At 42.0% G+C, this 72089-nt stretch overlaps 1 protein-coding gene and 1 long non-coding RNA gene across 4 annotated transcripts; one reads left to right on the top strand and one right to left on the bottom strand.

The window, feature by feature from the left end:
- Positions 1-24014: 24014 nt before the first annotated feature.
- Positions 24015-30479, top strand: LOC117254880 (dnaJ homolog subfamily A member 3, mitochondrial-like). Of its 3 annotated transcripts, none has more exons than XM_033623326.2 (12): positions 24015-24230; positions 26000-26136; positions 26339-26422; positions 26537-26749; positions 26852-27004; positions 27196-27343; positions 27525-27589; positions 27674-27802; positions 28664-28779; positions 29213-29307; positions 29446-29584; positions 30086-30479. In XM_033623326.2, exons 1-11 carry the CDS (start codon positions 24026-24028, stop codon positions 29568-29570), a joined length of 1470 nt encoding a protein of 489 aa, XP_033479217.2. In that variant the 5' UTR covers positions 24015-24025; the 3' UTR covers positions 29571-29584; positions 30086-30479. The 3 variants fall into 3 exon arrangements, with proteins under 3 accessions (XP_033479217.2, XP_078022507.1, XP_033479219.2); XM_078166381.1 differs by having other exon boundaries at positions 29446-29600; XM_033623328.2 differs by lacking the exon at positions 29446-29584.
- Positions 30480-54902: 24423 nt separating this feature from the next.
- On the bottom strand, positions 54903-58716 carry LOC144462591 (uncharacterized). The gene is made up of 3 exons (XR_013490845.1): positions 58167-58716; positions 57597-57676; positions 54903-57499 (listed from the first exon to the last, which is right to left on the bottom strand). It is a non-coding gene; the product is annotated as an uncharacterized LOC144462591 (long non-coding RNA).
- Positions 58717-72089: the final 13373 nt, after the last annotated feature.

Here is a 72089-nt window from a genome sequence, read left to right as displayed (position 1 = left end):
GATTGTTCTTTGTCATTCAATGATAGATTTTCCAGCATGTTTTCCCGGACTGCTTTCTCGTTGTCGACCTTGCCTGTCTCTGACTCTCCTGCTTCGCCTGCTCCCCAGTAAACCACTCAGTCTTCTGTGCCCGACCAAAAGCTCTGCTACCCACATTTCTGGTTTCTGTTCTGCTGTTCCCCACGGCTGAGTGGAGGGACTGCTGGTCAGCTCTACATTGTGAGTTTACCTGTTCCGCTGCCTGTGATTTCCTGTGCTGTGGATTACCTTGCCGCATGGCTGCACATTCTGCCTTTGTGTGTGCGCTGATTCCACGACTCCTCGCCTGGCCTGACCAACCTACTGTTGACTCCCCACTGGTGTGTCACCCCTCCCGTCTTCTTACCTGGTATTGGATCCTCTGCTCGCCCGATGACATCTCCCACCTGCTCCTCACGGTACACAATTGAACTGCCTGGAGTGTGTGCATCAAGCTGAAGCTAGAGACTCTCCTGGTCTCTGCTTCGGAGTGGCTAGTGGAATCTTTTGGACTAATCCTGTGCCTCAGGAGGCCTCAAGCAAAGAGGGTGACCTTTCTTGTTGTTACACTTACCTGTTCATCCTGTGCTCTGCAAGAGGTTTATCAAAGGCCATTACAAACTGCTCTTCTTGTCTGTGGTGCTGCATCTGGATTCTAACCACACCGTGACCAACAGACAGTATATCCTGTTTGATGGATTTTCCCACCTATCATTGTCATCAAAGTCAGAATAACTTAAACTAACACAAGTTCTACAAATTCCAAAATACATCGTAATTGCCCTCCAGAGTGACACATGTAAGTGTTTTTTTTGTTTTTGCCCCTTATTGGCAGCACAGTATCATTTGTTAGTGCCTTCCAAAACCATAACAAGTCATTATTGCAAGAACGAAAGTGTCTTAATCTGACACTACGATTCTTACGATTAAATTAGATTCAGACACAAGAATGACTGTTTAACAAACGACTGAGGTCATGGTTAAAAGAAACCAACACTGACTGTCGGTAGGAAACAGGAAGCAAACAGCAGTCTGCCAGGCTCCGATCCCAGGTTCCTGAACTCCTCCTGTACTCTGCACTTGACTCCCCATTCTTCTTCTTCTGAAGGTGGCAGGTTGGCCCTACAGGTGCAGAGGTAAACCATTAACTGACAAGAAGTTTTATTCCAGCTGTGAGCAAGAGGGCAGCTGGTGTCACATCTGTCATGATCAGCAAAGTAACAAACTGCAGGAGCCAGGTGAACTGGGCAATCCTGTGCTCTGACCTTCTGAAGAGAAGCACATGTGTCGGGTGAATGCATGCATTTATCTGATATATACAACCGTTGTACTGCTGGAGAAAAAGTTGAGGCCAGCAAATGTTCACATTGTAGCTCAGGAAATCTTTTCTGTTGGTAAAAACTTGTATTGTTCTCAATGAAAGGATTTAGGGTTCTCGGCTCATGTGGGATTCCTTTAACAGAAAATCACCTTGTCTTAAGGTTCATATATTGGCAAATTGGAAGATGATGATTATAATCCCCTTCATAGTCTTCATCCTCACTCCTCTGTGATGTCGTCTTTCTCATCCTTAACATCCATTCGGCACATGATCCTCACATCTTATCCTTCTTTCGGAACGACTCTTTATCTTTTTATCTTCACTGTAATTCCTCTCTCATCTTCACTCAGCCTCTTCTCCTCCAAACATCTGTTGCCATTTTAGGGGTGCCTTGACAATTTGAATTTATTAAGGCTATTTTTCTTCGTACAGCACTTTACCTTATAGGAAAAATTCTACTTTATTCCTTTGGTAAGCTGATTTAGACCAGGGGCTCGATAGTTCAACTGCATGTTTACACGAAGCCATTGCACATGTCCACTGACTTCAATAGCCAAAGACAACATCGTGAGAAAAATGACCACGTTAGTTTACCTTAAAATATTAAAAAGCATCTCCATTTATAAGTAGCATTAATAATATAGACATTATATACTGAAACATATGAAGATGATACTTATTAATGCTTCATTTGTCTTGAAATAAATGAAAACAAATAACATGTATACATTACAAGTCAATGCATCACATCTGAGGGGCGAGTCCAATTGATCCTTTGTGTAGTTATGAGAAATTAGGGCACGGTCACACATAATGGTTTGGGAAATGGATGAAATAATTATCTCAAAAGAGCTGCTCATATGAACCTACAGGAAATCACCTGCTTTAGGCAGCTGGATATGTAAGTATGCCAGTGTTTCACTATAACAACTTTATAAGATTATAATATTTCAAATTTATGTTTGCAGCCTGCTGCACTGTCCCCAAGTGGCCAAAAAAAATCAACTAATGCCTATTTATAAACAACAAGAATTTTTCCAAAATTGTCCTTCTTAAAGGGATAGTGCAACCAAAAAAGAAAATTCAGCCATTATCTACTCACCCATAAGTCGATGCAGGCTCAGATGAAGTTTTAGAGTCCTCACAACACTTGCGGAGATCCAAGGGGAGAGGGGGTAGCAACACAACCCTAATGGAGGCTGACAGCGCCCCAGATTCAAACGTCCAAAAACACATAATTGAAACCATAAAATATCTCCATACTGCTCGTCTGTAGTGATCCAAGTGTCCTGAAGCCCCGACATAAAAAGTTGTTTGGAAAAACGTCATTTGAACTCTGTTTTTAGCCTCATTGTAGCCTGTAGATAGAGTTCAGATGATGTTTTTCCAAACAGCTTTTTACTTCGGGGCTTCAGGACACTTGGATCACTACGGACGTTATGGACATTATGCGTTTTTGGACATTGAATCTGGGGCGCTGTAAGCCTCCATTAGGTGGAGTTGTGCTGCTACCTCCTCTCCCTGATCTCCGCAAGTGTTGTGAGGACTCTAAAACTTCACCTGAGCCTCCATCTGCATATGGGTGAGTAGATAATGGCTGAATTTTTATTTTTGGGTGCACTATTTTTTTAAGCCCAGTTCAGACCAAAGATTTGCCACAAGATGAAACCGTTTTAGAACGTGAACTGGCCGGTCTGAGCTTGACTCAAGCAGGCTGATGGTTTCACCCAGGACTAAGCTGGTCAAACCGCAGGCGGCTGGATTTAGAATGTAAAGCACGTCATCTGTTTCTACAGCCAATTGCCTGTAGAAACAGATGACGTGCTGTTTCTACAGCCAATTGCCTGTATTAAAGTCAGCTGGTCAAGTCAAAATGACTGCAGACGGCGTGTTCTCTTGCTGTGGCAGGTTGCTGCTGCTCGCTGTATGTGCTTATGAAAATGGCTTCAATGCCCTAACAAAGGAGGGGGATTAATTCACAACATTTAAAAAAAAACAAAACAGTTTAATTGCTGAAATGTTCTTTAGTGAAATTACTAAATGAAGACCATCTTTAGCAGATCTATGATTGCTTTGCCATGTGTTTAAAAAACCCTTGAGGTGCTCTGTCGCCCACGTTTTAAAAACTGGAAATAAAGGGTCAATCTCTCTTTCTATTTTTCACACTTGGTCAGACAGGAGGAATTATGGGTATGACTTTATTTGAACCGTGTCACAAAAACAATTCAAACCGACGGGGGAAAGTGTTGTCACATCAACACATAATCGGCCGGCTTGTCAACCTCCTTTTCTCATGTCTTTAAATTTCTGTTCTTCTCAGGGGCTGGGGAGCGGTGAGAAGGCAGTAAGAACAACACAAGTCAAGTGTGCAATTACATCTTCACCTGTTGACAAAACAGCTCAGAGAAAGTAACATCCTGCCAAGTCTTGTGTTTTCAACTGTGTTCGCCCTCCCACCTTCCTCCCCTCGCAGCACATCTTTCATCCCTCTCTAACTCCCTCGCTAATGGAGCCTCGCTCGCTTCAGTATGAGACTTTAAGTGAACTTGTCAAAGTCAGACACCTTTCCCGAAGATAAAAAGGAGCTTAGGTGGTCCCTGCTGAGAGACAGAGGGGGAGAGAAGAAAAGAAAGGAAAAAGGAGGCAATGACTGAGACGACATACCTCGACTCTGCATCTTGTTGCAATCTGTCTCTTTGTTTTTCTGTACAGTTTTCTGCTCTGTTCTTTGTCATGAGGCAAAACAAATCTGACATGACCTGAGTAACCTCTTCCTCTGTCAACCATGAGGTGGTCATTGACCTGTAGCCAGAGGCTGCGCTCAGGTGGGCCACTGCTCTGCATGGGTCAACTGTCACCTGAGGGGAGGGGAGGTCAGAAATGACGGGCGGGACCAGCATAGTGTGATAAAGCACTGCAGAGCCCGGGGCTGCAGCAGGGCCTTTGGTGTGAACAACCAGGAGGTCTCTTTGTTGGAGAGCTGATGGGGCTGATAGAGACTTCCTGGAAATGGATGGTCAAAGGTATGGGAGCAGTCTCACATGCGCCGTTTTACAAGTTAGAGAGGGTGGTAGGAGTTGACCCTCAGATAATGTTAATGGCTGCAGCAGCTCAGGAGGAAGTGGGTCAAGACAACCCTAAGGCTTCATGCAGAACAGTGTGTTACCAACCATAATGTGTCCATGTCCGCACCAAGTCATACCAGACAAGACTTTTTCTTAGTTTGGTAAGGCTTTGATCTCTTTTCAAGAGAGACCTGAAAGCAAGAAACATTAAAAGTCAGATAACTACAAAATCAGCAAACGAGACGACACAAATACAGACAGACACCCACAATCAAGCAACAAATAGACATCAGAATAAAATGCCTGGCCGACTACACGATGGTCCACACCAATTATCTCCGGTCATCTTTCACGACGTGTGTGATGTCATCGGGTTATTCTTGTCCTATTTTTAATTATTAAAACTATTATTTCAGTCACTGTGTCTGTTCATGTGCCAGCTTAAATGTTATTGTAGTAACATAAAAGCGCCACTAGATGTCAGGAGCTACATTTGAAGTACCGCATGCAGACTGTGCAAGTCACTGAATCCGCCACAACAAGTTCCTGCAGATGTTTCACAATAAAAGCCTTTTTTAGAAAATTAAGGGATTCTCTCAGAGGAAGTTATAATGGGCTTTTAATTTTATACTGATACAGGAAGTGTTGAGTTTGAAATGATGGCACGATGCATTACCTTTGTCAAGGAAAACGTGAGCGGATGTAAAGCAAAATATAAAAATACAGAGTGAATAATAAATAACAAACTCTGTTTCAAATGAGGCTGGTAGCCTCTGCAGTTGTGATAAGTAAAAGCCCCGCCACTATTTTTTTTTTATTCCTTTGCGTCAGGCTATAGTGGGGCTGATATGGTGAAGTGTGTTCCCGGCATAAGGAAGTCCATCCAACTTTGTGATACAGAGAGCAATGATGAATGCAAAATCTGAAATCTGTAATTCTTTCCAAAAAGACATGCCAACACAGTCGCCAGAAAAAAATGCTGGCATTGTACATTTCTGCAAACCACGGATAAGGTATTATTTTGGACGTCACATGTAGTTGATGCTGTGGTTAACGTGTGGTTAGGTTTAGGTACAAAAACCTCTTGGTTATGGTTATGGTCAGGAGAAGATCATGTCTTGGCTACCCAGTTTCGGGGGCATTGGAAAAGCAGCAAGTCAGGAAGACTTTCTTTATGCTTAATCCATTCACATTTCTCTCTCTATCCCACTCCCACTGCTCCCACCAATCAGCTGACTATGAGTGTTCCCTCTCCTGGTTAGCCAGTCAAACTTTGCCACGATCTCCTTCAGCTATTCATGTTGCCGCTGCCAAACTTTACATCTGTTCTCCTCTCTGCTCCTGTCAGCTGTCATTTTAGGAGGAATGGTCGCGCCCTCCTCCATCCCATTCACCCCCAGTCACCTTATCCAGAACCCAGGACCAGCTCATCAAAAGCCCTCCTCTTCACATTCACATCCTCAGCTCCCTCTTCATCTCATCTCATCTCATCACTACCATTCAGACTCTACTGTGTCCTTACCCCCCTACTAGAATAGATGATGCCACTTTTCACATTTCGCATACTTCAGTGCACATGTAAATGAATATTCTTTTCGCTCAGAACAAGTCTGTCCTGACTGACTGTTTTTGTGGCATTATCCACAGTGAAAAAGTAGCAGGTCGCTAATATCAACCCTATTGTTGGGAGAAAAGCTGTTGGTCTCAGTGCTCTGCCGGTCTGCAGCTTGGTAGGTGTCTCTCACCTAGAGCGTGCACCCCATGTGCTAAGGCTATGAGGCTTTGCTGAGATTGCTGAGGTTATATATTAAGTACAGTGGTGGAAAAAAGTTTTCAGACACCCTTAAAATTTTACACAATCTCAAATATTATCATGAAATATTTGTGGAAAAATCTTTTTTGTGTTTCAAAAGGTGTGGCTGCATTAGACAGATACAAACAAATACAAATTAAATTTTTTTGTTTATTGTTTACAAGAAAAACTAACAAAACTAAATTCTTGACAGTTTCAATATGTCAGTTCTCAACATTGTCGGTATCAAAGTCAACAAATAACAGAGAATGTGTTCAAAACTGAACAAAAAATAAATAAACCATCACATCATCAAATTAATATTTAGTAGTCCTGTCATTGGCACGTAGTAGAGCTCTAATCCTGGCTGGCATGTTCCCCACGAGCCTTTCACACTGTTGAGGGGTAATCTTGTCCCATTCTTCTTGAATTACTGCTTTTAATTCTTCTAAATTCTTTGGTTTATGCTTTGAAACAGACCTTTTGATAATCCACCACAGATTTTCAATGGGGCTCATGTCCGGGGATTGAGCTGGCCACTCTAAGACCTGGATACTGTGCTCCTGCAGCCAAGTTCTACTGGCCTTGGATGTGTGGCAAGGGGCATTATCTTGTTGAAACATCCAGTTTTTACCTCGACGGAACAGTGCACGCACAGAAGGGAGCATGTGGGTTTCGAGAATGGTACAATACTTGGTAGAGTTCAATGTGCCATCACAGACAGTGAGATGACCAACACCAGCAGCACTCATGCATCCCTAAACCATGATACTGCCTCCACCATGCTTGACAGTAGGTACTGTACATGCTGGAGATAATGCTTCGCCTGGCCTTCTGCGTACCCTCACATTAGTAGGAGGAAGATAAAGCTGGAAACTGGACTCATCTGACCACAAAATCTTCTTCCAATTCCTGGCTGTCCAGTTCTTGTGTGCCTGGGCCCAACGACGCTGGGCTAACCTCTGTCTCTCATTGATCAGGGGCTTCTTGATAGCCTTGTAGGACCTTAAGCCATGATCTAAAAGTCGGCCACGTACAGTGCGGGTGGAACACTGGACACCAGTTTGGTTTGACCACTGCTGCTGAAGCTCCTGTGATGTCATTCGGCGGTTTTGCCTGCACATGCGGATCAGGATGCGGTCATTTCTTGCTGAAGAAACCCTTGGACGCCCAGATCTTGGTTTGTCTTCCAAGCTGTTGGTTCGTCTGTATTTCTGCAGAGTGTATCCAACTGCTGAAGGACTGCATCTGCACTTCCTGGCTATCTGGCGGCAGCTGTACCCTTCCTGGCTGAGATTCTTTATCTTCAGGTGTGTTTCCTGCGTTAGGTTCCTTGTTTTAGCCATTTTTGTGTCTGAAGAACTTTCAAATGTGCTGGCTTTATGTAGACACGAAGCTTGGCAACAAAAATTGTGTCTTTTAATAAAAAGAACGACCTTCATCACTGGTACCAAAATGACCCAATACTCAAAATTTCTTATGTATTTTTATGGAACCAATCAATTTTAAGTTTTTAATGGCTTTTTTAGGATTTATTTAGTATTTTGGCTGTGACTGTACTAAAAGAAATTGCACTTGAAGACCTAAGAGTGATTCTTAATGCAATATTTCACAAATGCATGGGGTGTCCGAAAACTTTTTTCCACCACTGTACACGTATATAAGTACCTGTAACTGAGCCTTGGTGTACAACAAGTTAAGATAAAGTGGGGCACGGTTACACATGAGGTACGTGACAGGTGTCTCGTCTAGGTGACAAGTCATCCACCATCTCCTCCACCTTCAGATGATAAAGTCAGCTCATGTAAGCATGTCAGCTTGATATAGTACATGAAATATATGAATGTAAAATATTGTCTGTAAATCAGTTGGTCAGGTAACTAATATTCTAAACTATAGGATCCCCAAATTCCATCTATCCTACTCATAGAGGGAAATTCAGAGTAGTCAGTGTCTTGATTTTTAATTGTGTATGTCTTATATGACATCATATTACTTTTGTACTGAAGAAGGCACACTGTAGCTAAAATGCCAGCTAATGGTATTTATGCTGCATATCTATCACTGTAATGTACTGCTGCTTTGCCTTTTTAATCTATATTTAGATATAGTCCGTTCTAAATCCAATCACAAGGAAATGCACAGTGTGAGGGTTAAATTTAGACATGGAAATCTCTGAGAGGGAAAGAAAGAGGAACGCCAACCCCAGCAGAGCCTTGTGGAGCGACTGTGAATATGGCGCAGGGTGGTGCTGAAAACAAACATAGTGCCAACATGATTTTTCTGAACATAGCATTTTAAAAGTATGTGATGAAGTCCACAACTAACTACTGCTGGGAGTCCTTATGAAAACAGCTTTAGAAAGCACATTAGTGTTCATTAGTGCAGGTACAGCATGTTCCCAGGATCAGGACGGAGCCGACCAAATTGGCCGGGATAAGTTTGGCCTGGGTAAGAGTCCTGGGAATGGCCCAGTCCACAGAGTCTGAGTGGGTGGCCTCGTCCAAATCGGCATATGGTTTCATATGCCATGCATCCCCTCTATACGCATGAACATACACTGACACGCACGTACAGAAAATATACAAAACATATACTGTGCTCCACTTATTGAGAGCTTTTATCAGTTAATATGAAAATGTTTTCCCTGTGGAAACCACCAATTGGGAAACCACAGAAATTCTCCTCAAACTGGAAGCCCAACTGGCAAACGCTTTGAACAATCAACCGCAAGACGTCACAGCACCATTTAAAGGGCTTCAGGGCTGAGATTGAGGGAGGGATAAGGTTTGGTGGAGTGATAGAGGGATAAAAACAGAAACAAGAAAAAAGGGATCTGGCTGGATTTCAAATGGAAAGATAATGATTTCACATAAAGCCCTCACAAAGGTTCTGATTCATATTAGTGTATTTTTATTCAAGTGAAAATAATCATATTTTTAGAAAAAATCTCCTCCAAAACTCCCTAACAGGAACATGACGATGTTTTAAAGTAAAATTCCAATGTTTTGAAATGCTTGCTTTCTAAGTTCAAGTATCAGAGGTCTAGTGTCCGGAGGGAGCTCGGAGTAGAGCCGCTGTTCCTTGGCAAAAAGGGGTCAGTTGAGGTGGTATGGGCACCTGATCCGGATGCCTCCTGGGCGCCTCCTGTTAAAGGTGTTTTGGCATGTCCCACTGGCAGGAGGCCCTGGGGCAGACCCAGAACACACTAGAGGGACTACAAATCTTATCTGGCCAGGGAACGCCTTGGGATCCCCCAGGAGGTGCTGGAAAGTGTTGCTGGGGAGAGGGATGTCTGGGGTGCTTTGCTTGGCCTGCTGCCCCCCTGACCTGGCCTGGATAAGTGTATGAAAAAGGATGGATGAATGGTCTAGTGTGTAGGATTTAGTGGCATCTAGTGGTGAGGTCATAACATTGCAACCAACTGAAACTTTTCCATATCATGAAGGGGAACCACAGTGGCCACCTCGAAAAGGCAAATAGCCCTATCTAGAGCCAGTGTTTAGTTTGTCTAGTTTGTGGGGCAAGGTGTGAGAAAGAATAGTATCAGTAACATTGTTAACACTGTGCTACATTACAGAGAAATACAAAACCGTACTAATGAACCTTCATTAATATAGGCCTATATTTTATCTACAAGTGCACGTCACACACTGAGCGAGCCGCCTGTTAATAACGCTGTGGGCTAATGGGCATGTAGCTACTTCCATGTTTCAGATGATACGTCATGTTTGTAGTTGACCAATAAAGATGAGTTTACATATCACCTTGGGTTCGTCCTTCACCTTCTCAAAATGATCCCACACTTTGGATTTCCTGCCCAACATGTTATTAACTAGCCTGTGGAATAACCGCAGGTACAAGCCCTGGAAATTAGGGGCTGTACACATGCTGCGTCTTTAACCGGCAAGAAAACATGAGGTCGGACGCTGGGTAGAAGAACTCTTATGGCTTTTTTGTGCCAGCTTTGGAGAGCTTGAGGTTGAGCATCAGAGGTTGCTAAGTAACCTTAACAAGCACCGTATAGCCTATTTACCTGAAATCCTGAGTGCAGAGCTGATCTTCTTCCAGGCGCTGTTTATAAGTGTGTAGGCCTATCGTCTGTGGGACAGATGTAAAGCTCTGGGTAACCCTGCACTAACATGATCAACTCTTCCATATTTATCAGACTGAATATTTACAGAAGAAGGGTAAGATACTGTCAGCTGTGATTGGTTTGTAATGTGACTCCTGTCTGACTGCTGAGCGTGGCCACTTCCTGTGTCTTTCCTTTCAAATGTCTTTTTGGGGACCAATGCAATCTTGCAGACTAATGACCTTTCTGGTCACTAACGTTTGGTTGACTATTAGGGGGCACCCCTAAAATATTATATTCAGTTTTTGCCAATATATCCCCCTGAAACACTGGAGCTCATATCAACAACAAGACTGCTACACCAGGTCTTACCCCGGCTCTTCATAGTTTTATAGCGCAACTCATTGTTTCGCAGATTCACTGTTTTATTCATTCTCTCCGCTCTCATCTATACCATTTTATTCAGCTGCAGCTGTTTCCAGTGAAAAAGTAATACTGCCTCACTATATTGGTGGCAATAATTTGCTGTGGGCCAAAACCCCAAAGTCCTACCACTGGAGAGAGTCTTTCATTTGAAGCGGCAGATATCCATCAGTTACACACACAACACAAACACACACACATAGACTTGGGCTTGGGAAGAAGATAATTAGAGGTAACCACAAAGACATTTACGAGCAGCCCCATGGCAGCCATCACCCAAACAGGACGGCTGCCACAGAACCACAGGGGCAGAGAAACCCTCTGTCTGTTGACTCTGCAGATTAGTGACTTAATATAACCACACAAAGGCTGCCTTTCTCTCCGCTGCACACAGGGAATATGCTGAAGAAGGAACAGACGAGAAGCCGCAGTGGTTATATAATCTATTTTCTTTTAGTACCAATCTGAATGAATGAAGTTGCTACACAGCAGTTTGTTCAGCTTTAACAATGAAATATGAACAATGAAGGACCTGTTTAACTTATGTGTGAAAATAATACCAATCTGATCTGAAGTAGATGCCAGAAAAGATGCCAACCTGCTCTCAGTGTTTCCACATAGTAAAATGGTGGTGCATTTATCCCAGAGTTCATCACACACCCGGTCCAGATAATTGGGTGTTAAAACAGCTCGAGGTGTAGTGGAAAGCTGCCAAACCAAAATGGGCGGGACCTTTACACACTTTGCAGCCTCGAGGAAAAGTGTTTCGTTTTGTGGTTTAAAAGACGTGTAACACAGAGTTTTAATTTGTTTGTTTGAAATTGCAACAGTGAATTACTCTGAGAGTGCATACACAACGACGTGCAGAACAGTGTGAGCTCAAGTCAAGCAAAATTCTTCTTTGGCACACTTGTAGAAGCTTAAACCCGTAGCTTGTACATGTAAATACAGCAGTTTTAGGTACCATTACCTCTATTACCCTTACAGTGGCATTTATTGACCCAGCAATTCTTCAGTTATTGAGTTTTTCCTTTTGTTGCCCTTTCAGTAATTTTAAGACTGTTAAAAGTTTGTTATTCCAAACTGTCTGACCAGCCGATTTGGCTATTATCAGGCCATTAAATGGCCATTATCAGTGGTGATAAACGTCATAGATACGGGGCAGTAGGGGCCTGCCACACCTACTATCAGGCTGAGAAGGCCATTATCAGGCTATGAAATTAAACTGACTGCCAGAAAGGGCTTTGGCTTTCAAACACAGGACCTTATTCCAGGAGACCAAGGTTCAAGTCCCATGAGAAGCCAACCATTATCGTATCCATGTTGTTTTGGAGCATCGACCTAAGGAAAGTGAAACTGAACCCCAACAAACTGGTAGCACCCAGTGAATGGGCAGGTAATGGGCCCTCTGGACCTACTAGTGGGTGTAGCAGGCCCCGACTGACCATATGAGGCTGATAACATGACTCCATGTTTTTTTTTCGGCTGATCCATTTGATCAACTGGAAATATTCTAGATGTCTTGTGCATCATTTTATAACCCTTACCCAAGACTTAGCCTGACATAGACTGGCCACTTTATTAAATACACTTTGCTAGTGCCGGGTTGGACCCCTTTTGCCTTCAGAACTGCCGTAATTCTTGGTCGCATAGATTCAACAAGGTGCTGGAAACATTCTTCATTCTTCATGACATCACACAGTTGCTGCAGATTTGTCGGCTGCACATTAATGATGAGAATCTCCCGTTCCACCACATCCCAAAGATGCTCTATTGGATTGAGATCTGGTGACTGTGGAGGCCATTGGACTACAGTGAACTCATTGTCATGTTCAAGAAACCAGTTTGAGATGATCTGAGCTTTGTGACATGGTGAGTTATCCTGCTGGAAGTAGCCATCAGAAGATGGGTACACTGTGGTCATAAAGGGATGGACACGGTCAGCAACAATACTCAGGTAGGCTGTGGTGTTTAAACCATGCTCAGTTGGTACTAAGGGGCCCAAAGTGTGCCAAAAAGATATCCTTGACACTATTACACCACCACCAGCCTGAACCGTTGATACAAGGCAGGATGGATCCATGCTTTCATGTTTATGTCAAATTCTGACCCTACCATCTGAATGTGGCAGCAGAAATCCAGACTCATCAGACCAGGCAACATTTTTCCAATCTTCTATTGTCCAGTTTTGGTGAGCCTGTGTGAATTGTAGCCTCAGTTTCCTGTTGTTAGCTGACAGGAGTGGCACCTGGTGTGGTCTTCTGCTGCTTCATGGTTGGACGTGCTGTTGGTTCAGAGATGGTCTTCTGCCATTCTCCTCTGACCACTGGCATCAACAAGGTATTTTCATCCAGAGAACTGCTGCTCACTGGATATTTTCTCTTTTTCAGAAACCCTAGACATGGTTGTGTGCGAAAATCCCAGTAGATCAGCAGTTTCTGAAATACTCAGACCAGCCCGTCTGGCACCAACAACCATGCCACGTTCAAAGTCACTTAAATCACCTTTCTTCCCCATGCTGATGCTCAGTTTGAACTTCAGCAGGTCGCTCCGCCATGTCTACATGCCTAAATGCATTGCGTTGCTGCCACATGATTGGCTGATTAGGTATTTGCAAGAATGAGCAGTTGAACAGGTGTGTTTTATAAAGTGGCCAGTAGTATCTGTATCTTCAAGAATTATGGCTCTTCACTAGAATTTAGAATAAAGTTGTGTGAGTTTGAATGATTCTGTTAGGTTGTGCATTATGAGTAATGAGTGGCACACAGGAAAGATATTTTTTGTTAAGGGATTTCACATGTTATTATTAGCTTTTAGAAAAGCACAAAATTCACAGCATCCCTCTGTCCTTCACGCTTCAAAGTGTATGCACTCTCAATGACTCCAAACCTCATATATATGCCTTGTTTAAATATTTTAATAATGTCTACCTATTAATTCTATGTCAGGAGTACACTGCAGTTTCATTACAAACAGACTGGAAACTTCTTGTTTCAAGGCTTCAATAAAAACTGACCCAACAGCCATTGTCCAGCAACCTCAAGGCTTTGAATGGGTGGAAAACAGGGTTGCTCACACAAACCCTTGGCCAGGACACAGCTAACAACGCCATCATTTGCTGTTTTTCCAAAACTGGACGAACTCCATCATTCATAGCAACCATACTGACCAAGGACAAAACATCAACCCAGAGCCATGTATATAAGCCTCAATTTTTCACAGTGTGTTTGCTTTCACATGCTTGGGTTCCACACGTCCTGCAATCTGATGTTATGATTCAACATATGAGGTCATCATCACTGGTTGATTGGCATTTTATGCTTGGCTTAGGCAGCCAGATGAAAATGATGTGATTAAGGGAAAGTCAGAGGGCCTGAACATGGCAGTGTAATCCAAGTAGTCCCAGAGGGAGAATGGACTCATATTAGTGTATGAGTTATCTAATAAAGGAGGGGACCACCTACATGCTGCTGGGAGGATACAATATCTCATCCAACTGTTAAAGTCAGATATTGTTCTCAGGAGCTGGTGGCTGGTGGAGACCAAAACAGAGGTAAAAAGAGGGTGAGTATATACTTATATTTGCCAGGAGGACAGAAACACAAGTCCAGATGAATGCTCACATTGCTCTGTGTCCGTTGGATGTGTAAATAGGCAACTGTTTGCTAACATGTTTTTCATATCAGGTTTATTAGGTGATAATATGTCAGAGCTGTACTGACAGCCTGTTTTCCTGCCCCCATGTGGCCATAAAATCAATAACATAGGTTTAAAAAGTGCAGTATATGCAAGAATATTACTATAGCCGTTTTTAAAGACGTGGAGAAAATAGAAAATGCAGTGTAAAAAGAGCAGCAAGGGGCGTCAGTGGCTTAGTGGATAGAGCAGGCGCCCCATGTACAAGGCTGGTGCCACAGGGGCCTGGGTTCAACTCCAGCCTGTGGCCATTTCCTGCATGCCACTACCCCTCACCCTCTCCCCCTCACACTTGTCTGTCCTGTCAATTAAAGGCTAAAATGCCCAAAAAAACCAAAAACAAAACAAAGAGCAGCAGAGTATGGTGCAAAAGTCTGAATATTACACTGAAAAGTTTTTTAATCTTTAAAAAATGGACTTCCCGTGGATGGATGGCCACGATCATTGTCTGCATTTATTCTTCTCACGTTACCTTACCTTATGTGCCTTGCAAATGTGGTATTTCACTGTAATCATGCCAATATTTCAGTGTAATGGCTGCAGGAGGACATTGTTTGCATAATCCTGGTTATATATTGATCTGAAATAAAAAGCATAATAGCCAGAACATTAATTCTTTTTGTAGCAGAGAGCTAAGGCTTCTGTCTTCCCCTTCATCATGTCATTATGATAAGTAATTCATCATATTTCCTTTCCTCACAGGCCGTGCAAATGTAGTATTTCAAGTACGCCATAATTTCCTTGTAATGGCCACGGCAGACCATTGTTTGCATAAGCATGTATATATCAATCTAGAATAAAAACCATAATAGCTAGATCATTTATTATTTTTGCAGCAGAAAACTAAGGCTTCTGTCTTCACTGTCATCACGTATGCTCATCATGACATCATTGCACTACGTTATGTGTGGCCAGTGTTGGGTTTGTTACTCTGAAAGTGTAATCATTACTCGCTCCAAAAGTAATAATATTACTTAGCGTATTACTCCCTGCCAACAGTAAATTTGTTACACTATGCACTATATTGCTTTTCCGTTATACTCCATAAAATTGGTAATGGCGATTCTCCCCAAAATTCAGATGTGTGCCTCTGTGTCAATGTTAGGGTCATTGCCGTTATGTGTAGCGAAGGCTGCATAGCTTCTTTTCTACTTTGGGGTTTTTCTGTTGCTTGGTGTTTTCCCAAGGCTCTGCCCCAAAGATGGAGAGTCGCTCATCAAGCAGTATTTCATCCACAACCTTATCCGCTACAAGCTTCATTATTTCTTTGTAGCCTGCAGCTCTCCACAATTAAAGTCCAGTTTTGGTTGTCTAGCCTGTGTCTAGGGGTACAGCCGACCTCCAGGCCTTGCGTAGGGCTCAACTTTGGTGGGGTGGGTTTCCTGGAGCTTCATGCTGTTGTGTTGTCAGTCGTAGTAGCCGAGGTGTGAGACTGGACATTTAAGGACGTGTTTTTTGCAGTGGAAAAAGTTTTAGTCCAACTATCTTCAGCAGCAGTGTTCTTGTCATCTTTCCTCCTGACAAAAGTCAAAGTAATGGGAATATTTCCCACCGCTAAGGTTAGTGTTTCCTACTAGCTGGCTGCTTTGTGACGTGCCCGATGTGACTGTTGTATTTCAAGTCAGTAGTGACGTGATAACAAAAGTGACGTTGTTACAAGTTGCTTGCTTTTGGAGAAACTGTAATATTATTACTGACATTTAATCAGTCATTAGTTACACTACTTGTGACTGGAACGTGTTAATGTCCAACACTGCGTGTGAGGCAAAACCACAGAAAAACACACGGTGGCGCCAGAGGAATGCATGATGAATCTATCATAACGCCTTTGCATTAGGCTCATAAAAATGAGCACATCTCAAAAACTTAATAATATACATCATTTAAATAAAATATTGAACGATAATAATAGTTTAATAATAGTTTCTTTATATTTTTTAAATGTAAAAACCTTTTACATCTTGTTTTGTGTCTTTTATTTTGTAAAATTTGATGAAAAAACTCATTTTTTTGTCTTTTTTTAGACATGTTTTCAATACTTTAATCAATTATTACAGTTTGACTTACATAACCTTTTAGCTTAGGTTGTACAGGTTTTAGGGATATGAAGCATTTGAAGATACTCCAAGAAATGACATCACAATAAGCAAAAATTCCAATGTAGGCCCAGTGGACCATTTCTACTGCAGTTCAAAGGGTTAAAAAAAGGGAGGTGCTCACAAACAAAATGGAGGGAACAAATGGAGAACTGTGCTGACACAAAATCATAAAGGGATTCACAGAGATTTTGAAAGTGACAAATGATAATGGCCTTTCTTTCTTTGAGATCAAAAGCTCTTAGAACATTTTAAAATCAATAAAAATACCACACATAAATTCGGTTAAATGGTTTGCAGTCTCTCTCTGCACCATTGCTCTCTATGGAGGTCATTTTTATGACCACAAGTTGGCTCCCCAAGTAGACACTGCTTATTGGCTGTGTGGGAGCAGACACACTCACAAACACAGAGAGATACTGTGAGACCATTCAGTAATTCAGTGGCACAGTCTGTAACCATAACAGCCGCATCATCTCCATAACAGAGGGGAGTGTGGAGTGTCATGCTGGACATGGTTTAACTTCAGCTCGCCCCCTCTTGCTGTTGATACACGCTCTGCCCTGCAGCCATATCAGCAGCTGTGTGTTTCTGAATGATGGATGTGAGATGTTCAGTCTCTTGTGAGGCTGTGAGGTTGTTTTGTTGTCACGATCTGGACGCATGCAAAACATAAGTAGCAGAGAGCTCTAATTGATGATGTTCAAAAGGTTAATCTCTGGAAATCTCTCCATGCATCCTCTCTGTCTGCGTCTCTCTGATGTTTATTTTTGACATGAAAATGTCAGTGGCCGCAGGAGAGAGGTTGTGACATCACAGGGGGATATAGTATCTCATGATTCCTAGCTCTTTAGTCAAAACAAGAGAAAGGAGGGGCGCAGGGAGCATTAGCATTCTTGAATTTGTTTTCCTTCATGCATGGACAACAACTTCAGGTGACAGGGCATATTAAGTTGCATATTAAAACTGACAACACATATAAAACAAGTACATGCAGTATATGGACTACTGGCACAAGAAATACAACATCACTGAGGCAATTTGATGGCACAGGCACTGTGACTTGATTGGGTTGGGCACAGCAAATATGCAGGCAGGAGACCATGAGGAAGACAGAGAGGGAACATGCAACAAAGGTTCCCCCCCGCTGGAATCAATGGACACAGCAACACAGTATATAATATATGAAGTATTGGGATTCCCAACCACCAGACCACCAAGTATCCTGCATGCCCCATATAGGACATCTTACCAGTTAAATACACTGTTCATGCATTCATTTTCCCATAACCACTTATCCTGTTGGGGTCGTGGGGGAGCTGGAGCCTATCCCAGCTGACACTGGGCAAGAGGCGGGGAACACCCTGGACAGGTCACCAGACTGTCACAGGGCTGACACATAGAGACAGACAACCATTCACACTCACATTCACACCTATGGACAATTTAGAGTCACCAATTAACCTGCACGTCTTTGGACTGTGGGAGAAAACTGGAGTACCTGGAGAAAACCCATGAAGACACAAAGAGGACATTCAACTACACACAGAAAATCTGGGTGGATGGGCAGGTTACAGAGGAGGAAGTGGGTAAACTGCGTATACCCTCCACTGCACCACTCTTTCAAACTGTATGTCCTTGAAACTCTGTGTCCCCAGTTTGTAACACAGGTTTTGTAGTTTTAAATAAATAAATGAAAATAAAAATAAAACATTTAAAGTTGTAGTCTCCAAGCCCAGTGTTACAAGACACCTAACGTTATGCCTGACTCATTACCTGACACACCTAACGCTGGTAACTGTAACCTTTAACTAAGCTTAGTTATTTCCCTGCAGTGTGCAGTTGCACTTGAACGTATGCCTCACTTACTTAATGTGTGTAGATCTCTGAGCTGTCTAGGGGGTAAATGGGTTACTCACCCTTCATCAGACCCGACCGCTACTGTAGGTGGCCACCCCAACCCGACGCTTCGGGCGTCTCCTCCGGTCGATGGCCAGGCTGGGCCAGCACAAGCAGCATTGTTGTGATTTTAGTTCATGGCGGGGTTGAACGCGACCCCAGATCAGGTGAGGTGTGTAGTGGTGTTCCCGGATTGGCGGATTTTGTCTCCGGATTTCTGAATGTCTGTCGGAATCTTCTGCAGAAATGTGGCGTGGCAGTCTGTTGGCGTCTCCAGCAGCCAGCTTGGACTCCAATCAACCGCCGCCTTTTCAGGCGTGTGAGCTCCTAGGAAGGGGAGTTACCCAATACCCCAAGTGGAACATAAGCCTCTCCCTGCTTCCTAACTCCACCCCTAACCATACACCTAGGCCTCCTAATTATGTCCCATAACACCCAGGATAACCCAGATGCCATCCTTTGGGTTATATACTCAGACTTGTTGAAGCTCTTGCAGAGTCCTGCAGGGGGATAAAATCCTCATGACTGATAAATTGGTTACATTTGTATAGAGTGCCACTTTAAAGTGATTTGACCAGCCACTTGAAAGATGAGGGTAACCTACAGGATTGTTACTCTCTTACCAACCCTATAACGTCCAGTGCCAGCGGTACAGTAATGCAGTTTGAGTAAAAGATAATAATGTAGTTATGTATTCTGTTGGTTACACTAATAACCTTAGCTCAAAGCGCCCTTGGTGAAATGCTGTCCTCAGAGCAGTGATTCCCAACTGGTCCAGCCACGGGGTCCAGATTTCTCCTCAGTCATTTGTTTAAGGCCCACACAGTTTAATATAGTCAGAGTCATACTTGCATTTGACCATGTCACTGTCTCTGTCATGTAGCTATCCATCAGTCACTCACTCTACAGCAGGGAACAGCACTTCAAAGTAAAAGCACTGTGCTGGAAACTCACTGTATTTCAAAATAAAGTGTGTTTTTTAACAAAGTTGACATGTTCACAAGTCACTCATGGTCCATTCAGAATAGACCTGGGACCCACTTTTGGACCAGGACCACTGCTTTAGAGTCTAATACTGGTGTATTGATTCAGAATCAGAATTAAAAATCCTCAGAGGACACTATAATACAACTCTAGTGTAGGCTCGTTAAGATCAGCACCGTTGACATCACATTTTGGCACGTGTGGCTCACGCTGCACAACATTTTCTCACAAGTGTGTGTTTGTGTGAGCTGCACAGGAGCAATCTGGGTCAGTAGTGTTGTGTTCCTCCATGTATGTGTTTTGGCCCGAGGTATGAAGCAGCCGTGCCGGTGCCTGACAGTGAGGCTGATATATGGAGCACTATTACCATCATTCATAACCCACAACACTAATTACAACCACAGGCTTGCACTGAGCACTGCTGCTTTGAACCAGGCACTTTATGACAACACCATGGGGTTTTGTGTGTGTGTGTGTGTGTGTGTGTGTGTAGAGGTGGAGGGGTATGAGCAGTTGAGTTAAGATTGACACAGCTGCCCCACCTCCCACTGCTCTGATGGCTTGACCTCAAATCCTCCATCTCCATAGCTGTGGAGATTAAAAAGCAAAGAATGACCAGAGGATGAGAAACAACGGCTCAAACAATCCAGTCACATGCGATGACTCAAATACCCGAACCGTGTGAACATAAACCCATCATTCAGCATCTTTGGCCTGTCAATGTTGACATGCACACACGTCATCACATATCTGAACATGAACCACTCTGTGTTGGCGCTCACATGCTGGAAGTCAGAGCATCTTTAGTGAGATAAGAATCGTTGCTCGCAGTGATATTTACATTACTGAGTGGCAAATGTCAGCGTCCTCTGATAATACATTCCACACAGACGCACACAGCTGGGATGCTGTTTTGCACATCGCCTTGGAGACGGCGGGGAATGAGAGAGAGATGGTGGGGAAGAAGGAGGGGAAACTGAAAGGGAGCGCGAGCTTCTCTTTCATCAGGTCACACACACTGACATCCATTCAACATGTTCGCTGCCTAAAAATCCCTGACATAACTTGAGACATGAAAGTCTTGATCTTTCTCTGATCTTTTTCATACCATCCTCCTTTCATCTCCATAGACACCAGCTCTTAAGTATAGATAAACAGTCAAAGGTTTCTATATGACTTTATGACTCAGAAATTAGACCTCATGACCCTCTATGTTGGGTCATATATTTCTATTTTTGATCATGAACTGGAATCCAGTATGACTAAGGAAATGATTTATGTGGAAAGAAAAAGACACATTCTGTCATTTTATATATAAATTTAAAAATAATGAAGCTCTACAAAACATGTCTGACACCTGACTGAAGCAGAGGAACATTGCTTCTTCCCCATCACCCTTTCATTAACCGTTGAACTCTAACCACAAAAACAGCAAAGTCAACATCCCATCACAGTTTACAGATCGTTCAGAACTTGGTCCAGTTTAATGGCGTAATAGACACTGCAGTGTCTGTCATTGACAGCTCTGTGACGCCATCTGCTGTCTGTGTAGGTGATAGCAACAGAACAACAGCATTTAAATCTGATTTACAATATAATTACATTTCAATCAAATTATTCTCCAAACACATTTCATGAGGATGAATGTAATCCATGGATGGATTACTGAATGGGCTGATTGGGGTCCAAAATGTCAGAGGGCCCCTGGTCTCTACCTGCAAAATGTCACTCAAATTGATAAATACTACATGCTTAAGTTAATAATGGGTCACTAACTGTTCTGTCCATGAACTCTGACAGTTATTTCTGAGCTGAATTTAATCTATGTTTGGATGTGGCTGTTTGGAGAAATTTGTCTTCAGGGCTTTTAAACCAGATAACCCTGAAGTTTTTGTTGAACAAAGGATCAGGGTTTGGGTTAAAATGAAAAGATTTCCCTCAGAAAAGTCTCTCTGGCAGAAAGCCCTGAAGGTTAACTTATCCCATGTGTTGTTTTAGGTGTGTTAGTGAAGTGAGTTTAAAGTAAACGTTATTACACTTAAGTGGTTACAATTAGTTGCATTATTTATGTGTTTTTATCTTTTATGGCCAAAAGCAGAGAGGAAACACGTGGCAGCTTCTTCTGTAACCGACTGTGTTATGTGGGCATATAATATCGTCTTGTATCAATCACAGGCCCCTAAATTACATCAAATCGAAATCCGATTGTGACAGACTTTTTAATATCAGCAAATATTGCATCATTGTCCACAGAATTGATATAATATTGTATTGTGATGAGACTGGTGATTTACACCCCTAACACTGACCAGGAAGAGACTCAAAAAGCTGCAAAGAGACACAAAATGACCCTAACGACACAAATATATATGGATGTGTGTGTTTGTGTTTGTATATGTATTTATGTGTGTGTGTGTAAGTACGAATTTGTATGTATGCATATACATGTATGAGACGTTCATGAATTAATTGATGAGTAGCTGAAAACGGGTAAGGAAAAACAAGCAGTGTTGGGTAAGGGTTACTTTAAAAGTAATCAAAGTACGTCACTGCATTACTTTTTAAGAAAGTAACCAGTTACTTTACTGCGTTATTCCCTGAGTAAAGTAACTCAATTACTTTAAAAGTACTTCCAACATTACTCCCTGAGAAAAGTAACTCAAGCACTTTTAAAGTACTTTTGAGTATTCTACATTTCCTATTGGGCAATGGACCACAGGGCGCTAAGCCTACATTATTTTGTCTCCAAAATTAAAGTTATGGACCACTTGCCCTTCACTGAGATCCAATTCTCCCATCACAGCCGTCACTTTGACCAGTAGAAACACACAACGATCTGCTGCCGTAGACAACTGTATGACAACAACACCGCAGCGTTTTTAATATTTCCTCTAGGGATGTTACCACACAGAGTAAAAGGGGGAAATGATGGTGTGAAACAGCAGAGGCACTTTGTCAACCCGCTGAGTTAACGTTACTGTCATTAGCATCAAGCTAGCAAACAATGGTACATCCTCACGGTCGGACATAAAGTAATAACACTAACAAATAGCGGCGGGGCTTTTACTCACCACAACTGCAGAGGCTCCCAGCTTCATTTGAAACAGACTACATTATAGACGCTCCGTTATTTATTAATCTCTCTGTGTGTTTATATATTTACTTTTTATGCGCTCCATTGTCTTTGTAAAGTTAACATATCGCACCATCATTTCAAACTCAATACTTGTTTCAAATTAAAAGCCCCTTATAACCTCAGCTGAGAGAATCCCTCCATTTTCTAAATAGGCTTTTATTCTGAAACATTTGTCAAAACTTCCTGTGGAAGATATAGTAGCTCGACAGTTTACGTGTGGCGCTTCAAATGTAGCTCCTGCCATCTGCTGACGCTTTTAGGTGACTACAACAACATGTTGGCTGGCACATAATTGGTGAGTACCAGCGTGTAGCGTGTACCAGGCATAATGCAAGTCCTGAGTCTGAAATATGTCTGTCAGCCAGTCCTACTCCACCTATTTAGACTCCACCATAGACAACGGCAGCATTTCTCCGACCACGTAGCGAGCCACAAGCTCCGTGGCTTCTTTCAGACTGATAGGTTTAACGTTATCTCTGTTATTAGAACCAAACGACAGCCGTTGCTGTTTCGGAGCTGAAGGACCAGCGTTCTAAAAGTAATGAAAGTAACTGATGTCTTGTTTCAAAATGTACTTAAGTATTTGATTACTCAAACAGCAAACTAACGCGTTAGGTTACTCATTACTGTAAAAAGTAATCAAAGTACTCTAACGCGTTACTTTGTAACGCATTATACCCAACTCTGGAAACAAGTAGGCTAATATTTCCTCAAATTCCTTTTCCAACATTATGTTGTTAATTAGAATCTAATCATTGAGTTTGTTGTATAGGTTATCATCCATTTCAATTATTGTTATCTTGTTTTTAGCTTTTTTGTTGTTTGTTTCACATGTTTGAAATAAATATCAATCATCAATCAAAATTATCTCAAAGTGTTACAAATCAAATCAAGTTTTTTTTTTTTATATAGCACACTGGAAAAACAACCACAGTTGACCAAAGTGCTGTACAAAATAAAAGTAAATATATAGCAGTATAACATGTACGCAAATATAAAACTGCATAACACTGATAAGAACAATTACATATGAAATATTAAAACTGCTATGAACAACCAAAGGCCACTGAAAACATGTAGGCCCTAAGATTTGTCTCAAAAGTGTCAGGGGAGGGGAGCATTTGATTGGTGGGAAGGCTATTCCAGAGCTCTGGAGCAGCTCCTGCAAAGGCACGATCAACATCAACAACATCAACAACAACAACAACATAAAGTCTGTGTGTCTTGCTCCAATGTAGTAGAGGTGGTGGTGTCTTTTCCACATCTGTGCCCAGGGCCCCATTGTCTCATAATCCGCCCATGAAGTGTTTTATTTTGTTTATATTTCAGATCATGCCTAATACCATTGTTAAATATGGAGACCATGTAAATACATACTTTGGAAAAACAAAAATATACTTAAATATTTAAAGAAAGTACTTTACTAACAACTACCATTTACTATATTGATTTGGTCAACTTTAACAACCCGCACCTGCGCAGACTGCCGCAGATCCGCTGACACCGGTAGTGACGTGAAAATGGCGTCCTCCGCTGCCCGGCTGGCAGCACGTTGGCTATCAGCATCTGTTTCTTCTGGACACCGCAGCGGCCGGTTTCTGACCGTCTCCTCCAGACATGCAGGAGTCTGTTCCGGGACGGTGCCGCCGTCACACCGGGTAGGGTCAGCGGTTAGCACGAGCTCCTGGACACACGGAAATGTCGTGATATTGAGAGGACTGACAGGTGAGATGCTAACTGTTAGCAGAACATCAGAGTCTTACATATGGTGTCCTACAGCAGCAGTCATCTGTCACTGTGCTCTGCGCTAACAGTCTGTTTAAATGTGCACAGCCTCGTCGTCTCAGGCGTTGTGATGTGTGGTGTTACAGTGTACAGCCAGCTAAAGGCTAGCTTAGTCCTTTAAGGCTAGTTAGCATTGGTACAAGTATGATGTAACTGCTCTCTGGTAGTGAAAGACAGTATGATGACCCGCTCTGTCCAGCTGTCACACCCCCATCGTGTCTGCATCATATTATCAGTGGTGTAAGAAGTATTTACAACTTTTACAGTACTTAAATAAGTATGTCATCAATAATACCGTGTTTAAATACTCAGGCACAAGTTAGAGTCCTGCACTTAAAGTCTCTCTGAAGTAGAAATAGAAAAGTATTGGCAAAAGGTTCTCATTATTTGATGCATTCATGTGCACATCACTTTAATGATGCAGCTGGTAAATCTGGAGCTAATTTTGATAACTGCTGGGTGGTAAATCTATAATAATATATCATAAAATATTGGATTATATTTTGGATAAATCTAAATCTACAAAGTTACAAGTAATTAAAGTAGGGATACACAGTAATATTAGCTTTAAAATGAACTCTGAGAATTGGCCAACATGTTTTTACTTATTTTGCATAATGAATAAATATTACATACATTGAAAAGCATTCTATTTCATGTCTTTATCTGCTGGTGGACCATCACCATAAGAGTATGCATGTATAATATGATGTTAATTCCACTACAGAAGAGACTTGATCACTAAAAGTAGGTGGGAAATAAGTGGACACATTGATATCAGTATTGGCTATCTGCCAAATAAGTTGTTACAGATTGGCATATCAAATCCAATATCATGCATCCCTAACTAAAGCTATCAAATGACTAAAAAGTACAATATGTCTGTGCTCCAAAATGTATTTAAGCACAAGTATATGGTTGCATAAAATTAAAATACTCAAGTAAAGTACAAGTACTGCACAATTGTGCTTAGGTACAGTAATTTAATAAATGTACTTAGTTACAGTCAAGTTTATTGTCATATGCACAGAAAAAAAAAACTCAGCGTTTTACACCATATGACATTTTTAATTGCCAGTTTCCCTTTACATAAAACAATAATAAAACTAGAAATAAAGTTAGATTTTAAGAAAAATACATGAATAAGCAGAAACAAAAATCGGCTTTTCCACTATTCCACTACTTTATTTGTCTTTTCGTGGTCATGTTGTTACTGCAGGGCAATAAACAACAGACTATATTCAACACAGAGTCAATTTTTGAATGTACTACAGTATTGTAGGACTTTTGTTTTTAAATAGAGTCGTATTCAAATGTGGTAAATTCTTAAAATAATTGATCCATTTAATGTGCTGTAAAAACACCTCAGTGATCCTGCATTGGATACACAGCATGGTACACTGGTGCAGTGTAAACGCATTCTTTGTGAAGAGTGTTCTAGTTAATACCTACAGTGTCTTATGACAGCAGTACAGTCAGGAACTCTGCTCTAATTTATGTTTCTTGCTGTCATAAATCATGTGTTGGTGGCCTGAATGCAATAATTTTGGACCTTGTTGATGGTTAACAGCTGACTTCTTAGTGCTTTTTCTTGGGGCTGTGCACAAATAAACTTCCCCATCATTGAATATTGCTGATATCTCATCAGCATCTGAATGTCCAGTGGTCCTCCTGATCAAATAGTCCTTTTTGGATCTTTTTCTTTGCAGGCTCGAGATGTCCGCATGGCATCTCCTGTCATTCTTTTCACACCAGCAGCAGGTCGACTAACAAGCAGGACTTCTATGAAGTCTTGGGTGTCTCTCGCACTGCGACACAGAAGGACATCAAGAAGGCATACTACCAGGTCAGAGAAACACCTTGCTTTGTCACACTGTTGCTCTACACTGTACTAAAGTTTCTTTGTAGTGTCCTATTGCAAATAGTGAACATAATCTTCAGGGTTGTGATGCCTTTGAATGTCAGGAAAAATTCATAAAGAGGTTTTAACATGATGCGCTGTCATTCCCTGCCCTCATCTTTCTTTTTACTTTTTTATCTCGCTCCAGTTGGCGAAGAAATACCACCCTGACACCAACCCAGATGACCCAGGGGCCAAAGAGAAGTTTGCAAAGCTGGCTGAAGCCTATGAGGTACAAAACCAACTCCACTAAAGTATCAGAGATAATTTAGTTCCTTCTCCAGTTATGTGATTGTATGTGAACGTGATGGGCAGCGTCATCAAATTCTGCTGTTTTTGTGTGAAGGTGCTGAGTGACGAAGTGAAGAGGAAGCAGTATGACACATACGGAGCGGCGGGCTTCAACCCAGGCCGTGCTGGGGCAGCAGGCCAGCAGCAGTACTACAGGGCCGGGGGGACCACGATAGATCCCGAGGAGCTCTTCAGGAAGATCTTTGGAGAGTTTACTGGAGGAATGGGCTTTGGAGACATCCACAACATGTTTGAACAAAGGCCTGAGGTCAGAACTGCCAACACTGTAGCATCAACATGTTTTCATTAAATTATTATTTTACACAAAGGTTTTTTATATTGCTATTTATTTCTTGTTGTCTTTCCGCAGTTTGTGATGGAGCTTACGTTTGCAGAGGCAGCAAAGGGCGCAAATAAGGACCTGACTGTGAACATTGATGACACGTGCCCAAGGTGTGATGGACAGGGCAATGAGCCAGGAACCAAAGTGCTTCACTGTCATTACTGCAACGGCACCGGCATGGTGAGTAGCAGACCGACAGGTTGCAGCAGGGTCATCAGCAGGGTCCTTTAACTTGTGGAGCCACTGTGAAGCTCTTCAGGTTCTCATTTTCCATCAGTTGGTTTAATTTCCTCTCAGGATTTCCCCACACTGTTCCACCGTGTACAGTCAGCCACTATACATCATATCACTGTCTGTGTCGCCCCCTGCAGGAGACATTGAACACGGGTCCTTTCATGATGCGCTCTGCCTGTCGACGCTGCGGTGGGAAGGGATCAATCATAAACACGCACTGCGCTCTGTGCCGAGGTACAGGACAGACGAAGAAGAGGCAGACGGTCACTGTGCCAGTACCTGCTGGTAGGTTTCACCCTGAAATCTCGAAAAGAACAGTGAACAGATTCTCAGTATATCTAATTTTGTGCCACATTGTGAGTCTGTGTAAACCTGCTTTCACTGCTGTTGACTATGATTTGGAAATGTGGTCAATTTTGACGTATATATCTTGTCAAAAATCATATATTTTGTGGTTTTCTCACAGGAGTGGAAAATGGTCAGACAGTCCGCATGCCAGTAGGAACAAGAGAAATCCTCATTACATTCAGGGTGAGTATTGTTTGTTTTTGAAGCATTAATTAGTCATTGATTGTGTTGGACTTTAATGTGTTACATCTGAAATGTCCGGTGCAGGTCCAGAGAAGCCCGGTGTTCAGGCGCAATGGAGTAGACATCCACTCAGATGTGTTCATCTCTGTAGCTCAGGCCATCCTGGGGGGCACAGCCACCGCACAGGGCCTCTATCAGACCATCAGTATAGTGGTGAGTAAGAAGGAACGGTACAAGTGTGGATGATATACAGCTAATGGAGGGTGTCGGGCGGTTAGAGATCAGGCCTTGGTGCAATCCTGTTGTCTTCTTCTGGAACTGTGAAAGACTTCCACGCTGTGACATGTTTTACCATCTAGACAGTGTGCTGCATTTGTCAGGTCCTTCTTCTCTGAGTTTATTAGCGGCTCACAAACCAAGTTTAAAGGTACCTGTACAGCTACCCACTGTGTCGGGTGTGTAGGTGCTGCCTTTGTTCAATGAAGTCAATGAAAGCAGTCTACATTTCTAATATTGCCCAGTAATTTATCGGCCTGATATATATTGTCAATCCCTAGTTTGCACAGGTAGATAAACCATGAGTGTAACAGTGAATGTTCAGTGTGAGCTACAGTTTGTCAGAACCGTCAGACCAGGGAAGCTTTTTCAGTAGTGCATAGAGAAAAAGGCTTTTCTTTCTTTGCTTCATCTGATCAGCCGTTACAGAGACGACCAATCAAACCTCTGGAACAAACACCAGCCGATAACAGTCAGTGGCTTATTGATTGGAGAACCCTGATCGGGGGGTGTTTGATTTATAATCCCTGCTGGTACACTTTAAAGTGGAGACAGCGAGATAACGTATTGGGAGATTTTTATATAGCAGTGTCACAGCCCTGCTGCTAAATGCATAAAGGGGAAACACTGCTAAGTAAATGTAATCAAGTCCTGTACTTAACTGCAATTTGGAAGCACTGGCACGTCCATTTATCATCCTACCAGGCACTTCTTAGTCTCCAAATACATTTCCTTACACGGAGTTTCAGTAGAGCAGATTTCTGTTTGTTCTCGTTTCAAAGTCGTCTGTGTTTTCAGATTCCTGCCAGTTGCCAGTCTGATCAGGTGATCCGGCTGCAGGGGAAAGGCATTCGGAGGATGAACAGCTACAGCTATGGAGATCACTACGTTCACATCAAGATCAGAGTGCCAAAGTAAGACCCACATAGTTGTGCTATAAATGTGTCAGACTACTTGTTTTGGCAAATCATGACAAAAAATGACGATTTTTAGATTCAGTTATTGCAGCAACAAGATAACAGCTGCAATAACCAAAAGACTCTTAGCCTTATAAATCAAAACTATGATTTATTTATGGAAGATTTTAAAATATATTCCACATTGAATTATCACAAAATGTGTATGACTTCATCTGCAGGACATCTCGAATTTCCATGTTATGTAATTTTGCAGTCCTCAAAGTGTCTCTGGTCTGTCTTCATACTTTCATCTCCTTTTATGTCTCCTTTTTTTTAATTCTTTAACTTCTATGTTATGTTTTTCTTATTTTTTACTTTGTATATTTTTCTCTTGCTAGTAGATGAAAACCTCAGTCTGTATAATTTAATTCTGTTACTGTTCCTGCAGAAAGTTGACTCGTAGGCAGCGCTCCCTGTTGCTGAGTTACGCTGAAGACGAAGCAGATGTTCAGGGGACAGTCAACGGTGTCGAGCCCTCTACAGGTCAGTGTTAGAGCACAACTCCACTGTTCAATAAAAGCATCTCTCCAGTCTAGTGCACAAAGAGAGCCATAGACGCAGATAGACAGTCAGGTTCTGTGTGCTGCAGGTTGAGCTGATGCAGTGTGTGTTTGTGTCCAGGAGGGGGCAGCAGCACCTCACATTCTGGTGCGAAGTCGACCAGCTCAGAGGAGGGACAGGACAAGCAGCAGCAGCAGAAGGAAGAGGGAGGCTTCTTCTCTAAGCTAAAGAAAATGTTTAGCTGACACTCAGGCTGCAGGTGGGAGCTTCAAACAGTAACTGAACCTCTGACGTCCTCCCCGACACACTGAAACGTAACATTGTAAAAATGGCAAATCCAGTGTACCATTTCTGCAGTTACCATCTCCAATCAAGTCAAATTATTTATACAGAATATTTAGACAGTTTTCATGGGGCTCTATATCCCTAAATTTGACTATTGTAGGCCAGAAACACACTTTAAAAATGACAGGATTTGGTGTTTCTTCACTGAAATTGTATTCCTAACATTGAAGGAAAGGCTTTGAAATAGCCAAAACATGCATTTCAAAAGTTCAAGTGATGTAGAAAATGTAGAAAAACAAAAATTCAACAGATGTCTTTGGTGGATATATACGTTTTTTAGGGCAGGTGAGGTTGCAAAGGGAGACTTATGACTCTTGATCTGAGTATTTTTAAAGTCCTGGCAGTGGCCCCATCTCCTTATGAGGATCAGCTCCAGCTCTATGGCAGACTGTAACTTGCTTTCCTTCCTCTCCAGGTAAAGAACGATGGTAAACATGGAAAAAGAAGAAAGGAAATCCACCGACTGGGCCTCTATGCTGTCTCCTCCTGCTTTGGGGATTGAGCAAGGAGGAGGAAGAAGAGAGGCAGAGTGGTATTTGTGTTGACACAGTCACACATTGTTGAAGCTGTGGTTGGCAAACAGGCCACACAGACGCCAGGTCCACCCACACACCCACTGGCCCGTCACCACAGACAGGTGCTGAGCTGAGAAACTTAAGAAGTTGCTGGAAGAGAAACAAGATGGCGACTACAGAGGACTATTGTGGTACAACTCTCATCCCTGCGTACTTTGAAACTGCACTGCTCGTTGAGTCACAAAGTGCTCTGCAGACAGTAACTCTCTGTTTAATAAAACCAAGTATGATGAAGCAGACAGGAATTAAATGTCAGCTTGAAAAATACTCAGAAGAGAAGATGACCACCCACTACACTCATTTTACTTCATTACACAACCAACATGTCAAATACACTTTTCCAAGGCACGGTCTAAATGTTGGTGAGCCTGCTATGCAATCACCCTCTCATCTATGTAGGACACTGTTGATGAGCACTAATTTTTAAGGAATACTTCACCTTACCAAATGACCACTTGTATATCAATTAATTGTACTGTGTTAAGTGGAATTTGTCAAGAAATCTTAGTTAATACTCAGATGTCTCCGGTGAACGAAGAATCCAAAAATTGAGAGAATGCTTGATGAATTAAAAAAAGGAGACACAAAACTAGTGCATATATTTCAAGTCTTAATCAAGCTTTTTTCCACAGTAATTAGTATGTAGCTCCTAAAATGTTGAGGCAGAGGGTACTTGCTGTAGCTCTGGTTGAGGGTGAGAGGCTGCCAGCACATAGTTTGTTGGGCACAGGGAAACGGAGATCTGTGTGGGTACATGAGACCCTAAAAAAGAAGGTTGATTATGGGGAGTACCACCAGCTGGTCCAGGAGCTTCTCCTCCATGACGGCCTTTTCCAGGCATATGTTAGGATGACTCTGGGACAGTTTAATAACATGTTGTCCATCGTCGGGCCGTATAGCTCTGGGTATCCAACAACCGCTACCACCAGTTTCTCCTCCATTGTTTACCAACTGTAAACCTGTTGTCATGACCACCACAGAAGGCCCGCCTCTCAAATCATCTGATTGGACCATGGGGAAAAAAGATTTTCAAGTTAAAGGAGCTATATGTAAGAAATCTAAAGCAAATAGTCATAAAATCATCCTAATATGTCACAGAGACTAAGGAATAATGTTCATGTAACATATGAACACCGACAACAATAGTACAGCCAGAATATTCGCATTTAAAAAAATATTTTACGGCCCGCAAATCATGTTTATGTTTTGAATTTGTGTTTTGGCCTGTTGCGCCACCCACTGCCGTCTACCAGTCACGCAGTCAGTAGAGTCTCAGCATCAGTTACAGTTACGACTGAGCTACAGCAGCACGGCAAGCAGCATTAGCAGTGTCCCGGTACATAGCATTAGCAGCCGGCTCCTCCTCAGCTGTATCCCGGCAGCAGCATTAGCAGCAGAGAAGCCGGACTTGCTCGAATGGTCCGCTGGAAAACCGAAGATCAAGGACGTGGCGACACGGCCCTGCCACGGCAAACAAATCAGTCTCCAGCGTGCCGCTGTCCAGCAACCTCGAATCTGTAGGGGAGGGTGGGCGGACACGACTCGTGGCAGTATTTTGAATTTGAGTGCATTAACTGTTTTGGCCACATTCTTACATACAGCTCCTTTAAGGAATTCAGAGCGGTCCGGCAAAAACGCCAGGCACCTAGAAACGTGAGTAAAAAGCTTAATTCTTATTACAAACGATTACAAAAAGCTGCCTCCAGCTGCTGAAACGCTTTCTGTGTGATCAGGGCCTGAGGCAGTGGTAGACCAGCAGCTCCTGTTCTCAGTGAGGTAAAATTAGTGTCAGTGGAGTCTGGCTTTGAAGAGAGTATAGGTAAGTTTCACTTGTAGTTCGGCTTCCCGATATAAAGAGCTGTCTGTTTTGGAAGCACTGAGTATGTGACTGGATACATGACACTTGGATTAAACTATATGTGTTGTGTGAGAGTTTGAAAACACACGTTTTCATATAGTTTTTGGATTCTTTGTTCACCTGAGGCATGTGAGAAAAGCAGTTTTCTCCGTAACCTCAATGTAATATAGGGAGAATAATCGATATACAAATGATTATTTAAGGGGGGAGGTATTCCTTTAGTGTGCAGTCGCCACACAACTCAGTGAAAAGAATTTTGTTTTTAAAAAAAATCCTGGGATTCTCTGGATATTAAAACTTTGAAAGGCCATGAAACATCCAGTCCTGTGAAATGCATTGGGAGAATATTCTCATACTGTAGAAAGAAAGAAATAAAAACTGGTTAAGAAAAGGAAGTCGTGATTGTCTCAGTCAGACATAGATGTGTTCGGTATGATTTGTTGAAAAAAGCTGTGTTATTTAATAAAATGCTAAAACATTCTTTCACTTGGAGTCTTTTATTTTAGGCATTAGCTTTAACATTTATATGTTAATACTGAAAGTCAACAGTAGATGGCATTGTGAGTAACGTCATGATTTACCCTTCAGTGCTGCTCCAAAGCTGCACAACTCTGCTCCACACTCACATACTCACCCTCCGGCTGTTTGGTGTGTCCAGCCACCCACTTCATCACCGTGTGCAGCATCTGAACAGAAGCTTTTGTGAGGGTCGTTGAGAACCATCGCTTCAGACGGGGGTTTTCCAACTGAGCTCAGATTCAAAGTGGTCAGTCCTTCCAAGCAAGACTTGTGGTGCCTCTCAGGGGAGAGTTTGGACTTCTATGAAGTCACAGGAACATGTGGAACAGGCCGGTGGCTGTGTTTTACATACAGCACATTCCTGCAGTGTATTCTCTGTGCTCCTTAACGTGGTTTCTGAATAAAATGTGATGTCGTAGATCACTGTGTTTCTCAATCACAATCTGAAAACATGCACTGGAGTCAATGTTACACACAATATAAACCACTGATGGTTGTTATGTTATCTAAGAGTGTGTCTGGGCTTAAATACTTAGTTTGGCTGAAAAAGTGTCCTGACTAATAAATGTGTTTTCATTCTTATATTTGGATGACATCACTTCCATCAGTAGTAAAATATTAATAAAAATAATTAAGGTCATTTAAGGCAGCCTGAACTTCCTCTTTCCCTTTCTAGGATTCTGGGATGCTACAAATCACCGGCGTTCCCAGTCATTATGATGTCACCATAACTGTAAATCACTCCTGCTCACTCATTAAAGTATGTCACGATGAAAGGGTTGCCATGTTCCATCTTACTCACCCTTATAAATCCCCTGAGGGCGGAAAACCACTTTGTTTTCAGGATCAAATCGAGGTTTCCCTTCATGGTCCAATCCTCTCTGGTTTTGGAGGGAAAGAAAGCAGAACGGAGGATTTCATGCTAGAAAAGATTATTATTTTCCTTTAGTGCCCACACCCACGTCATATATGAATATAAAATGAATGTATCAGTACACATCAGTATGAATGACTTCACCAAAAGCTTACAAGGCAGTGTTCACTACACAGAGGGAAGTCAGAAAGCACAGGCTGAAGTATAATCAGTGCGCAGAAAAGTTACATGCAGCAAAAATTAATGAAAACACACTAAACTTTCAACAAAATGTGGTGGGGTGAAACACTTTGAAGCTCAAGATAAAGTAGACAGTAGTCCCTAAAATGCATTTTATTTTTACCCTTAAGCAGATCAAAAAGGTGACATTTTCTATCTTCTCTAATAAACAACAAAAACTGTTGTCATACTTCCTCTGTATTTCACAGGAAGTCCCTCCTGCAAGACAAGCCAAAGTTAGTCAGTCTATTAAAACAATATAAATAAAATATAAATGTAAAAACAATGAAACGGTGTCTAATTATCATTCCAATTGTCCTTACATAGAAAGAATAATATTATCAGTTGTTTTGGGCACTCCATTCCTCTAACAATGAAAACCCTCCCTCTGTGTACCAGCATGGTACAGTCTGAGTCTCCTTCCATAAAGCCCATTGGATGCTCTCACTTCCTGCTTGGCAGTTTGAAGCCATCACCAGCAGGTAACATGTAGCCCATGCTAGCTAATGTTTTGACTTGAATGCAGACAATAGATCAGTTTTGACTGAATGAATTGTGGTAGAATTTCATTGTATGTGTGGTTATTCCAGTAGTGTGAATGATGACATGAGCAATTAAACTCCATGTGTTCACTCTGCTGGTTTAGCCTCAGGCCTTATGCTACATAATGCAAAGAGAATTGCTGCAATGATATTTAGCTTAACTTCACAACTGGGACTAAACAACTTTATACAGCTGTGTGGATAAAAAAAAGCCAGTCCTGTCTCAAATCGCATACTTCTGTATTTACACTTAATATTTTGAGTGCATAAGTGTGTTCACACTGAGAAGTATGGAAAATGCAGTGCACTGTGAGTACCTGGATGGTGCACTCAAAACGGTCAGGAAGTTGAGTGTGGAACTATGGACACTTCTCGCACTCAATGGTCGCCATCTTGGCTACGTAGCAGAAGGGGAGGGACCACTTTTCAAACTGGAAATGGCGGGCGAGGACTGTGCGACCGTGGACGTCGCTGCATTGTACAAATACATGTGTTTTTGTACTAAGCACCACTATACTGTTGTCGGGTATAAGCCAGCAGTATGTTTGTTAGGGGTGTAAATCACCAGCTTCATCACAATACGATATTATATCGATTTGTTTGGATGACAATATGATGTTTGCCGATTTCACAAAGTCTGTCACGATACGATTTCGATTCGATACGATTCATGAGCGTGCGAACAATATGACGCGATATCATATGATTTGACCATTTTATTTCTGAGCTCTGTTTGTTGTTTGAGTGGAGGCGCGCTTGCCCAAAAATGGTGACACAGACGTGCTATGTGAATTTCAAAATAAAGGTGTGTCTTTAAGATGACGATATGGATCGATGTTTTCATTTTGCGTCGATTTAATTGGATCGTTAATCAATGAATTGATGTATTGATGTGGATCGATGTATCGTTACACCCCTATTGTTTATTGGGTTAATTTAGCCGTCTGTAATGATTTGGTACTGCGAACGATAACGCGAATGCTAATGCTAGTTTGCTGACTACCTAATTTGCAGTCGTCATTTCCAGTGAGTGCACAACAGCCGTGTTTGGTTTGAGACAACACTACCCTGTCGAAATTTGCGCACTACGCCAATGAGTACATAGTGCACATAGTATACTACATGGAAGTATACTAACGGAAGTATGTGATTTGAGACATCTGGGCAGTGTGTCACCTGCGCTTGTAGTACACAGATTAGCACTGTAACGCTCATGATTTACATCATCAAAACCTTAAAGGGACAGTTTACCCCAACATCAAAAATGCATATTTCTCCTCCCACCTGTAGTGGGACTTATCAATCCAAACTGTTTTAGTGTGAGTTGCAGAGTTTTGGAGATATTTGCCATAGAGATGTTTGCCTTCTCGTCAGTATAACAGAACTAGATGGCACTCAGCTTGTGGTGCTCAAAGCACCAAAAAAATACATTTGAAAAACTCAACAGCAATGTCTCTTTCCAGAAATCTTGACCCTGTTACCGAAAATAATCCACACATTTTTTGTGAGCAGTTCAATGTAGGAACTATTTTCTCTCTAAACTACTCTGGCCAACCGAATCACCTCCAGAAGGAGGTGTACGTCTACTGCTAGCTCACTAAGCATCACTGAGCTAGCTGTTGTTACACCTCAGGCAAGGAGGATGCCATTATTAATGTTAACATCTCATGCTGTCACGAGCATGAGCCTCATGTTCATGAGTAGATGCACGCTTCCTTCTGCACAGTGATACGGTTGGCAAATGTAGTTTGGTAGAAAGAAAATAGTTCCTACATGAAACTGCTCACAACAAGGTGTGTGGATTATCTTGAGTAACCACGTCATGATCACACCAAACCAATCTAGACTGCAGAACTGTATCTTTAAGTCTATAATGCAACTAAGATCTATATTTACATACCCTGTATTGCCTGTTAGTTAGCCTACTAAGATCTTCTGGTTGAGTCAGCATTTTGATTTTATGTGCTCTGTAGAGTGTATCAGTTACGGCTTCTTTGCTTTTTCCTGTGAGCTTGAGTTAAATGTTCTGTAATTTCAGTATCTCTTACTGTACATGAAATAATTTACTTATTATTTTCATATTCATACAAATAGGAAATATGATCCATATGTTCAAAATTTCTCGCAATTTATAATTACCACAGAGATGTACTGTTTTGAGTCTTTACGTTTTTTTCTGTGGAAAAAGCTTCACTTCGACATACTTCCTGTTATATACACATTTTAAATGGTATTGACTTAAAATCAGCTTCAATCATGCTTTTACTATTATTTAACTGACTGCATGTTAAATGATGACTTTTTTTTGTTTGTTTTTTACACCTTTTTGGGCTGATGAAACACCTTTCAAAACCAAGACTGGCACTAAGCTAAAAACAAGTTCCCATGGAGCTGACAGTTAGGACTTATACAAGGCTTTCACTCAACTGCTCGGTATTCAAATACAGAGCTATACATTATGTTAAATGTGTGAATGGGAACAGACGTACGACAAAAACCTTTACATCATGATTAAGTGACAGATTTTGTCCCAGACAGCAAGTCTCTACCACACTTAATCAAAGGCAATTAAATGTTGGACAGAACTTAAAGACTCTATTTGACCTTTTCTGGCCATAAAGGCATCAACCCATATAGACCCTCAGCTATACAAACAGATAAAAGCTTTTGTCTGCCAATCATGTGTGACTGGCAGCTGGTTGCTGGGAGTAATTGGGAAAAGTAAAGAAGCATCATGGGGAGTGATAATAGACTTTAGCATTACAGTACAAACAGCCTCACATCTTCTCACGGGGCAACACAAAAAGGTTAAAAGCTGAGTGTCGGGGCTAATTGGAGCTGTAGGGTGCTCTTGTGTTTCTGTTGTAGGCTGATAGATCATTTTATTTTCAGCCCAACAATGCAGCCTGTGTGGGCAAAAAGGACAGTGATTGACTGAAACCTTAAATGCACATTTAAGATGCCTGTTTGTGACAGGACCTGCTCGCATTCGACTGAATATATGGAAGTCTAACAGCTGGTGACAGTGAAAGATTTAGTGCCCTCGATGCCTGGAAGCAACCCATCCTAAGCCTGGTTTACCAGGATTATTCACTGGTGCTGTTTGTCTGTCCACTGGGAACAGGGTTTTGTTTTATGTGGAGAGCACTAAGCCTGGGATTTGTCCATGTTCCCAGTGGCTTTGCTGGGTCTTGAGGAGGACACTTGAGGTTATAGATGAGACCTGAAGCTGCTCGTCCCTGGTAGGAAGTGAGGGGCAGGGCCTGAGACCTTGAAGGCGAATAATCCCCTGAATGGCCCACAAACCAGAAACTCTTTATCTGGATGTATAGAGCACATACACAAATCATCAGGATTTTATCTCTCAGCGAGGCCAAGCTCGTATTTGAGCTCCTAAACATAGACTTGCTTCTCAGTGGTGTGGTTTTATCTACAGTATCTCAGTGCACTATTCATGTTAATATTTTGGGGTTTGACTCTTGCTGTAGCAAGGGGGCCTCCCTAGTGTCCCTGACTCAAGTCCTCACCGAGGGTGCGTCTCAAGCCTGTCACAAGTCGTAGACGGGAGGTTTCAGACGTAAAAGCAGGTTCACTCTTGCTGTAGCAACCCATTTTTATAAATCTGTGAACACATGACACTGGATGATGTCTTGGACCCTCTTACACCTTGTGTTAAAATGCATTGGTGGGGGTGGTCAGGTACGCAATGTGACCACATTGAACCAACACATTCCCATTCCAACCTCGTCACATGTTGACGTTTGGTCATGGACTTTCCATGTCCAGATACGACGTGCAAGATACCCTGGGTGCATTGGTTATTGATGTTCTGGGACACCATGTCAAGTTCTGCCTGTTACATGTATTGTCCCCTTTTAAAAGACACTTCCATTTTAAAGGAAATTTACTGTTTCAGTCTCTTTCAAAATAAACACCTTATGTTGATACAACACCACAAATTTACTTTTTTTCCTTCAACAACAAACGCACGTAGTTAGGGTTAGGCAACAAAAGCACGTGGTTTAGGAAAAAAAGAACAGGGTTTGGCTTTATAATCAATGCGAACACCATTCTCCTGGGTGAGAATCTGTTTGTTGGACCCATTTACCACCCCTTCCGCCCACTGTACTCGGACTTTGTCTGCCTTAACTTTCGCTCTTGTCCCGCCGCGTTTCCCCCTGACGCTGCTGGGCACTGTTAAACTATACCTGTGACCGGTCACGTATCATACCAGTGTTAAAAGATGGCTTTTTCGTCAGTGTCTGATGCCACAAGTCGCTGCCTAAGCGCCAGATTTCAGTGAGTTCTGAGTGAGACCGGGTTGACTGAACACAAGTCTGAATGCAACTGTGTTTTCAATTCACACAGAGTATACTCAAGCAGAAATACAGTTTGTAATCGCGTGTGACTGTTCCAAACCAGTGAGACAAAAGCCATTAGCCAGTTAATCACTTAAGTTACTCACAAGAAAGAGTCTCTTGGATGGAGTCAAGATGAGACCAAGTGTCTGCTTTCTATTTGGTCCCATGAAAGAACACAAGCAAAACCTGGTAATTTACATCGCAATGCTATCCTGTAGATGTGCTACCTGTGACAACAAGTTTGTTTTTTTGACTTGGACAGAGTGATTGGATCTCAATCAGATCTCAGTGTGGACACTGGAGACACATAATATTAAAACAAGGTGTAAATGGGGTCAGGTTAAATCATAACTTGATACAGTCTGGAGTTGTAGAGATGGTGTGATTTGTTATTAAAGTATAGTTGATTTGGTACAGGGGCGGCACGGTGATGTGGTGGTTAGCACTGTCACCTCACAGCGAGAGGGTTCCTGGTTCGATCCCGGGTGTGGGAGCCCTTCCGTGCGGAGTTTGCATGTTCTCCCCATGTCAGCGTAGGTTTTCTCTGGGTACTCCAGCTTCCTCCCACAGTCCAAAGACATGCAGGTTAATTGATGACTCTAAATTGGCCGTAGATGTGAATGTGAGTGTGAATGGTTGTCTCTCTCTATGTGTCAGCCCTGTGATAGTCTGGTGACCTGTCCAGGGTGTGCCCTGCCTCTGGCCTAGTCTGAGTGGGTGGAAGTTCGCTGCATAGATCAGCCTCTCATTGGGCGGAATGAGCCACCCGCTGAAGTCCCGCCCTACCACCTCCGGTTGTGTAGTAGTTTTCAAGCGTACCGTTGCTGTGGCACCGCCAAGAACTATTGTGATTGGTTGAAAGAAATAAAAAAAGCCGAGCCATTTTTTCTCCAATCTTAAAGTGAGGGTCGGCGCAGCGAGACCTTTCTTTTCTTGAGAAAGGTCTGGTGAGCGAGACTACCTCTCACCCAATGTCAGCTGGGATAGGCTCCAGCCTCCCTGCGACCCTCAAGAGGATAAGCGGTTAGAAAATGCATGGATGGATGATTTGGTACACTAAATCAAAAACAAGTAGTTACCCAGTAGCCATAACTGCACTGAACAAAAGATCCTGTTGACTGACCCTGTAAATGACCATGTAATGTTTCTGTGATATTTTGTGATGTCTGTGATATGTCTGTGCTTGTGTTATCCGTGATCGATCTCTGTAAATGTACAGTTAGTGGAAACGAATTTCCCTCTGGGACGAATAAATTAAGTCTAAGTCTACCTGGATGTAACTCTAGTTCTATGCACACATACCCTGGAAGACTTAACCAATAGTATGCAAGCACATATGCTATAGAGATTATGTTTTTTTCATGAGAGCAAAACCACTTAGTAGTTAGACTAAATTCAATCTAGAGGTAGAAATAATGAGTCACTTAAATTCCAGTCTCATCATTCAGCTTAGTTTGAAGATGCGTACTTGTAATTTGTTCACTTTTTTCTCCTTCTTTAAGCAGTCACGCCTCTTTTCAGTCAGAACATCAGTAAGTGATTGTACCAAAAACAGACTGAACACCATTTCAGCTCAAACATTTATGTTCAGATCAGTATTATGAATCTTTAAATAAGCTTTTAAATTGTGGCTGAGCTGACAACTTTGCTTTGAGTCACCAGTGAATGAAACTCCTGCTAAAAATGACTCATTCCAGTGACCGTGATGTTTCAGTTTAGTTTGGAGACTCTGATGGGGGCAGCTGCAGAGGTAGAGAAACCCAATAAATTAATGTTGGCATTGTATGTTTCTGCAAACCACATATATGTAATATTTGTACGTAATTATGGGCTGGGTAGAGCAGGTCATCCATTAATGGCAGGGTTGGTGGTTCAATCCTAAGCCTCCTGATGGGCAGGCCACCGGCATGACTGGCAGCTCTGCCGCCGTCAATGTGTGTGAATGGGTGAATGAGAGGCAAAATTGTAAAGCACTTTGTCCGTGAAGGGAGTTACGCACTGAAAGCACCATATAAATGCAGTCCGTTTACCACAGGAATGTAAAGATTTGTTTGGTCATATATTGAGCGTCTCTAGCTTCAGCTAGCTGTTGCTTTATCGGTTTTTAAAGTGACCTCCAAGTCAATGTTGTTTAGTCTTTATTATCATGACACTGATCTGTTTGGTCTGTTTGATGGTTCTCTGTCGTTATTTGTTGATCTTTACAGTGTGCTATATAGTCTGATCCTTTTTTATGATGTGGTGTGCTACAGTTAAGTTCGGTTCCATTCTCTATTCTCTCTTTTACAGGCTGCAGAACAACATGTCTGGTGCTGGCAGGCATCGCTGTAGAGCTTAAGGACACTTTGGCAGGATGGATGCTCGCTTCGATGGAGCTAAAACCTGGCCCCTCATCTACTTTACCACTGTGGTCCACAAGTCCTCGCAGAGAGCCTCATATTTAAGGTCTGACCTCCACCTGTTTATTTGTTATACATGTGATTTCTCAAGATAAAAGTGTCAGTTCCTAAATTCTATGAAAGATTTAGGATCTCGTTTATTAAACTAGCCATTTGAGAGCTTTGAGACTGCACAGCACCGAAAGAAAGGCAAGAGTGAGTAATCCAAATCAGATTAGCCCGTGATTCATGCTGCAATCACAGCCTCCAACTCACATTTTTTTGGGCCAACGGTTATTGGCACCCAGGGACTGGAGGCCATAATCACAGGGGATAGCTGTGCACCAAGCAGTGAGCCAACTGAGAGATATTTCATTCCTGATCCAGTAACCATCATTCAGCTGGAGTGTGTGTGTGTGTGTGTGTGTGTGTGTGTGTGGGTGTGTGTGTGTAAGGCTAAAGGGTAACATTGGTTCCAGCCTGTTTCCCATTTCCCCTCAATCAGAAGAACCTCTGGTCCAATTTCACCCTCCCCTTCCTTCCACCCTCAATCCTCAGCTAATTAGGGTTCCAGATCACTGCCACATGCATGTGGCCGACAGCAGTGTGTGTGTATTTATATGTCCATCTGAAGGGGTCAAGGAGATGTTCCTTTCCTCACCAACTATTAAAAGGTTGACCCCAGATTTAGCATCAGATTACCAGTTTGCCAAATGTTTTCCATCTGGTCTTTCCATATCAATCCAGAGCTCACTGGCTGATGTTCTGGTTTGGCCCCAGCCCTCCAGCTCTCACCCAACTACAGAAACACAATGAATAGCACACAAATGCATGACCTCATGCCTGGTAATGTTTTTCAGACATTTCCCTCAGATTTGTAACGCTGACTGTGAAGCCTGTTCGCTTTCAACCCAGCTACCAATCTGCCTGCCTGCAAAAACATACATTTTGAGGTTTTTAGTTGATTTATCGTCCTGCTGTGAGAGAAGAAATATCTGGGTGGAATGGCGGGTTCCCGTGGTTGGATAATTATTGTATAAACCTGCAGCGCTTTAAGCAGGCAGCCTCTGGGAGCCCATCAGTTTTGCCAAAAGCAAAATGTGCTGAAATGATTTGGAACTGGACCAGGGCAGCTGAGTATGTGTGTGTATTCATACAACGCACTGTATGTTTATATCATCAAGTTTATACCTGTAATTTATTCTAAATGCAGAAACATGGCATTGCTGTTCTGTTTAAAAATATTTAAAACAAAATAAATCTACCATTGCACATTTTTGCTGACCATTTCTGTTTCAGGACTTCACAACTTTAAACCTTTGAATTTATTTTTCCTACTACTTCAGGTGTCCATTGGTTTCCATTGGTTTTGCACAGTTTATAAACCAATTAGCAGATCTGGCCCACAGTCATGGGGGGGTCAGAAGGTACAGATGACCCCAATCCAAGGCCAAGGTGGGGGCCCATGAAGAGGTCTATGGCTGACTCTTACATGGGATCAGGTGCAACAATTTAGCTACTGACTTAAATCACTGACAGTGCTCTACTCTACTCTGCTTTTCAAAATAAGAATACAAGGTCTTAACAGAAGATAGAAGTAGATAGAAAATACATGTGGGAATATGATTGATTGGATTATATTCGCAGAAGTGTAGACATGTATAGAGCTCGTAAGTCATGCCCCTTCTGGTAGACCCCCATCGGACCTCTCGGCTCGGAAAATATGAATGGGAGTTAATGGAGAGAAAATTATTATTTTCTGGTCCCAGTCATTAAATGCCTTGGATTACACAAATGTTTTGTGTGGGTCTAAATAATATTTTTTCATGTTAAGAGTTTGACAGTTTATTGTATGATTCTTCAGTTAAAGGCTGTGGAAACAACGTAATGAGAGACTGCATGTCGCCTATATGACGTCACGTCATCACACTTTCCCTCCACTTCTCAACTCACAGTGCTGCCGCTGCGTCTTCTGCCACGATCTACGGAGCCATCAGATCAAGATGCCGGTGTGTTTCGTAGCTGAAACTTTCCACATGTCCAGACTTGTAGTGGTTTTCGCCACGCTTAAGGCTTTTGTCCTCTCCTTGGAAGAAGGCGGTGAAGTGTACCAGAGACACAGCCATGTTCCGAGTGCGAGTGGTGACGTGTATCATACGCGTTGAGAGCAGCGAAGAGCTGTAGTCCACAGAGCACTCTCACACAGAACCGGGTCCATGTCATTGGTCCGCCAGCCCATTGGTCCGACTGTCCACGGTGTTGAACGGCTCACAGCGGGCATATGGTGCGCCGCGACCGGCTCTGGGTCAGCTGGGAAAGGCTTGAGGCAGAGCAGGCTCACGGCTTATTTGTTTGTCACTTTCTTTTTCATTTTAACCCACACCATGATTTTTTTCCTTTCCTGACCCTAACCAAGTGGTTTTTGTGCCTAAACCTAACCAGACCTTAACCACAGGGCATCATGATGATTTCGGAACAACGGGACTTCGGAACAATGGGCTGTCGGACCAATGGGCAGTTCCCCACAAAACCTAACAGTATCAAACTTCTTCCCGCTAAATTGTAGCCTTTTTTGCACGAAAAAATATATTAAAAATTCACAAACAACATAGTGAAATTCATGGCACAATTCAAACGGAACCAGAAAATAATTTTCATCTAGCCATTGAAATACATTATGAGAAATCGATTTTTAAGGTCCCGTGTACTGGAAACGGAAACACGCAACTTACGAGCTCTATAGGAAACATGTTGTCCCCCTGCCTGTATTCCCTAGCGGCTGGCCTGAGCGAAAGTGAAAGTAAAAGCCAACCCCAATAGAAAAAATTGTTTCAAAGTTTCTCTTAAAGATTTTCATACCCTGCAGAAATGAATGGAAATGAATGGCTAGGAGACACAGCATGGCTCACTAATGGTTTATATACAGTTTGTAATAAATGGGCCAAAACAGGCAAAACAGATCCTTAAATAATACATTTGGACAGTGATAGCTGTAAAAACTGGAGCACCTCTTGCAGCCTATTCGCTAGAAGAAAATGTTGGCATTGTATGCTTTTGCAAACCACAGATAGTTAAAATTGTACTTTTCAAATGTATCATATCAATCTTTCTAAAGTGACAAAGTGTGTGAGTTGACTTTGTCATCGGGATGTAGAGGGGATGGATGGTGCCAAGCTGCAGAGACCAGCAAACAACAAAATTCTGTTTTTACAGAGGAATTGCTGTGTTTCTTGCCAGGACTGTGCAACTTAAAGCCGGTCTTTTAAGCCAAAATATGATATTTTCCAAGTGTATTTTTTGCCTAAACCTAAAAACACGTTAACCGCAGCATTGTTGAAACGTTACAATGGATATGCTACATAACAGTGTAAAAATGTAATTTATATGTGGTTTATAGAAACCAACTATGTCAACATTTACTCTGGCGACCGGGTTGCTTCTTGAGTAAAAGGGAGAAACTCAGAGGGACATTTAGAAGAATAACTCATGAAGTTTTATCATTTTTCACATTTCTTATGTGTACCTTTTTACAAAGGAGGAACTAGAAAGTGATTTGACAACAAGATAGCTCAAGTTTTCTTTTGAATTTTGTTATTTTTTACAGTTTTGATAAACAGACTAATCATACATTCTAAAATCACCATGATTATTTGAGTATTTGAGAAGATTAAGCCATTGCTAGTGTACTCTGTAGTACAGACGGTGTTCTGAAGTTCATATAGCCATGTGTACACTGTAATGTAGATGCGTGCATTCTGTCATGTGACCGCACATGTGAATTTGTTCATTACATGATTATTTCAATGCATACACATGAGCATGTGTGTTTCTACATGCGCTTCTACATCTGTCAGGACCTTAACATCATGCTCACAGTACCCCAGTGAAGCTGACCAGACTGCACTGCACACACACTAATCATTCAGTGAAGGAAAATCTCCCCTACCGTCTCCCCCACCCACCCGCTCCCCCGGCCAGTCTCCTCTGGTGGGTTTTGTCGGCCTCACAGCAAACAGACCCCCACTATAAATCACACAGTGGTTAGCAGCACGGTCAGCAACAAGCACAGCATGGAGTATTATTACTAACTGCGGCCACTTGTGGTAAATCTGACTGCTGTTAAAAGGCGGGATGGACAACGGAGTGTGTGAGTGTCTGTGTGTGTTAGTGAGTGTGTGTGTGAAGAAGGAAGACAGAGTGAAGCAGTTCACAGCTGAGTATTGTTCCACGTGGAGCAGCTACTAAATGTACCTTAAAGAAAATAGTTGGCAAATATTTTCATTCGCTCTCTTCTGAAGGGTTAGCTGAGAAGATTGAAGTGTGAAAACAACAACTTGTGGTTTTACTGGAGGTTATGTGATTGACTATTTCTTGGGTGGGACTTCCTGTTCAATTTTTACTCTTCTGTTTTGTTTGTTATATTTTACAGATTAAACGCACAGGATATGTTAATTTGTGATCTTTAGACGTGTTGGTGGACAAATCATCTACCTTGATACAGTGCCATGCTAGCTGTTTCTCCCTGTTTACAGTGTTTATGCTAAGCTGAGCTAACTTTCTTCTTGCTGCATATTTTCTCATCTAACTCTCGGCAAGTATGCAAATAATAGTACCTCAATATGTCCAAGTATTCATTTACGGTGAGATGTTCTTGTCAATCACTTAAAAGTACTGCAGGTAAGTCTGGTGGAACATAGTTGATATTTACTCTCAGTCCCAGGTCATCAAATATCGACACTTTGGGTTGGTGGTTCGGTCTGACTACCAACCACAGACTGTATATAAAGATGGACAAAGTGTCTTTACTTAGTCTCACTGTACAAAAATAAAGGCAAAATATCTCAGATATGATTGCTGCCATCTTGTGCTGGTGACGTCATTTGGAGCCAGAGTTTTGAGCCAGAGATCTACAAGTCGATCTCTCTGGTATCAAGTTCCTGCCCATATACCTGTCTGACCAACTGTGAGCAGCGCCATTGTAGAACCAAACTTATCAGAAAAACAATTACTTGAACAGACATCAGGAGGATAAAAACTATACCTAATGTCCCATTCGCAAACATGAAGGGGGTGGGGTGATGGAGATGTTTTGGCTTCGCTTATGGGAAGCTGTCATGTTGTCAGTCTATGCTACCGACCCAAAGTGTCAATATTTGACGACCTGGGAATGAGAGTCAACAATCAAGTATCTTTCTCCAGAGTTACATACAGCCCCTTAAGTATTGTACCAAACGTTTGTAGCCTTCCAGCTGTCTGTAATAATGTAAAACACAGATGATGCAGCTTTTAACTTTGTACTTATTCACAAAAACTCTCCAGCCAATCAAAACTGAGGATTCCCCATGGCTACAGTGTCATGCCTTTTAACTGTCAATTTATGCTTTGTGAAACTCTATAAGCTGTCAGTACGCCTCAACAAGAATACAAGATAATCTTGTTTATTGCTCTGGCTACATGATAAATATCTTCATTCCAGCAGATAGATGCTGTAATCAGAGATTTCCCAAACTGAGCAGCCTAGACGTCCTTTGGCAGCTCTCTCCGCCGGAGAAAGGAAAAGACAGAGTGCAAAGAGATGTAGCTGAGCGAGCGGGTGGAGTTTATTTGATTTATCATCGCTGCAATGAGCCAGAACTGTTCTGTTGGGTCAAGAACGCAACCCAACCCCGTCTGATTGTTCCCATGCTGCAGGTGTGGTTCTGGTCCAACCTTTTTTCCTTTTTTTATTAAAGTATGTAATCTTTATTTAACCAGGACAGTTGATTAATAATTAATTATTTATAATGACACTCTGGCCAGAAGCAGTTGCAGGGTATTAGGGCAAAATGGGACAAAGAAAATAGACAGAGGGATAACAGTTGGCTGAAGCTGGAAGGATTTGAGACAGAAAATATAATTTGTGCAAAAGTAACGCCATCGACAAACATACAGCCAAGAGCAATGACAGACACACACAGAGAAGTTAATGGTCATTTCACTGAGAGATAAATGTTCCTCTAAATGTATTTGATAGAATCTTTGATGGATGGGAGAGAATTTAAATTGTCTGCTCTGAGTTTTTCTTCTCAACTTATTTGAAACTGGTCAGATTTAGTGAGATCATTGAACTGAAACAAAAAGGAGCCAAGGGAGTTTTTAACTCAGTGGGACTTTGGCAGGATCAGGCAATAAAACCTTTAACCATTTCTTCTAGATTGAAGTTGCTTTTAGAGGTGGCTGTTAATGTGTAAAAAAGGCCTGGTCTCCAGCAGTTCTCATTAGGGTTAGATGGAAAAATCAGATCGCATTAGAATTGCGTATTTGCATCCACTCAGATTCCACAAAATGGTTTTCGAACTGGACAACTTGTTGTATCTCCTGAACCACAGCCGCCCCAAGATCACCATCAGTGGCTTCAGGTATGTTTCGTCTTGCAATTCAGTCACATAAAGGCTAATTTATACTTGTACATATGTGCATAGGCTCTACACAGTGCCTGAGCATTTATACTTATGTGCTGGTGTGTCTGCATCCCTCTGCAATTACACCTCGAAAACACTAGTTGGCACTGGGGTTCCTATACCTATACTGTGTTGAGTTTTTGTGAAGTGCAGTAAAGTTTGATTGATTTAACTAACACTCCTAAAACACACACAAAACATGCCGTTATAGTGACAACATTACATAAAAGTACAAAATCTGGCTCTATTATAACTCACAAAGTTCACAGACAAAAAAAAAAAAATTACCTTTTGCTAGACATGCTTTTTTCCCATATATAAAACATGCTAATGACATCAGCATAAGCCTATGGCATTTTCTATTGCATAAATTAGCCTAGCAGATAGTGGACCTTCTCTTTCATACACAGGACTTAAAATGCTGATCTGTGGGGGCTTTATATCTTCAAGTTATTGCTTTTTATCTGTGAAATAAAAGTATGTTTCCATTGAGGGAAATGGGTTTCAGTTTACCAAATAAATAGGGGCGGCACAGTGGTGCAGTTGTTTGCATTTTTGCCTTACAGCAACAGGGTTACTTGTTCAAACCCCAGGGTGGGGGAGCCCATCTGTGCGGAGTTTGCATGTTCTCCCTGTGTCAGCGTGGGTCTTCTCCAGGTACTCCAGCTTCCTCCCACAGTCCAAAGAAATGCAGGTTTACTGGTGACTCTAAACTGACTGTAAGGTGTGACTGTGAGCGTGAATGGTTGTCTGTCTCTATGAATCTGGTGACCTGTCCAGGGTGCACTCCATCTCTCGCCCATCTCAGCTGGGACAGGCTCTGTTCTGGGACCCCCAACAGGAAAAGCGGTTATGGAAAATAAATGAATGAATGAATGAATGAATTAATTAATTAATTAATTAATTAATTAATTAATTAATTAATGAAATAAATAGGAGGTCTGCGTTGCTGCAACATGAAATTACATTTCTGGGGAGGTGCACATCAGGCCATGTGTCTACATGGAGACTATGCCATAGGTAGGTCGTCGATTTCACTGTATAAATCCCACCTAAAACACAAGTGAATACGTTGGTACACAAGGCACTGGAGTAACAGCCGGGAACTAGTGCCTCTTTTCTATTTGTTGAATTACTGTTCTTGTGGTAGTTGTCCAGACAAGTGCTGTACATTCTGTGCTTTTGTCCTGTCAGCTGTTGAACTCATATCTGTGTGTCACTTTTAGGGTCTATAAATTATTCGGAAAGTCTAAAGAAAGTAGGATTTGACCAAGAGATTAATGGTTGAACATGAACCACATGGAAAACTGTACACAAGGAAAATGAATGATTAACCTAAACAGAAACAGCAGAGATGCTCGTGAGCATGTCTTGAACTTTGGATCTTCATGTGTTCTCAAACACATCACTGTAGTTCTCAAAAGACGGCAAAAAAAATTCTCATGTTTTCAGTGTTTTTCAAAGAAAGTCATTTCTATCTATTTTAGTGACTCCATCATTCTGCTTTGGGCTTCATTCCATTTTCTAGTGATAATTACTGGACTCAGAAAGAAGCAATGTGCCAGCCTAACCAACGCTTTGCGGCCTCGCATCCAGAACGGATGGGAATCTTCCTCACTTTACCCCCGCTTTGTCTTTAATTACAGGAACACGCAAGTGCAAAGAGCTCAGGGTCTATAATTACTCTGAATGGAAATAGAGTCACTTTGTGTTATTCTGAATAGATTATTTAAGACAAAGGTGTCAGAATGCCCAGTTAAAATACAGTCCTCTTACTTTCTCATTTTGGTATCTGAACTCTGTCATTTGGCGGTCGGGCGTGTATAAATGTTTAAGTTGCTGGAAGGGTCACGAGTTTAACTTGTCAACATAGTTCAGGAAAATGTCCAGCTCATGTACAATGACCATGTTCAGATTGAGATGTCCTCGAGGTCTCAGCCTTGGAAGTTTCTAAATGTCTTCAAAAAAGCTGTTGTGCCACACACTCATTCTTCATCTCTCTGTCTCTTAAATCGACATAGATGTATATGACGTAAAATCTTGTGGTTGTATTTTCTTTTCCTTTTGCTAAATGGAAGATCAGGTCAAGATCTTGTGCCGAAAATTGTTTCTGGTGTGCAGATATTGACTAAAACAGAGGGTAGTTATTGTTAATCATGCTGCTTCTTCATGTTGAAAAAGATTGTTGATTGTTGAATATAAATTTTTTTCTTCCCTAAATTCACATTTTGAATCATTTTAAATAAATACAGCGTCCCTGGGCGTGGGAACTACACCAGCTGTGTGGGGCACTGTGGCCTTGAACAACCTTGTAACCCTCAAAATGACCTTCTACCTCTGACTTGTGTCCTGAGGAGTCATACATCTTGGGTTATAGTTAGCGGGAAAAACGAAGCTCACCAACACACATCAGTCACTTCCAGGGGCGCCAGCAGTTTTATAATTTAATGAATGTGTACATGAACTTTTAAACAATATTTCAACTCACTCCTGTATCAACAAACCTGCTGTGGATGGTTGATGTGGTAATAAAGGATGCAACTTGGACAAGACCTGACAGGTATTAATTAATCAGCCCCTCCAGGATGTTGCGATCGCAGCAATTAAGGCACATTTAGCCAATCCTCGTAAATTCAGGGTGACCTGTCAGTTTTGTCCAATCACTGCAGCTTTACAGCAAATTTTACAATTAAAACAGTTCGTTTCATTGTAGAGCTGCATTTGGTGTGTTCATTTGATTGTGAGAATGCTGCTCCAGGACCGGAGCCCTGTGCCTGGGACAGAGTCCAGCAGGTATAGTGACAGGGCTGACTGTTAGCATCACAGGACTAACATTACCCTGTGGTTAACAACAGGTTTAACGACAGAGCGGAGCTGTTTCAGTCTTGGTGTGAGATAAACTGCTTAGTGTGGGATGTTAACCAGTGGTGCAGTGCAGAAATATGATGAGAAGTGATGAGATCTCGTTGTGATCAAGCGGCAGCCTCCGGAGATGAAACTGCTCGAAACTGCCCTAGAAGACAGTCAATCCTCGTAGACCCACATGTTAAAATGCCCAACTTTACAGCAGAAATACACATGTTTACAGTCTGGTACAAAGAGCGCTGTCTCTATAGCTAATTTTAATATTCATGACAAATGAATGGGGGAGAGGGGGGGGTGAATTTAGATGTAACTCATCTGTTTACATTTTATTGAGGCTTAAAGTTGCGCATCAACCCCTTGTTCCTCCACAGTGCCACCCTCTTGCCCACATATGGTCACTTCTGGCTCCAAAACACCAAGATGGTGACCACTGAATTGCCAAACACAAGTCTTCAAAACCTGAGTCCACAAACTAACGGGTGCCGTTAGCTACATCCATTATTTTTACAGTCTATGGTTGTGATGTGTTAGCTCTTGCTAACCAGGCAGAGGGAGCAGGGGGAGAGCATCTCAGAGATGGTTCTTTAGTGCTGTGTTGAATAACATCAACAAGCTGATGGCTATCAGCTGTTGCTGCCCCCCATCACCACCATCATGAATAGATTTTAATGCTGTGGAAACACTGAATACTCATAATAAGTGAGTTTGCAGCTGCCCTCACATTTTTACTGCAAAAACCACTAATAAACATTTTTTAGAAAAGCTGCTGTGAAATCAGCCATTTCAGGCCACGACAAGGCTCTGAACCCCCAACTTCTCAGAGCGCCCATTCATGGGCAAACCCCTTGCTCTGACATCTCTCCATTTAATGCAAGTTTAGGTTTTTGCATGTGTGTATTTCAGGCCTGTGTGTATATTACAACAGAGTGGAAAAACTGAATTTCTTCTAGCCGACTATTAAAGTATATTGTCTTCTCTCCTTCATACGGCCACAAGTATGTGGACACATCTGTATCTTTATAAACATATCTTTATGTCAACTACAGATGATTGAGTTTAACACAACTTTGATGTCGTACTTATGGACACATTAAAAAGAAAGTACATTTTGAGAACACACACTAATACCCAAAAAAAGTACAATTTTATGCACTTTTAAAAGAACATTTTATAAACTGACCTACTTACCTACGTCTCTTTGCTGGGGGAAAAATCCCAGACACCTACCACACTGCAAAATGTCAGTAAAGGCTAAAACAAAGTCAAATTCTTGGTATGTTGGAGGTATAATGACTGAGTCTGCATCCTCCTCTGCCTTCCATGACCATAATGTTTAGACTGTGGTGCGACTACCAGTCCGCTACGGCCTCTCCAGTCACTATGGCACAGAAAATACAAACACTCTGAGCACTTGTGGTTTCAGTGTTTACCATTCAGTGTATGCATGTGTGTGTGTGTTTCTTCCTTAAGACTACTCTAAAATGTCACTGGCGTAAATGGAGGGTGTGAGTGTTTCAAGCTTGCTGCCTTCCCTCTGTAGGCTTGATCAAAGTGAGTTCATGTGTGTGTGTGTGTGTGTGTGTGTAGTATGAGTTGAGGTTAAGAGGGTCCTGCTCTCTTTCTCTCCCCTCCTGTCAGTTTTACAACAGATGCCTGCCTTAATCTCGGCTCTGCGGAGCGCTCGGCGCAGCTCTTTTGTTTGGGTGGAATGTACACAGATGTTGACACCGCAGTGTAAACACAACTGGCCTGGGGGTCCAGAGGGGGGTCATGTCGGGGAGGTGAGACGTGCGAGATTTCAGCCACTCCACTTTAAGCTCACAGTGTCTTTCTCTGACATCCTACTTTACACTTACAGTTCCACACATTAACACCTGGGAGCTACTGTGCTACAGAGTGTCACTAAGCTGCTTCACTGGACCAGTCAGGAGTTAAGTGCCTTGCTCAAAGGCAATCTGATAGATAGAGGATAACTCATTCATTTATCCAGTGGTCAAACTGTCCTTTAAAACTGTTGCACTATTTCTTACTAACAACATTTGTGGCATGGTGCTCCACAGAGTGCACAAATTCACAAGAGAACAGCCCTTCACTGCTCAGTCTCCTACTCCTGATGGCTTTTACAGTTGTGGAAAGTTTAGAGTAAGTACTAAAAACCCAGAGAGTAATGAGTGTGGTACTGATGATGTGGAAATAGGCAACCAAGTGCCTGTAGTCTGTTCCAAGTGGATAAAATAAGCAGTTGGTTACAGAACACCTTTTTTTGGGGCTGCAGTTATAGGGTTGGCTTTAAACCATGTTTCTGCATGGCTGGAACAAAACGGTTTCATCTGTTGTCTGCCCGAGACATTCATAAAATCTGATTGTTTATTGCAGCATCATACACAATGTGGATTTGTTGAAGTCGGAGTCATTGGGTTTATTGTTTACAGTCAAATGCCTTTTGGTGGTATATGAACAAACGTCAAGCTAAAAGTTGCTTTCTTTTGTGTTTTTTTAACCAGTGTCTTGGTATAATTACCACATCAATGAGACAAAGACAAGTAATATATATAATGCCAGTGTTCTCTTAAGTGTTCCTCCAAATTCAAACCATGCTTTATTCATAAATCATATTGTTTCTTGTCACATTGACAAAGTTTTACTTTTGCTTACTTGATGATGTTACCTTAAAAGAATTTAAAGATGTTGGAAGCATTTTTTTCAATCCTGTCCCCAAAGCTCCGATTGATCCATGGTTTCTCCACCTGGCTAAAATAGATGTCGGTGGGTACAACACCTGTGGCACGTCCAGCCCCAGCAAAACATAACCAACATGGGGTTGGGTAACACCTCTCACACACACCAAACAAGAGAAAATGTACTTCAAAGCCTGTTGCACACCGTACTGAGGAAACGTCATTCATGATGGTGCAGTGGTTAGCAGTGTTGCCTCTCAGCAAGAGGGTTCCTGGTTCAAATCGGGGATGGGGGGGGTTGAACTCTGGGGTGGGGCATCCCTTCTGTTTGGAGTTTGCATGTTCTCCCCGTGTCAGCGTGGGTTTCCTCCAGGTACCCCAAGACATGCATGATAGATTAACTGGTTTCTTGAATGTGAGTATGAATGGTTGTCTGTCTCCATGTGTCAGCCCTTTGATAGTCTGGCGACCTGTCCAGAGTGTACCCAGCCTCTCGCCCAATGCCCAATGACTCTGCACATTCTCAGCGTAGGTTTTCTAAGGGTACTCCAGCTTCCTCTCACAGTCCAAAGACATGCAGATTAATTGGTGACTCTAAATTGGCCATAGATGTGAATGTGAGTGTGAATGATTGTCTGTCTTAGTGTGTCAGCCCTGTGATAGTCTGGTGACCTGTCCAGGGTGTACCTGCCTCTCACCCAATGTCAGCTGGGATAGGCTCCAACCCCCCCGTGACCTCTAACAGGATAAGCGGTTACAGATAATGAATGAATAAATGAATGAATGACATTCAGCCTGGAAACTGCAGTGAAACAGTGCACAGCCTTATTAGATTGAACATGCCCCTGATGAATGAATCGATGAACCAATCATTCAGATAAGATTCAGAGATCTGGCTACTTTGAACTCTGGTGCTCACCTCTTGTATTGTGCCATAACGCAGTGCTAGTTTTCCCAGCAGCCCTCGGTTATTAGGCATGGAGGCTGAGGCATCTGCAGGTTTTCATTTCAAGCAAACATTACATAAGCTGATTTCATGAATTACCTCCCTTCTTTTATCTAAACGTCTAATGAGTGAAATCAGCTGAAGAGATCTGGTAAGAAGCAGCCTTCTCTTGGGCCTCGACCTCATATGGTTGAGGACCTTTTGTGTATTTTTGTCTGCCTCCCTCTGTCTGGTTCTCTACTGGACGCCCACGGTCTGCGCTCTCTCTCCCCAGGCTTTGGTCAGTCCTGTTGGGCTGTGAGGTTCCAGACGTGCAGCCGGTCTTGACCGGAAAAGGTGAACTCAGAGCTGCACTGTGTCAGCAGGGGGAGGAAGAAGGCTCGCGTCTGTCGTGTGTGCGCTTCATATGAGCCTGTGTGTACTTTAGTGTGTATTGTCAACACATGAAATGACCCTTTGCATACATGCCCGCATCATCGAGACCCTAATTAGCTGCAGTGTGAGTCCACATGCGTTTAAATTACACAAGTTGTAGCTGGAAACACTGCTCATAGCTTTGAGTGTGTGTTGGCAGGAGAGACGGAGCCTGTGGAGGAGGACGGAGTGGGAGGTGGGGGGAGGCGGCCAGGGAATAAGCTCTGAAACCTGGCCCAACATTTCGACATATCTTCACCACCTCTGCTGCTCTGCTTTGGGGCTTATTAAGTGAAACAGAAGAAGGTGGAGCTGGGGGTAAGAAAAGAGAGCAAGGCAGGAGTGAGTGGGAGTGCATGAGTGACCGGTTGAGTAACGGAGTGAGATGAGATGAGTGACTGAACGACAGAGAGAGAGCAGGAAAGTGTTGTAGTGTTCGGAGAGAGCGGTCCTGATTACAACATCAGTCTCCATTTCCTTCACAGAGAGAAACACTCAAGCATCAGAACAAGAGTTCACGTTGCAGGCATGTGTGTAAATATGCATACAAGCAGAGGGTTCAGCCGTAACAGAATACTTGGTTTTATTTATTTTAAATGAAAATATAATAATCAAATATTCTTGTAAGTTCTACAAATATTGTTCTCCAAATATGGTCATAAGTGCAATTAAAATGATATGAAGTTACTGCCAGGTACCTCACATTGCACAAAGATGTGAAACCAAAGGTGACAAACTTCACCTACCATTACTTCTTAAGTCCACTAATTAACACTTCCTTTTGTTTAGAACGTACAGAAATGACAGGTGGTTTTACAGAGGACTGTGTCTTTGGTGGGTAAGCTACGTCGAGCAACTGCTGGCAGTAGCTTCGTACAGTATATACCATAAAGACATAAGTGAGGCACCTTCTCATCTAATTCTTGACAAGACTGTAAATAAGTATATTTTCCAAAATGTCTAACTATTCCATCTGACCCAGTTCATGGCCCTTTTACCCTTAGTAAACTAGGCTTTTGTTATTCTACATGCTAACGTTAAACAGAGACAAGTAGTGAAGGAAATGTTGATGAAGAGTAGTGAATGATGGAGATCACTGTCAGAATAACTAAGCAGTTAACCGCACCTGTCGCTTGAGATATGAGATGTTCGCAAAAAAATAAGAAGTGTACTTGAGAAAACAAGTATTCTATTATCAGATTTAACAGCTGTCGCATTTTAAAAAGCATTTGTTTCAGTGTGTATGTAGTGTCCTCACGGTGACTGTCTTCTAGCAGTTAGCAAGAGAAGATACTTGTGAGACATGATAATGGAGGTGTCATTCTGTGTGTTGATTTAATTTCCTTATTTTGGGGATCGTCTACAGGTCACCTGTTAGTGTGTATGTGATGTTCCAGACAAGACGAGTTCTTGACCTCAAGATACATGAGGAAGTGCAGGAGCTGATGTGATGGAGGACTTGTTTCTTTAAAGCACTCTGCTATACTATTAAAATAGCAAACGCTCTTTTTTGTACTCTTTTGTGTGTGCCAGAATACTCTCTCAGGCCTGCTCAATAAAGAAAGGCTTGATTGAAGCATCAATCTGTGTTCCCTGATCCCTTTATTTTACCATAGTAAACACTTCACCAGCATTACTGCAAACTGAAACAGCAGAGATTTTCCACAGTAGCAGCCTGTGCTGAACAGATGATCTTGACACTAGGCAATGATACCATAAATTAAGTAGTCAATATCAATAAATTTCACAAAACCCAATTCGATACTATTATAAAAACAAAAACAAAACAAGATACACTCCTTTACTAAAAACATTTAAATTTGATTTAATATAAATGTTATCATAAATTCCTGATGATCTACTTCAAATGCAAATGATTAGTCTATGTGGGTTCATGAGATATTGTGTGCAAGTAAACATATTAGCCTACAGTATATTAACATATTTCTCCTCCATTCTTGTTGTACATGTACGATGTGACAGTTGGTGTTTGTGGTAGGCTATTTGTCCCGCCCCTCCTCCACTATGATTGGATTGCTGGGTAAAAAGTTATACTCAAAATTGAACATTTTTCAACTCAGCGACAAGAAAGAAAAACAGCAAACCCTCAGCACAGAAAAGATGCTCAGCGCCTCATTATGCTGCTGGCGTTTGAAGCATAGAAACCACAATATAAATATAAATGCTCCTATTGTAAATGATTCATCAAATACAGCCTGAGGAGTGCCATCATGTTTTCAGAATTTTGGTGTCAACGTGGTACCAAAGTATTGTCTCCAGCGTTGCCAGGTGGGAAATGCAAGATTATCGTACCAGAGACTCAAAATTATGGTATTTTGAGGGAAATTATCGTACATCCGTCATAACCAAAATAACAATCCTACTTGATTTTTATTTATTTTTTTGGTTTACTTTTTTTCCATTTTCCTTGCCTCTTTTTTTTGCTCTTCTTCATCTTCTGTTTTGAATCTCATTCTCGCTCAACATCCTGAGGGGTCCTAGCGCCTCATGGGGCAGGTACAGCTGACCATTCAACCAGTCATGCTCATTGTTCAGAGACAAACATCACCCGTATCTCACGCTAAGCAAAGTGTGATTGGCTGGAAACATGTCACATGGGAACAGATGTCTTCAGGGCTCACAAAAAAACTCCGGCATACTGATTACAACCACACATTCATGAAATGGTCAAATTATCGTACATTTGGCCGTTTTTGGGATTACTGATCGTAAATCGTACAGAGGGCCAAATTATCATACAAATACGATAATCATTGTACACCTGGCAATGCTGATTGCCTCTTGTGACATCCCTATTTGGTACCAAACCATCTGAGACGGTTTGAAGTAGGGAATGTGTCTTAAGTAAGGCTAGCAAAGGCGACGAGAATGAACGCAACAATATCAACTTGATAATGTGATTTAGGATTAAGCTAGACTCTGCGACTGAGCTTTTGGAATCCATATTTAAAGCAAACTATCAACTCTATGGGCGGCATGGTTGTGCAGTGGTTGGCGTTGTTGCCTCACAGCAAGAGGGTTCCTAGTTCCAACCCAGGGTGCAGGGTTAGAACCCAGTGGTGGGGGAGCCCTTCTGTGCAGAGTTTGCATGTTCTCCCCATCAGCGTGGGTTTTCTCCGGGTACTCCGGCTTCCTCCCACTGTCCAAAGACATGCAGGTTAATCACTGACTCTGAATTGGCCATAGTTGTGAATGTGAGTGTGAATGGTTGTCTGTCTCTACAGTATGTGTCAGACCTGTGATATCCGGCGACCTGTCCAGGGTGTATCACCTCTTGCACAATGTCAGCTGGGATAGGCTCCCCCAACGGGATAAGCTGTTACAGAAAATGAATAAATTAATGCATGAATATCAACTCTATATTGCTTGGACCTTTTTATACAAAAATAAGTGCATATAAAAAAAAAAAGTTGTGTGCATGAATGTCTTGAATGAAAAACATAAGCAAACTTAAATAACTTGCAGAGATGAAAGAAAGAAAGCTAGAAAGAAAGAAAGAGAGAAACAGGGTGAGAGGAGAGAAATGTGTTGCATACTGGACTCAGAGGGGGTTATTTTTCTCCGCTGTTGTAACAGCTGTGGCACTGCAGAGAGAAAGTCATCACCACATATTAATGCATCACTGCACTGGGCCTTTATGTGATAGAAATGTTGATTATCCTGATTGCACATGAGGAGAGACACACGTACAGAAACACACACTTTGTAATTTAATGTTTATACGGTGCACATTCCACCAACTCCCAGCAGCAGATGATTTTGGCTCTGTAAATGGAGCATGCAAAGGCTACATGTTAATTACTCACCACCATCCAGAAAAGGACGTCAGAAAGAAAGACTTCCATGCAGAATCAACTCCTTGAACTGCATCTGCAGCTCAAACTCTGACCCTGATAAAAGGCTGATGATACTCTGTTGCCTCTCTGTCCTGAGGGCTGAACAACATTTGCACTCGGTTTGGTCCCAGCTCAGACTGCGGGGAGTGGAGCCAAGCTTTGCCTTGAATCAACTTGGATGGAGATTTGTTGCTGCAATCAAGAGATGTGATTGTGAGATCTGGTTGGACTCTTGTCTCCCTGAAGTCATAAGATATTTGGACATGAAGTACCTTTCCACTTTTGGAAAGCAACAGGAGATTTGGCCAACAATGTGACTTTTTTTTTTTTTTCTGACATACTTAGCGCTGACTCGAGTGTATTTAGCAGCCAATCCAATTCTCCTGCTGCTTCATGCATCATTGTGCTTCCAAGACCCGGTTCATATTCAATAATGAAAAACATTTGTGTGTTATGGAGGTTGTAAAAATAGTCCCTGTTTTTGCACTTTTACCTCTAAACTTTTGATAAATGCAAGGCTTCAAACACAAGTACCCATAATTCTGCTGTGACGGCACCAAGAGATGGATTAGTGTGAACCAGCACTCAGGACGTCATCAGATTAATGTTCAACAAGTCTGGACCAAATGTTTCTTTTTACTCAGATTCTTTTTAAAAATAACATCTGGTTTCAATGTGACCAATTTTGGCATAATTGTGGACTCTGGCCACTCTACTCTGCCAAAATGGCTTCCACAGAGATAGCTCAGCACTGCCTGTTGCTGTAGTGATCAAACAGATTTACAGCTCACCTTGTCCTCCTGTTTGTGAGATGAACGTCTGCTCTTCCTCTTTCCAGTCAGCTATAAACACCAGGACACAACAGTTCTCACGGCTTTTAACAAGAGTCCAAGCGTACTGGAAAGTTTACAACGCCTCCGCCTTCTGCTTACCAAGCTATCACTTTGTTTGCTTAGTCCACATAATCCAGGTTTCATTTGATGCCAGACCACACGCAGGTGGGACTGACGATGGTGCAGTAACAGTGTCTATCTCAGGTGTCTGTGTTTGCTGATGACGTTTTATGATTTCCTTCAGGGGATAAGCAGGTGTTTGGTCTGTGGTGTGTAAAGTGTTGCATGGCTTGACAGGCACAGATGTTTGGAAACAGAAGGAGGAAGGCTGATGGTCCCTCAACAGGTGGGATTGTCTGAAAGAGGAACTTGTAAAAAAAAAAAAAAAAAGAAACTTCTCTCTTCACCTCAGTTTGAAGGGAAATGAGTCAAACATGTTCAGAGCTGTGAGGGATCTTTGCTCTGGCTGTTGTTGGGTTCAGAAAGGGCACCTCTAACTTGTCTCTACAGTCATGTACAGCCATGTCCCACTTTAACAGTGTGGTTTAAATAGAATACAATGTTCATGAAATGCCATTCTCTTTTTCATTTTTATCATAAATGCAAATATAAAGAAATACCCAGTCTTGAAAGGTTTGATCATTTGGGCTACCTCAGAATCATTCATTCATTCATTTTCCATAACCACTTATCCTGTTACGGGTTGCAGGGGGGCTGGAGCCTATCCGAGCTGACATTGGGAGTGAAGCGGGGTACACCCAGGACAGGGCTGTCACAGTAAGACGGACAACCATTCATGCTCACATTCACACCTACGGCCAATTTAGAGTCACCAACTTACCTGCATGTCTTTGGACTGTGGGAGGAAGCTGGAGTACCTGGAGGAAACCCACGCTGAGAATGTGCAGAGTCTACACAGAAGGGGCCCCACCCCAGGGTCAAACCTCCCTTCCTGGGTTTGAACCAGGAACCCTCTTACTGTGAAGCAGAATGCAAACGACTGCATCACTGTGCCGCTTACCTCAGAATGAGAATCAGGTTTATTGCCAAGTAGTACCTCCAACAAGTCCTGTAACTCATTTGGCCACATACTGTAGGTTGTTTGCTCCTACCCTCTAATATGATCCACAGGGTCTTTCCACCCTACTGATGGCAGAAGATCATCATGTCTTCATATCTTAACAACAGAATAGGTCATATATGTCTAATAATGCTTGCAGTTTTAAAACGTGGACAGTTGCAGTTGCACATGGTTAGGTTAAAAAAATCACGGTTTGAGTTACGATAAGTACATTTGTTACTAACGTGACATGTGGAATGCGATGATATGTGATGTTACATACTTAACTACGTTACACTATTAACATAACTCAGCGTCGACTTTTGGTTGACCTCAGGCCTTCACACATCAGTGTTTTTGGATACAAACAGCTGTCTGCAGGGTCAAAGTCTTGTGTTTGTTTGACCACTCCATTCACCCTGACCCCCTGCCTATATGGACTTTGTCACTCTCTATACTACATCACCTGACTTACTTCTTTGATCCCCTTATCATTACTACGGCCACTAGAAGTTGCCGCCTAACAAAAAATATAAATATGGGTTATAATAAGCTGCTTGTACACATGACCTATGTGGTTGTATTTTGGAGGAGGACAGCCCTCAGGTTTTCACATACAAGGAATTTGTGTTGTTGTATTGGTGCAAAACAATCAACATAGTTACTTTAGAATGATGGTCAATCATACATATTTTCTTAATATAAATATGTTCTATTAGCATGTTGATCATACTCCTTGAGTTTCTGTTAAAGTAGTTCTGTTCACTGTTGAGGTTTTGAGACTGAACTGTGATCAGCGTTGGGTTTCCAAACAGCAACAGTATCTGGGAGGAAATCTGGGGATATGGGGGCTGCCCTTGAGCTCCTCAAACCTCAAACCTCAAACCTCAGTGGCCCAACCAGTGGGTCAGTTATTACAAACTTATGTTGGATTGAATTCCCCCCAAAAGCACAATCTGCTGTGACTGGTCAGCTTACTGGGTCCTTTGTATCTCACTGTCTTTGTGCTGTTATTGCAGCCAAGTGAATGACTGTATAGCAACACTTTCTACTGTGAATAATCACTTATAAAAGCTGCTGGAACATGATTCAAAATTGGGCAGAAATTTGCAACATGGGCAACCAAGATTACAAGTTTCTCTTGAAGTTAGCATGTAGCTACATGTAACAACTTAAGCCTAGTTCACATTACATGATTTTCACCGCAATTTTGATGTCGCCAAGGATCTTGAGAGCCACCTTGGGTCGGAGGTGAGTCGGCAGATAGTCTGCCACGATGAGTCCTCATGTGTGAACAAGCCTACGAGCAAGTTGCATCAGCCAATGAGAGGCGGGATATGTCCCACATCAGCACGCAGGAGGACGGAAGAAATGTGAGGAGGACAAGCTGCAGGGCTGCCACGTCCGCTTATTAGCCGTGACTTTGGGCTTGTTTCTAAAGTGAAGTTGCTTATTCGGGCTTGTTCTCTAAACGTCACCTTCCTCTATATATGCGTCTAATAAGTTATTTAAACGCATGATAGTATGTTGGACTGCAGTCGCTTCTTTTGGGCTTGTTTCCATAGCCCTGGTTGCTTGTTTCTCTCCCAAGATCTAGCAACACTGAGTCAAGCCGGCCGGCAAGCAACAACAACAATGGCGGCGTCCACAGGATCACGCATTGTGTTTGGACCCAGGATAATAAAGAATATCCATGCCTTTACAATGAGTCGTCTCCAAGTTTGGTGATGTCACGGCCTTATCTGGGGCTCTGTCGGCGAGGGCTCAGTGGAGAAATTTTGTGGTGTGCACACACAGGTGGTAACACAGTTGGCGAGACTCCCGCTGACAGAAACACACGTCACCAGGTATGAACACTCAAAAGATTACAATAGTCTGCGTGACGCGAAATCAGGGTGAAAATCGTGTAATGTCAACTAGGCTTTACTTGAAGCTGGGGTATGACTGCATAAAGGGGCACTTTCTCCAGATAAAAATCACCAATGATAGCTTCAAATCTCAACCGCACATGCTCCAGCAGGAATATGATCTAACATCAGGGAGAAATTCACAACTTCATCAACTAATTTAACATGTTTCCCTGATGTTAGCATGTAGTTACATATAGCATGGCTGGCTACATATTACAAACACTTGCAGTAGCGTGCCTGGAGCAGAAAGAAATCCATCATGAGCTAACGTCACCTTGTCTCAAAAGTAGAAAAAACATTGAAAACAGAGTATTCAGAGTGGTCTGAAGGTTAAAATGTTTGTTCACAGGGATTACTTATATATATGCTGACCTCATATATAAAACGTTGGCCACATTTAATATGACAATCCAACATTGTAACATTATATATATGAAAGAAAACAAGGAAAAGCATAATTGGTCCCCTTTAAGGAGTTCAAATGTCTGCCACATATTTAAATTGGTGTGAATTATCGTGACAAAAAAGTCTTTCATGTGGCTTCAGGCCTTCACACATCAATGCAAACCAAAACAGTAACAATCAAACAACATTCAGGGAACATGTTGGTGTGTCGAGCTTGAAAAATCCCTTTGTTTTTATCCGGGCATCTCTCATAAGTGGCAACTAATTCGTAGGTCGGTTTTAATGTTTCCTGGAATATACAAAGACTTGACCCTGATCTTTCTCTGAACTCCCGCTGAACTGAAAAATCCTCAGGGAATCTCTCTGAGCGTACTGGACCAGGAGCTGAATGTATTAAAGTTACAGCATGCTTTGTTTATTGTGATGGAGTTTGGATAGAGCGAGGAATATTATGTAGATTTTTAGGACTCAGAGAACGTGATGTGGTTGAATGTTAAAGTGTGTGTTCATCTGAATATTTTGGAGAAGAGAGGACATTTATGCAAGCACTGTAACAAAAACACTTGTGTATGAGTGTATTTGTGTGTGTGTGAGACCTCCTGTCGGTCCATCCATTCCACTCTTAAACACTAACTCTGACCAGATGTGACCGTTGCCCTTCACCGCTGTTCGTCTCATTCTTTCTTTCTCTCTGCCCATCTTTCTTCCCTTCTTTGGTAAACCTTCTCCTACTTTCACTCTCTCATCACCTTTCCGTGCGTGTTAACCTTACCTGCCAAGCTCAATCATTCTCACATGGCTCATGACAGTTTAACTCGGCAGCATGGAGAATACAGCGTACAGCAGGACACTCTTACACAGAAATTTGCATTTCACGGTTCAGTAATGGATAATGAGAGGAGTGTGTCAGTGACCCAGCTGAAACCTTCTGGCATCAGATTTTGATTACAGTCCGATGTGTGTTACGCATGTGTGTGTGGTGCTGGTGTGTTTACACTGGGCGTTCACGTGGTAACAGGCCTGTTGCTACGACTGATCCAGCTCATTTCCTCTCCACAAAGACTCATCATCTGTCATCTGACGGGCGTGGGCTTATTGTGTGTGTCTACTTTAAACATGTGGTCTGCGTTTATGTGTGTGTGTTTATACATTATGTCCATATCCATACGCACACAGTATGTATGTATATGTGTCCATATTGTGAGAGTTGCACGCTGTCAGATTGGTATAACAAAAGGCTGAGTGATTAAGAAAGGAAATGTCTCTTTTGGTTTTATTTTGAAATGGATTTTAAATGCATGACATGGTTCTTTTATGGTTAATTAGCAAATGAAAGCCTTTGTAAACAAAATTTTAAAAAGCAGGGTGTTACGTTGACGTTTCAAATGGAAAACCTGATGACTGCTCTGGAAATGTTTACTATCCACCAAAATCAGTTTATAAATAAACCATGATGTAATTTATATCTCTTAAATCAAGCTCCAGTAGTTGTTCAAATTCAGAAGTTGCGAGAGGACTTTGAAACCTTAGTTCGGATCTTCACAGTAGATGTCATTTGGCACACCCTCAGTTTGGAAAAGCAGGCAGTAGTAGTGACACAGAAGCTAAGTGATGTACTGCTGTGGATGGTGGCAGCAGCAAAACGTATTTTACCTACCAAAAAAAGGTCCACCTAGAAAAAAAAATCAATGTGTACCTTATGGTCAGACAGTGATAGTCTGATGGGGAACTGAAGCTGTTGTCTTGCTCTCTTCAAAGCCAGGCTACATTAGGAAAAACTGTAATTTAACCTCACAGAACATGAGAGTTGCTGATCTACCACTGTCTCGATCAGCTGTTGGCCTCTGCGCTGTCCAGATTAAAACATATGACAGCCCAGTCTTGCCCAGTCTGCTGGTGTGTGTTCGTGTGCACTGCCTGTTGGTGTGCGTATTCTTCAGTTGGCCCTTGTTTGGTGGGGGTTGGCCCACTAAGTACCCACTGCTTTTTGGGATATACAGTATAAGCCTCTGTGATTAGCAAGGATTTTCCCTTACCTGCACTGGGAACTCCCTTCATGGTTTGTTTTGGATTCTCTTTGCACACTCTTAAACACTTGACTCCACACCTCTGCAGACACACACACACACACACACACACACACACACACACACACACACACACACACACGGATCTCATTATTTTTCTGCCATATATGCACATTACAGTTCATGATTCAAAGGTTTTATTGTTTTACATGTTAAAACTGTAAATGGTGCATGCTTGTGCTGAAAAGGCCAAGTGTGCAATAAGACTTAATAATAACAGTAGGTGTGAAAATGATAGTTAGAACATTAAATAAAGGATATAAATGATAATAAAGAATAAAAACACATGTATAATACTAAAATGTCCACAGGCCCAGTATGTAAGTGGACAGTGCAGTTTTTTTCAGTGTAGAAACATCAAAGTGACTTCACGATTGTTAATGTATGGTTTATGTAGGGAAAGACTATGGTTGTGGTAAATGAATACATGGTGTGGGCAGACTTGTTTATTATATTCCTGGAGATACAGAGCTGGACTACCATCACCCCAACAAAGAATGTTGATGGCGAATGTCATCATGCATTTGTGTGTGTGCATGTGTGAGTGTGTCTATCTGTCTTTCCAGAGTTCATCTCACAAACTACTGGACCCACCAGCCTCAACTGTTTTGTGCACATTTATGACTGTACGGTAAAAAAAAAATTCTCATGGTTGTGGTGATTCACAATTTTTAGAAAAAACGCTTTAACTGACTGTATTTAACCCTCACTGACTCCTCCCTTACTGGCCATTAAGGGCTGCAAGTTTTCCAGAAATCAGCCCAGCTAAAAATGACAAGTCTTCCCGTCTGTCACAGGCCACATTTTGGCCTAGTGTGTGGCTCAAAAACATACATCCATAGAAAAGTTTTGTCTCATTTTGAACCAGAGCATCTGCAGAGTAATTCCTAACAAAAGTTAGGCAGAATACGAGATAAAAGTCAACCGTTTTTGTTACCTTCACTGTCGACTTACGGTGCTTTCACACCTGCCCTGTTTGGTTCGGTTCAATGGAACTCAAGTTCGTTTGCCCCCTAAGTGCAGTTCTAATGGCAGGTGTGAACACAGCAATCACACTTGGGTGTGCACCAAAACAACCAGACCATGACCTTTTTGAAGAGGTGGTCTCAGTCCGGTTACATATGAACTCTGATATGCTTTGTTTGTTGTGAGAACAAGCACAAGCATGAGCATGTTACAGTCCTGGAGGATTATTAATGTGCACCTCCTCCTGTACTGCCTTAATATGCACATTCAGCACATCCAATGCGTCAAAATGAACAATGACAGCAATATAGTCCACGATGAGCAGCGCTAAAATCAACCTGCGTAGTTGTCCCTCTATTGTGACATTATAAAGTGTCACATTTATCTTGCAAGTGTACTCTTCTTCAACGTTTGGTTTACTTTCTGGATTTTTCCTGCATGGAAATTCTGACCAATCAAAAGCAGCTTTCTCACACAAGGCATTTGATCTGGTCCACTTGTAAATGCTGCCGTGAGAACATGAACCAACTCTAGGCAATTTTACAACTTTGCAACAAAATTAGTCCCTGATTCAGACCAAAGCAAGACAACTCTAGGTCTGAAAGCACCCTTAACTACAATGGAGCCAGAAGGGACAGTTCCACCAGGCGCAGCTGGGCTGCGTTCCAGCTGCCAGGGCTGTGACCCAATTTTGTCTTCATCCAATGCACAGTGTCATACCACAGTGGGAGCGCTTCAGAAGCAAAGCATTTTGCCTGCCTTATTTTGTAGACTTGCAGATTTTGTTAAACTGTTTTTTTTTCCTTGATATTTGTGCTGGTGCCATAAGTAAGTAAGTAAGTGGGATGTGTAGTTAAATGGTTCCCTTAAATAAACATTGACTTTTCATTTAACACTGGACCTGAACCCTGGTCTCCTGGGTCAAAGTCCTGTGTTTGTTTGTCTCGACAAGAAGCTACTTGACTGTCCATCATCACGAGGTTGCTCACCACAGAAAATTAATGGAGCTCCAGTGACTTGTTGATCATCTTGCTCTTAGTGTTGCTTTGGGAAACGTTTCCTTCAGGGATAACAGGAGTGTGAGATAAATAAGTCCTCCTGTTGCTCGGTGGCCGACAGTACAACAGTCTTAATCTGCACTGTTGAGGTCCCAGAAGTCAAAGTGTGTAACATATGAACTGCACACAGAATGACAGCGCTGGGAAAGTTTGTGCTTTCTCAGCAAAAACACATCTCCACGATGAATTAAGGTTAAATGCATCAAGCTGTTATGGTTCAGTTCGTGGTTTCACCAAAACAATGTCAACAGATCTGTGAGTCACGTAATGAACATTATGCGAGCAGTGTTGTTTACATCCCCAGTGGTGGTCACTGGTCCCATTTACAAAGAGCTGAAAGCCCTCTAATGACTTAAATGGAGTTTAATTCCCATTTGGATCTTGTTGAGGTCATGTTTGGTGGTTTCAAACATGAGACCCCCCCCCTTTATCTCACTTCAGCTTCTAATTAGTTTCACTCTTTTCAGGCCTGTTTTCTCTTTCGCTTTCTAACTCTCTGTTTGTGTGTTTTTCTCACATTTTGTCTCTTGTTTTTCTCATGTTTCTTGGGAAATATGAGATTTGTTGAAGCAAACTTTCTTCTATTCTGACAGAGTTTTTAATGAGTAAATTGTACCACATAATGCATGGTGACAGTTAGGGGAGGGAATGGGCCTCTCTGGCAATATCACTACCCTAAAAATTTACACAGCAACATGGTGACATACACACAATTCTCCTACAATCATGAATAAAAGGAGTACTGGAATATTTCACTCCAGTTAAAGGATTATTGACCTGGTAACTTAATTTTCACTAAAGCCACGATGTTTAGGATTTTCATGTGATTTATGTCTTGTAAAATTATTCTGATGGCATGCATTTTGCACTGACGTTTGCCTGTGTTTTTGGTACGATCACAGGGACTCAAGTCAGAAATGTGAGAATCGACATCTAGGGGCTTTAATTTCCTGTATTTTCCTGTCCAAAAGTCTCTCTATCCTCATCATATATTGACATTTGGTCATGGACTTTACATGTCAAGGTACACTGTGCAAAGGTTGGTTGTTGACATTCTGGGACGCATTTGTTAAACTGTCCAGATTTCCTTTGAAGAATATTTTATTCTGTGAATTTAAGAATAATCAAATGAAGGAGCTCATTTTATTTCATGCTGCTAATTTCAAGACCAAATAAGAGGCATGAATCTTTAACTACAGTATTTTTCATCTCTAATCGGCCAGTCTTCCACAAATGCACACAATACATACACATAATTCTATAGTGGGTATTAGGGAGGAGTTGTTTTCACCTGTCAAAAACCTGTGTCACACTGCAGAGACACATTGCAATAAACCCTCTCTCATGAAGATACTTCACATTAACCTGAACATCCACCTCATACAGTCACTGAAGTCAGTGACAGCACTGCAGTGATTCAGCAGTATGAGCACCGGTGGTCTACTTGGGGGCTCTGTGCCAGCTGTTGAAAGACAACACCGGTGAGAAAGCGGCTTCAGCACGGCCGCCGTATCAGCAGCACAGACCACCCGCCTCCCCCGGACCGCCCGCTCTCATACGAACAGGTATTTTTAGCAGCTTAGGAGGAAATATAGCCTGGATCTTACCTCAGCTCGCTTGATTGCTCAATGTTGTTCCTTGGGTTGATCCTGCTCTCCTTTCTCACACACACACACACACTTTTTTCCTTTCTTGAAACATCTGTAAGAGTGTTACATGGAACATATTTAGGCAATGTCAGGCTAAAGTCAAATTTGTCTTTGTCACATTGGCGATATCTGAAGGCTTTATATTACAGACAGATTACAGTTAGTAGTTACAAGCAATGACCAGTTACAATTACACACCAGTAAAACAGTGAGTGACTAAGATGCAGTTTTGTCATTTGCAGAAAACGACGACTATGTTTTTCCCTGCTTCAATGGATCGATAGCACATGGGGGAAGTTTTCCTTGTGAGCTTTCTCCCAGAAATCCCTTTCTTTTTTTAAGATGTTTTTTATTGAAGGATAGCTGCAAACCATACAGAACTACAGTTGAGACAATACTTTTCCTTCCATTTTTCTTTCCATCTTTGCAAACATCCCTCCCCACATCCCGACCATCCTCTCCCACTCCTACCTCGAAAGTCCATGAAAATACAGGTTGAACATACAATGACATAGATTCCATGTAAAACATAAAGCACAATAGAAAAAAAGGAAGAAGGTCTTTTAAAATAACAGTGCATGAATGTGAATAGCAGTTTTGTACATTTAGAAAATATTCCTCTCCTGTTCATGAGGGAGTGTTCGAAGCTTGTTCAAATAAACTCTCCAGCATTGCCATTTCTCCTAGAAACGGACTTCAGAACCCCTGAGAGTGAATTTTATCTTCTCAACTTTGAGAAAAAATACCAGGTCTTTAAGCCAGGCAGAGGATGATGGGGGGTTAGGGGACTTCCATTCTGGCAAAATTCTGCAACAAGCTAATAGAGACGCATATTCCACTATATCAGCCCGTCTGGCAGTCAGAGTAATAAGGTCCTCTGGAAAACCAAACAGTGAGAGTGCAGAGCTGCAGATCCTTTTTCAAAATTTCAGACAAGGCTCCAAAAACATAGGCCCAGAGGTTCTTTAGCTTGGGACAAAGACAGAGCATATGAGTAACGTCTGCAGGGGTGTTACGGCAGCAGACACTCTATTGTCAACACTTGGGTAGATCTCTGCAAGTCTTGCCTTACTTAAGTAGGTACAGCGCAAGACCTTGAATGGTATGAGCCTGAGGCATGCACTGGATGATGATGAATATATCCTCTTGATAGCTGCATCCCAGAAATCTTCTTCTTCCCAATTCAATGTCCCAAGAAAAAACCAGCTCAGTGGCTAGTGGTAGAGTGTCCGCCCAGAGACTGGGACGTCGTGGGTTCGATCCTCGGCCAGGTCATACCAAAGACTATAAAAATGGGACTCATTGCCTCCATGCTTGGCACTCAGAATCAGGGCTGCTGCTCACCACCCCCTCAGGGGATGGGTCAAATGCGGAGAACAAATTTCACAAGCTCAGGTGTGTGACAATCACTGGAACTTTAATCTTTAGTCTTTAAAACTTTAAGATAACTTTGTTTTAAAAAGAGTAAGTGTATCCAATGACATAAGATGATTATGTATTTGTGAAATATACCCTTTTGGTTGGGCAGAATCTCCAGACATTTGTCCCAAGGTAATTTAGGGGGTGCATGCAGAAAAGGTGGGAACTGAGCTTGAACTGAGTATCTTATTTGAAAATACCGAAAAAGGCTGTGTCCAGAAAGAGTATGTTTATCTTTCAGGTTCTGAAAACTAGACGAAACATCACATTCACAGCGTTCTCTGATGAATTTGAGTCCCTTTTGTTCTCATATAAGAAAAGCACAGTCTATTACAGAGGGTGGGGAACAAATGATTATTTGATAGGGGTGCTAGTGTGGATGGGGCTTTGAATTTAAAGTGCTGCCAGAACTGAAACCAGATTTTAAAGATAGAGATCACTATTGGGTTGGACGTGTGCTGAGACAAGGGTAAAGGTAGAGACGAACATATTGAAGCTGGGAGTGATGTTGATCGACAGGGTTTTGGCCTCCAACAGTCAGGGCCCCTTCAGAATGCCCTGTCTGATAGAAATCTATCCATTTTAATCAAATCCACAACTTTTTTCCTGACCTTAACCAACATATCCCTTTTCGGTAGAAAGCCCTCGAGGAAACTTTCTCCTAACTGCCGATTGATCTGCCACTTATATGAGCCTTAACCCATAATGGTTTTTGTCCTACAATTCCAAAAAAAGCTTATTCAAACAACATGGCCACATGTTGACAAACAAAATATGGACCTGTAGATGGATGAGAAGACTGAAACAATAAAGTCTGTCTTTTTTATTTATGTCACAGTCTCAGTCCAGACTTCAGTTAGCCACTACATGTAAAATACTACTCTATTAATATTAAAACAAGCTCAGCAGTTTGTAACAAATCTTTTGACAGCAGCCATGTGGGAAACTAGATTGCCAAACTAATAAAACTGCTAAATTTCAAACCTGCCAGAGATCCATCGATCATCCAACATCTGGATTGTTCAGTTTTTGCATGGATAAACCAAACGAGCTATAATTAAATTTAAATAGTGAACTGTAGAGGTGGATTATTTATTTGTAGGGCCGACCCCAACTAAGAGTTCCTAGTTGACCAATAGTCATCATTTAGGGCCATTAGTTGACTAGTTGCCCACATCTTTAATTTAATCATTAAATGATATATTTTGTGCGGGGCAACACAATGGTTTGAGTTGAAGGTGTGAGAAAGAATAGTATCAGTAACATTGTTAACACTGTGCTACATTACAGAGAAATACAAAACCGTACTAATGAACCTTCATTAATATAGGCCTATATTTTATCCACAAGTGCATGTCACACACTGAGCGAGCTGCCTGTTAATGACGCTGTGGGCTAATGGGCATGTAGCTACTTCCATGTTTCAGGTGATACGTCATGTTTGTAGTCGACCAATGAAGATGAGTTTACATATCACCTTGGGTTCATCCTTCATCTTCTCAAAATGATCCCACACGTTGGATTTCCTGCCCGACTTGTTATTAACTAGCCTGTGGAATAACCGCAGGTACCAGCCCTGGAATTTAGAGGCCATACACATAGAGCGTCTTTAACTGCCTGGAAAATCCGAGTTTGGCCGCTGTGTGTTGCTCTTGTGCCTTTTCTGTGCCAACTTTCAAGAGCACGGCAGCAGGTTGTGTCTTAGGTTGCTAGGTTGCATCTCATGGTTCCGTAACAAGCACCGTAGAGCCTATTTCCCTGAAATCCTGAGTGCAGAGCTGATCTTCTTCCAGGAGCTGTTTATAAGCGTGTAGGCCTATCGTCTGTGGGACACACGTAAAGCTCTGGGTAGCCCTCACAGCTTTTCTGTATTTATCAGACTGAATATTTACAGAAGAAGAGAAAGATATCTGTTGGCTGCGATTAGTTTGTAACGTGACTCCTGTCTGACTGCTGAGCGTGGTCACTTCCTGTGTCTGTCCTTTCAAATTAAATTCCCACATGGTCCAGTCATATAGGTTTTGATTTATTTTGACGAGGTGCAGCTCCTCACAAGAGTTCCACCTTTTTTTCTGCGACTAATCAACCAATGAAATCTTGCCGTCTAATGACCTTTCTGGTCGACCAACATTTGGTCAATTATTTGGGGGCAGCCCTATTAATTTGTTGATTTGTCTTTTTGCTAAGCTAAGCTAAGCTAGCTTACTGCTGTCTAGCTTCGTATTTACCATAAAGACATCAGAGTTGTATTGATTTTCTCATCTAACTCTGGGCAAGATGACTAATTTCCATATTTCTTGAAATGGCAAACTATTCATTAAGTGATAACTTCCCTTTTCTCTCTTTTGTGTCAAAATGCTGCTATGTTTTAAGTTTCCAGTTTTTTTAGTATGCATACTTAGACTACCAGATGCATGGGATAAACAGCAGGAGCTAAATGTAGATGGTATCAGGTAAGCTGGCTCTCAGAGACACATGTATGCAGATATTCATATGCATCACTACA

Source organism: Epinephelus lanceolatus, chromosome 3 (assembly GCF_041903045.1).
Source record: "Epinephelus lanceolatus isolate andai-2023 chromosome 3, ASM4190304v1, whole genome shotgun sequence".
Classification (NCBI taxonomy): Eukaryota; Metazoa; Chordata; class Actinopteri; order Perciformes; family Serranidae; genus Epinephelus; species Epinephelus lanceolatus.
Note: the sequence above shows the minus strand (reverse complement) of the source record. Positions and strands in the feature narration are given on the sequence as shown.

Excerpts from the sequence above, each read along its gene's own strand:
- LOC117254880 (XM_033623326.2), top strand. The coding sequence starts at position 24,026 with ATGGCGTCCTCCGCTGCCCGGCTGGCAGCACGTTGGCTATCAGCATCT. Across the intron at positions 24,231-25,999 it reads GATATTGAGAGGACTGACAG|GCTCGAGATGTCCGCATGGC; the intron begins GTGAGATGCTAA and ends TTTTCTTTGCAG. Across the intron at positions 26,137-26,338 it reads TCAAGAAGGCATACTACCAG|TTGGCGAAGAAATACCACCC; the intron begins GTCAGAGAAACA and ends ATCTCGCTCCAG.